This window comes from Vanellus vanellus (assembly GCF_965231255.1).
Source record: "Vanellus vanellus genome assembly, chromosome: 6".
Lineage (NCBI taxonomy): Eukaryota > Metazoa > Chordata > Aves > Charadriiformes > Charadriidae > Vanellus > Vanellus vanellus.
In genome coordinates, this window is record NC_138911.1 from 3,400,785 (window position 1) to 3,472,873 (window position 72,089).

The following is a 72,089-nucleotide window of genomic DNA, read 5'->3' on the forward strand; positions in this document are numbered from 1 at the left end:
CAGAACTTGGACCTCAAGCCTGGATGTCCTGCAGCCCTGCAGCCAGCTGAGGAAGGAGAGCACTGGGAACGTCCTGGCAATGTTAGAGACATTGTGGGGACAAAGAAATTTGCAAACTCACTAGAAAATGCTGTCCCCCGTAGTTATATCATCTCATACTGAGCCATGGATATTTTATTCTTTCTCACAAAATTACGGATTTGAAGGGACAACTTTGCTAAGTTAGTGTCATAAACAGTCCACACTAACTGAGTCTATGAATTTTTCCAAGGAATTGGATTCCCACTAAAGAAATCTTTCTTGAGGCTGCTCATTATCTACATGAACTGGGCATAACTGTGGCAATCATTTTCTTTCTTCTGCTAAGGAAAATGAAGTCGCTGAAACAACTGAAGAGTCTATTCTGCTAATAGACAGGTTAGCATTTATATAGGGTCTCCTTGCAATTTACTCCTCAAAATGAGTTCACTAGAAGATGAAAAGGTTGATAACACTCTTCAGAATACGAATCATACATTTGTCTTTTCCTCTGTGGTGTTGCCTTTAGTGAAATAATATATGCAGAAAATAAATACATCATCTTCTCAAGCTGGAAGGTGTATGAAAGTGCAGGAGCTGGTTTCATCTGTATTGGGCTGAAGATAAAGTAGGGGCTGCTGCCTCCCCGCTGACATTGCTGGGAAGGGCAGTTCTGCATGTGTCTTACAAGCAGTAGCCGTGGCCACACAACCCCTGCTCAGACCAAACATTCAGCTATCCAAATGCCCAGCACCATGCCCAACATCAGAACTATGTTATTGGCAAAAAGGCTGCATTCCTTCCTTTTTTTTTTTTTTTTTTTTTGAATAAGCCCGTACGCTCATTAGCTTTTGAAATTTCGGAGTGCAGTCTCAAGTGAAAGGAAGTAAAAGAAAGGAAAAATATGACTCTCAGTGCTGCCAGGTACAGCATTACCAGAGGCTTAAACATGGCTTTCCTTATTTTCCTTATTACTTCTTCTCTATTCATTGCCTTTGGAAATGAGGCCAATCGCTCTAGAATTTGAGGAGCAGCTTCTGAGTGCACTTTAAAATGCTGCAGAATCTAAACGTAGCTCATTGAATAGCTGCGTATATCCAAACTAGGTATCTTACATTAAAATAATACGATCTCCACAGTGCAAAAAAAAAAAGTACCCGGACTGTACTATTTTAATTCAGAGTGGTGGTTTTCAGCCCTCCTGTTTAATGACTTTGTAATAGCCTGGGGTAGACCCCTTTACTGCTAGATTTTTTTGGTGTTAACTTGCATTTTACTTTGCTCAATTTTTCCTGGCCAAACCAGGTTGGGCTTTAATATATTTAGTGTTTTAAAGTTGCTTAATAAACACCAGCCTGGAATAACTTAAACTATTATTTTCTAAGGCTTTCAGATTTCTCACTGAAAGGCAAAGCAGTAGAGTGACCATGTCCCAAACAGCTTTAAAGCTAAACCAAAAGTAATAATACAAATATGTATGTCAAGGACTTGAGTTTTTTTACCATTCCTTTATCCATCCCACACACATTTCTTTCTGTTCCAGCCATGCTCCTCTGTAAAATTCTCCCAACATTTACACAAATCAAGTAACTACAACTTCTGCCTTTGATGGGATCGCTCCTTAGTGGTTGGAATTAATTGTATGTGAACACGTCAATCCAGAAAGCTGTTCTAAAAATGTGTGTTGTTTAACGATGGTATTACAGAATCAGACCAAGAGCAGAACTGTATGAACACTGGAATAATTTGCTAGATGAAAGAAGAGGTCACATGGAAATGCTTGACGAATGTGTTCTTCTTAAAGGACTTTTTGGTGAAGGAAATTTAAGACCCCTGAAGCCCACAGGGAACTCGGCCCAAGCAACACCGAAGAACATTTTCAGGCACACAGCTTCAGTGACAGGAAAAACCAGGCTGGGGCTCAAAGGAAGCAAGTGTCCCTCATGTATCTCAAGACTAGGAATTAATAAAAAATATTTAATTAAAAATAGCCGTTCTCAGAGACAGATGCCTCAAATCTCAACGTAAAGGATATCTGGTGATGAAAAGCCCCAGAGAAAGACATCAGGTATTTTGCCTTCTGTTTATACAATTGCCACACAAGGAAGAAGTCTGTGACCTTGCAAAAACTTCTCTACTTTTCTATGACTCTGCAACTTTCTTTTATGGCAATGAAGAAATGAATTTGATAACATGTAGACTAATTAGACTGCAACAAATGCTCTGACAATGAAGATTTCTCAAGCGTCAAGTACCATAAAAAGAGAGCGAGCCTTATTTTAACAATTTATTTGCAAAGGAAATGGGTCAAGACCCAAAAGGCCTGGCATGATATTTACTGCCCTATCAGGCAATCTGAAAGTACATGAGTACAAGCAGAATCTCAGATTCTATTGTTATTTCCAGTATGACATATAAACCAGAATCACAATTTTCCAAAACAAAGAGGGCAATAACCCTCTTCTTGAATTTCCTATCACTGAAATAAGCAGATTTCAGCTGTTCTCAGCTTCACCAAGCTGAACTGAAATAGAACAGTCCCATCTGTAATTGTAAATTCATAAATCACTCATCCAAATTGTGTATTTTTTCTAATTCAAGGTAGGCAGGATGTGTTATGCTAACTTACAAATCCAATCCATGACCTCCTGTGTTTTGAGAACAATGCCAAAGATGGAGCTGGAAAGTAAGTGTCTTGATGTTACAAGACACACTGAGAATTTGTGAAATACAGTTTGGAAAGCATTGCAGAGTGGCAGCCATGCACAGGAAATTTGATATGTAACAGATTTAGAACAGTTATAAGGAACAACTTCCTTTATGATGACGTCTAGGAAGTCATTTATCATCTCACAGAGGAGTCTGGCACCTTAAAGTGTTTATCTAAGGAAAGGAAATGAACCCCTGTCATCTAATAGAAACAGTATTTGATCCATTTCACAAAGAAGTACACTGGTCAAAGGAATTTTAAATAATCCTCGACTCCAGCATTCGGCTATACCTGCTTCTTGTCTCCAGGAAGCTCTCAATCCATTACTTTCCTGGTGTTTTCCTTTCTTTTCAATCCTTTCCTTATTTAGACAATCTCTGGGTTTGAAGATTATCCAAGATTTATTCCTTTTCAGATTAAATTTACAAATACATCCAGTTACATTGAATAAAATAGCTGGTGTACTTTAAACATACCAAAAATTTAGTTTCCAGGAAGCAAACTAAGTTGGATTCACTAAATCTTCTTGAAGTCTATCCTGCAGACTACAATGCAAGGCAGCCACAGGGACCACCACATTTAGTGCCTGATGCGAAGTCCAGTAAAGTCTTCCCACAGTCTTCAGCGGGCTTTGATTAAGGTGTTTGGGTGGGATTATCATTGAAAGCTTTACTGGAAGTGTGTCATAGGGAGGAATTTATTTTTTGTTAAAATTAGTAGAGAATAATGATGGAAGCCTGGAAGAAAGGCATGTTGACAAAAAGGAGAACAGAATGGGAACAGGTTTGATGAGAAGTATAAAATGGAGCGAAAATAGCGAGAAAACTCATGAGGAGAAATGAGAGCCAGAATACACGAAATAGTAGATTTATTGGTCCTTTGAGGCAGAGACAGAGATTTAAAATTGATTTGTGAGGGCTGAGAAATCCAAGCAGGAATCTGAATAAGACATTGAGAACAGCAAGAAATTATGATGACTGTTACCATAGTATTAGGGATGGATGAGAAAGTAGATAGGAAGGAAATCTGGGAAAAGACAGCTCCCCGTGGCAGATTTCACCAATAAGCTGGAAGGGAGAGGAGATAGCTTCAAGTCTTATTTGCTGTCTTGATAGTAACAGCTTTAACATGGAAAGGGAGCAGTCTAATGCAACCCCTGGCCTGTTGTCTTGAAGTTCTGATCCATGAGGGTAAAACTAAAAGACAAATTTGAAGTTTGGTATCTCACAGAATATTTGCACCTTTTACAGCTTCATCTGCACAAAACAACTAGCTGGCCATAGAATGGATAACAGGACAAGAGCAAAAGAGGTCATAGGGAAACACTCAGGCATGGCTCAAGGTGATCAATAATGAAAGTTGTAGCTACTTCCCCAAAAGAATGAAATAGAAAAAACAGAAATTGAAAAATTGGCACTGGTCTGGAGTCCAGGCAAGACAGCAGGAGAAATAAGACTTGTAGGGAGACCAGATGATGAAAAAAAAAAAAAAAAAAAAAAAACAAACCAAAATAAAGAAATTATGTGAAGCGAAAAACAATTTGAGCAAAAGGTATTGTCAAACATCAGCTTCTGGCCACATAGCTGTTATGGAAATGGCTGACTCTTCACAGCTTGCTCAGAGACTATCGTTCTCTAGTGCAGCAGTCACTGTGAAGTGACTGATAATAACTGAAACAGGTTGAACTTGTAGTTTTGGTACAGTATTGATTGCCTGCTCAGGTAGTGTAGGTGAAGTCTAGTTTCCCTTTCACTAGGGAACCACTGCATACAAGGGTTTTCCTTAAAAAATAAAAATTAAATAAATAAAAAAGAAGAAATGTCCTTAGCTATCTTTCTCTCTTTTCCCCTTTACTTAAGCCTCTGTTTCCACAATGTGTCATTATTCATCATGATCACCACCGTATGATCCCTTTGAGTTTGCCACCTCTAGGAATCTGCAGAGTTCAAAGCTTGGGATACCTTTAAAACCCTGGCTAGTCCTGACCGACTGGTTCAGCAGCTCCCCCTCCACTTTTCAGGCCGCTCTTGGCTGCCCCACAGGATTTACACCTCTCGGACTCTTTGCCTTTCCCTGCAGCACAGACAGGTGCTGGGACAGTCTTCGATGCTTTGGTCTTGGTGCTAAATAACTACTCAGCATGTTCCTGTACAACGGGCTTACAGGGTTTATTCTGACAAATTCCACCACATATTCACTGCCTTTTTCCGCTCCTATCTGGAATTGGCCATTGCTATTATCTGCCTTCCACCTCCCCCTAACTTTCAAATAACGAGTTTATGAAGAATGTAATTATCTGCCTGAGTATCTCTCACTCTGTCTGTAACCCATTTGAATCACTCAATAAAAGCTGTGTAAACATTTTTAGGAACTGCCAAAGGAAGGGGAAAAAAGACCTCCTTCTCCATCCCCTGGTCTTGGGAAGACACTCATCAGACTGACAGGTTTTAACTATTGGCATTATTTTATATGCTTATCCCTTAATTGGGAGAGAGTACCATCCAACTCCAACAAAATGACAAATCAGTTCAAATTCCTCTCTGATGCAACTTGTTCTTTTCTCTAAACTTCAGTGGGTTTACACTGAGAGCTCATTTGGCCGTGGTTCTCCTACCTGACTGAACTGTCCTCCTCTGGCCTTTACTTGTCTATGTTTAGAACAACAAATCAGAGACAGGAGTTAAACAGGCGCACACATTGCTGAACAGGAAAAGCGTGCTGAGTCCAACAAGCCTTTTACGTTTATCTCCTCTCCATGTTCCTGCTGTGCCACTAAATCCTTAAATCCACTCTCTCAATTAAAAAACCTCTGCCTTTCCCGTAAGTCATTAAACTCTTTTTTCTTTAAAGACCTTATTTGGCAAATTACTCCTGTGTTTACTACCTTGGTGAAATCTCAGAGTCTGAATTCTCAGTCTAGCCTTAATTTTCCATCTTCATTCTGCTTGTGCTCTTCTCACTTTGGTTTCCTGCTCAGTTTTATAACTGTCTTTAACACATTTGCAGTACTTCTAGAACTAAACCTCTTTCTTTCAATAAATTAGTCTTCTTCAATTAGATAATCTGATGCCTTCCCCCTTCTCTCGACTTTTCTTATTTTCCCCCAGTAGAACCTGGCTTATGTTTTAGAAGGTTTTGCTTTGTAGGAAGCAAGGGTTCCTGAGAAAGGCTGACTCCTCTTTAGCTGTGTGAAATTGATGCTACGACCAGGCTGCATATTGTTGTCATGTGAGTCTACATAAACTCTGAATAATACCACTGAAATCAAAGGAAATAACAGATTTTAAATTACCTATCTCATACCTTTCAAACAGCGAGTTTTCTATGCTTTGCAGGGAAAAGAGGCCAACTTCTTGAATAGTCTTGCTGACGCTCTTATTGTAAGACTTTCATCATCTAGGAAAACCCATTCAGTCTTCTAAATTGTCTTAGCTAACATGCAAAACTCTGTCTTAGCGAAAGCCCAGAAAAACGGCATTGTAGAAAGGAGCTGTGTGTTTTCCAGCAGCAAGGAGGGCAGTCACTGCCTGCAGCCGTCAGCTTGGAAATGACTGCTCAGCTGCAGGTGATTGCCTCATTTTTCTCTTCACTGACCTTAGCATGGCTGAAGTGAAGAGGTCACCAAATCAATGTAGAACCACAAAGTGTTGAAGTCCTGGAGTAAAAGTTTCCAAAGACCTTTGTTTAAGCTGGACAAGTTATCGCTGGTCAGAGAGTAAGACAATGGGGAATAGTTGATTTCTTTCTCCCCTTTTCAACAATCAGCACTCAGGGTGTGAAGCAGCATGTAGCCTGCAGAGCTAGAGCACAGCCAGCCAGTTTTATCTTCATTATTAAAGATCTTGTAGTCATACGCAACATTTACAGCCTGTGGGATGTCCTGGCTGCCTCCACCTAGACTGTGGCATTATGTAATATGCTTAACTTCTTGGAAAATAGAAGTTTATGTCATGTGATAAACTGGGTCAGAGTTGTGTGGTACCATAACCTTTTATATGTCTCATGACCTCTCCCGATAAAGCATTTGATGTCAATTTACTACATATCCCAGTCAGTCTCAGGCTTAAATGTAAGTTTTTGTGCAAAATATTCTCTGTTCAAATTCATCTTTGGTATAAATCCATCAATTTTTGTATCATTTGTATTCTGCAAGTCTGTGACTATAGTAGAAGTGGGCCTCTTGTCTGCTTCAAGGATAGTATTTTATGCGATTGTGTCATCTGAATAGAGCCAGTAATTAAAATCATTTGCTATCGCTTCGGTGTGTCAGCCTTTCAATACATTCTTCCAAAAATTTCAAATCTTTAAAATCTTGCACCATCCATCAACATTTCACTGTTTCCAATTTTAGCATCTGCCAGCTTTGATTGTTGGTGCTCTCCCATCACGACCCATCACGACCGTTTCTCTACACTCATAATTCGGTCCTCAAGAGTAAGGGGTTAGAGATGTCTAAAAATATCATGAAGGATGTCATTAATTTCAGTCACTTCCCTGGAAAGGCAGGCACTGCACATTCTGTTCAGACGTTTGTCCACCTCAGACCATTCAGCCTTTCCAGAGTTGTTTCCCCTTGCCACCAAGCAATGTGGCGCTCCTGCTGGGGAGCACAGGGACTCTGATGCGGCTGTCCCAAAGCCCTTCACACACTTTCTGCTCTCTAATATCAAAAGCTAAATACTAGTAAGATAATTCTGTCATTGCCTGGCAGTGACTGAGAAAATTATTTCCTTAATGTTTTGGTTCCTCATCTACTTTCTGCCTACTCTGTATCTATAAATAGGTTTGGTGTCATTTGAGCAGGGAGCTACAGCTTCATGCTCAAGGTTTATTTCTGCTCCTCTAATCAACTGGTAATGGACTATGTTGTAACATTCCTCTGTATCAAAAGAAGTAGTCAGCATTTACTTTTGCTCCAGAGCTTGAAGACATCCTAACTGCTTCAGAAAAGAAATAACAAACCCATTGCCAGAGAATATATAATCTGCCATCACCAGATTAAAGGACATCTAATAGTACGGAGTAGGTAAGCAACAGAAAATAAAGAGAATGGTTAAACATAAAAAGATAACAAAAACAACAATGGGATAATGTGTTTTCTGAGCAAGACCATGATCCAATGTCACTGAAGCTACCTGAATGAGCAATTAGTCACATTAATTTCTTATTGGTTTATTAAAAAAAAAAAAGATGTACTTCTGAATGTTTGCCTGAACCATTAACATTGTTTCTTGTGTGCTTACCAAGGAAGGAAGTAACTCTCTGAATAGTTTGGAAAGTGGTAGAGGAGATGACAGCTTCGTCCAAAATGAACTTTCCAAATGAGAAGGACAAGGCATGAGGAAGAGTGGAGTTGCTTACATATAAAGCAGAGAACTGTATCAAGGACAACCACTGGTGCCACTTGCTGAGTACCCTATGCAAGACCACTAGAATCAGCTTTAAGAGTAGCTGGGATTTCTTCATATTGTTTTCTCCTTATTCACAGAAGGTTACTTGAAACAATTTTCTAAAATCTTTTCGGTTCACCAAACTATGTCCTCCTGCAGTCAGATTGTTTGAGGTCAGAATTGTTCCTGTGTAACACTGTGCTATCTCTGTAGATGATTGACGCTGGGAAAGACTGCATAGCCTTGGCAGAAGGGCCAGGGCAGCACTGCTGCTTTATCTGTAGGAACACGACTCCTTCATTTCCTCATGCTGAGAAAAGGTTGGGAATAACGATCCAGCCCCTACTCAGCAAGGCCTCAGTCCTCTCACAACCTCTCTAATCTGCAACATATTTAAAGATCAGACCACCTTCAAAGAATCACTTGACTTTATCTCTCCTAGTGTCTGTTCACACTGTCCTGGCCAAACTATTTTACTGCATTTTATCTGCAAACTCACTGTGACTCATCCTGAATGCGGACACCCCCTCCTACTGCCGATCATCTGTCATTTTTCTGGTTCAGTTCAGTTTCTGTTGCTATTACTGTAATTGCAATGGCATTTGCTGTTAAAGATGAAATACAACTTCCCACAGTAACCTTCACTTCTCATAATTTCTTATGCATGTTTTCTTGAGGATTTCTAGGTCTGGCACTAGTCCCCTGCCCATGTTACTCGAGATGAATATCTGTGGTTTGATAACTGAAAAAGGGATAACCTATGGTATTGTTGTTCTCATCTGAGAATGTTCAAAATCAGGTCCTGAAAGGAGGCTACTTAATAATTTTCGATTTCTAAATGTTTGCGAGTTTTTCTCAGGTGTTTGACCATTTTTCACTAGCCGCTTTCTTCCTGCAGCATAACTTACAGACCAATTTGCTAAAGATTTATTTGGCACAAGCTGCGTATCTCCATATCAAAGAACTTATAAGTTCTTTAGCCATGGGCTGTGTAGGGAGAACTGATGCTTCCAGCGAGGCTGCTTGAAAACTCCTCAGTGGGGAAAGCCACCTGGATGGGAAGGTTGTAGCAGAGCCTCAGGAGCAAGAGACACCCCAAATACTGTCACTGCCTAGCCACAACAGTTGGAACTGGTCTCTCGCTGTCTAGAGGACCAAACACTTCTGAGTTACTCCTTTGTGAAGAAGAGTATTATGTACCAGGAGAATAGCAAGAAGTATCCATTCAATAGGGAAAAAATACATCTAATATGGAAAATAAAGAGTCTGCTGTACTTGTAACACCAAGGTGGGAGACCCCACGTAATATCTCACTAATTCCAGAAGGGGAGTGAGTGTATTTTTAGTTTGCAGTACAAATTTTGTAAAGTCTCCCTGAGGACAGGAAAATGAAACAGGCAGCCCTCAGACAGACAACCCTTCTGATTAGGATTTATTCAAAATCTAGGGACTAACAAGCCAGAAACATTCATATGGCATTTACTGTTTGTCCGTAAGAAATTAAGTGAACCAAGGCCAAGATTCAGTAAAGCACGTAAAACCTTGCTTAACTCTACCCTTAAGCACCAAAGCTTTTCAGAGCATGCCTTCTTTAGCCCCACGCTAAGTCCTACTGCCCTCAGTTTCACACAGGCATAAGACTTTTGTTGACTCTTTGTGAAAAGTTACGCCAAAGTATACATAGTCCAGAACAACTCAGAGGCAAGACACTTTTAAAGTAACATTAATAAGCTTCCCCACTGTCTTTCTACACATAGTATCTGAATCTGCCTTTCAACAGGTAAGTAATGTTCTGACATTATTTTGTCATTGCAAATCTTACCCACAACGACAAATTAACCCAAAAGGAAAAGAAGTAAAGGTTACTTTGCCGTTACAGATAAGAATTCACGTTATACTAAAGTGAGTGAATCTTGCCAAGAGGTATCAAGCTCCATCTACTGGCCGTTAAAATGAACTTGTAACTCAGCATGCTGACTTTTGGGTCAAACAAACAAGTAGATTCATTGTCTTTGTAGAATTTCAGTCCGGTTCCATTGTGCTATATGTTAATCCATATTATTTAAATATTAGCTGTGTTTTCAAAGTATTATATGTCATTTGCTGAGCTATGTGAGCGCAGGAGAAAACACTTTCATAACTACTGCCTGAGATGTTAGGCTATACATAAATGAACGATTTCTTTACAGCTAAACCAGAAAAGATTCTAGTGCTCTGTTTCTTATGGTACTCACATCACAAAGACAGATTTCCACGAGGCTTTGACCTGCCTAGTTCATACTGAATTCAGTCATTGAAAACACTCATAGTGGTATCAAGGGAGGACTAAATTGTACTTATACCTGCAAGTACTTTCCTGAAATGATTAAACAGGGGAGACATATTCCTTCAACTGTCATAATGTGAGCAGAAGCTGGAAATGTTGCCTGCATAGAGACAGTCTCATCCTTTGATCAAGCAGACAAAGGGAATTTGTTTTCCACCAGCATTTGTTGTCTCAAACATATGAATTCTGTATGCCTTTTCATATACTGCCTGTTTTCAAATATTAAATCTCAGGCACTGGAAATAAATGCAATGATCATTTTGAAGAAAGGCAAGGGCTACTTGTACCTGTGTTTTTTAAGTCAGGTGGGACTTTTGATAAATTAAAGACAGCAGTACATCAGGCTAAAGTCATACTGACTGAATGGGTATCATTTCAATTGGGTGTATTTATGATAAAATAAAATCAGCCAACTAAAAAAAGAGAACAGTAATGCTTGTGTAACAGGCATCATGCAAATTCAAATTACCTTCAAGATATTGAAGAAATACAAGACTTGAAGAAGTGTATTTCTGCCTGAATGATGTACGATAAATACAATAGATTTTCAATCTCATTGAGCCAAAAAAGAAAAAGAGGGAGAGAGAGGGAACGGCCCTGCCAGGAATCTGGTGTTCAGAAAATTCAACAATCAGAAAAGGCCATGATTAGTGTTAATAGAACATAACATCCCATCCGTTTCATGTTTATTTACTTTTGAGGGAACATTCTTGCCTTAAATTGCATCCTGTTTCAAAAAAAGCCTCTATGCTGAAGTCTTACATTTACCAAGATTAAGAAAGTAGGTCGACAAAGTCCCATTAATCTACATCATGTGTCAGCTGAGTGGACGTGCAAGCTCCAGGGGACTTCCTCCCTGCTCATCTGTCCTCTATGCTGCCTTGCTCCCCTTCTGTTAAAGCACTTTGTGAAGCTCACCCTGCACGAAGCTGGATATCCAAATCCTTTCCCCATTTTCCTGTGGTTTGCACTGTTGACCATCATCTTCACCCTCCAATCTTCTCCCCCTTAGCTTTTATGATTCTGCCCTCTCCTGGCTAGTCTCCCTCCTTGTTAAATGTTTCCTCCTTCCTGATGCAAGAGTCAAAGGGAATCTCACAAAGATCAGCTCTTGACCCATCCTTCCCCACCCTGTATTTATGTATCTGTTATTAGAAAAGCACCCAAGTCATCACGCCTGAAAAATGCTGGTGACTACATAAGTAATGTATCCACTGTTTTTCAACTAGCTTTATTCTCTGAGGAATCCCATTCCAAAGCACAGGGTCATTCACAATATTTTTCCCATTTTCTTTTCTCAATCTTAGGAACAACAGCAATGTCACTTCTGTTGCTGAGGACAACATTCTGAACATCATTTTTGACTTCAACCTCTTCATGGTGTCTAAAAGCCTCATAGTGATGCAGCTCAGAAACCAATTCACCTTAAATTTCCAGTCTAACAAGCCTAAAAATTTACGTCTAAAGGGCAAGCTAGGTCCCTGGTAGCTGAACTTCCCAGGACAGTTTCTTCGCTTTGACACCTTTCTGAACTGTGATGAATCATCCATGTGTATTTTGAAATCTCACAGTCATTTCAAATGTTGATATTTTTCTGTAATTTTCAGATTTGAAATGGACTTTACTCTGTTTTTTTTTTAGTAATAAAATATTAGCAGTCAAAACAATGGTCAAAATAATTGTCATCCCTTTTCAGTGCTGAAGGACAGGTTTCCCATAAAGGCAAACTTTATTAGTAGTTTTATAACACTGTCAATGGGAAAATTAATAAAAGTGCCAACTGAAAATACTGTGAAAACATGCATAATCAGATTTTTTTTTCTATATTTCTGTTTATCTTTTGTTTTAGACACCATTTCAACAAAAAATCAGTAATGATTAAACCTATTTTGGCCAGCTCTGCTCTTGGCAGATGCTATCCTGTCACCCTTTATCTCTTCCAAAATCCTTGACAAAGTCATAAGCCTGGACTTGCTCATGTCACTCCCTTGAAATCCTTACTTTACCTCCTCATTCAGTATAGCTCAAAATCTCTGTCTTTGAAGTGACACCAGAGCTTCTTACTGAGCATAAGCATACTAACTTTTCCCAGACCAGCTCTGGAGCTGTGTTTTCCAGAGATGTCCTTTACTGTCATAGATGGAATCGTCCTATTCATTTTTTTCCTTTCCATTTCCATTTTTACACAACTGTTCACTACTCTTTGGAGGAGATTCCCTTCCTCCAGGACCATCCTAGGCCATAAAACATTTAAGACAAAACTTGAACTGTGATTAGGCTTTTTACATAACCTTGTCATTGTTATTTGACAGATACATTCCCCAGTCTGCTCATTGACATTTTCTCTCTTGTTTCATCTTGTCTTTTTTTTTTCATTTACATAGTGCACACAGACAATGCTATCCCTACGCTAATGGTGTTTCAGGAAGGATTGAAATAATGTGGTAAGAACAAATGTTCACCAAAATTTAATATTGGTAGTCTTGTTTCTATGAAGAACTCCGTCCTAAATGATGTCTCTACCTACAAAAAGCAGCCCTGAGGTCAGTGCTCTGAGACTACTGCAAGAAGGGACTCCACCCTGGAATAAGACTCTTTTTTTGTGAGCACATTGATAACTAACTGAGAATAAAACCTAACTTTTAACTGAGTTGCCTTATCTCCTGACTCTAGCTCTTGAAAGAGCCCAATGAATGGCTGGAGTAAATAAGTGAAATGGATTTCTACAGAAATCAAATTCTGGATATCTACATTTAGATAACAGAGCAAGCTGTTATTATTAGGGGCCATGAAAGAGGGAAACCTTTCCTGCAAGTCAAGTGGGAAATACAAAGACTTAAAATAAAATGTCTGACTCAAGCTACACAATTTTCCTGCCCAAGGTCTCTGATTCACACTTCAGGTTTCTGTTTTAGATACACGAAGGCAAAATCTTCTTCCGAAAAAATGGCACAGAACAGCTTAAAAAACAGAAATTGTAACATTTCAGATGATATCTAGAGAGTAGGCTGCAGGTATAAACACTTCAGAAAGTTGGTGTTAGATGCAAATGCAGAAGAGTAATTAATTGTATCATAGCTTTAAGTCTTAGAAAACTGCTAACTCTTGATGAAAAATGAGACTCAACATTGTACAGCTTTATATATCAATTTTACACTCCAGCCCCTTACTTTTATTCTTCCTCCACTGTTGAATATTACCTTATCCACCTTCATTAATGTCATGGAAATATCTGATGTATAAAGGGTTTACTTGTTGCAGCCTCTGACTGCCTTAAGCATCCTGGAAGATATGTAAGCATTTATTCAGCTACAGATATGAAGATAATCTCATTCAAGAAAATGGGACTAACCAACTAGGACTCTTCAGTTTAATACTGAGATCCTTAAATAGTCAGAATGTGAAATAAGCTAAATAAAAGGAGCATATTTTGGTAGTTTCATAATATTGAAACAGTATTCCAGTCATTTTTCTCAGAGTGCTCACTGGGAAATGTTGGTAATTCCAATCACATAATTTGTCTTTGCTAAGACCAAAATTCTCCTTTAGTATTTCCTGGAGCAGCCTAAGGCACTGGTAACTTCAGAAGAGAGCTCATAAGTCAAATATGGAGAGCAACAGTGTGTTAGTATCCAAACAACTTTATGCTCTTTGTTTTGTCTTGCCAACTTGTCACGAGCAGACATTTTTCTTCAGAGCAATCTGGATGAGATAGGGGCAAAAATATTTGGAGAATCTGGGCCTAAAGTCATCTGATAAGGAAGCAGACCCTCTGCCTCCGGAAGACTGGGGGCAACTTCTCATTATTTCTGAAGTGGAAGACAACACATAGCTGGGGGAAACTCACTCCCCGCCTGCCACTCAAAGTGCAGCAGAATAGTACAGGACCGCAGTACTTTGTCGTCACAACTCCCGTCTGCACAAGTGGCCATCTAGCCTGAATAAGGGCTTCAAGAATATTTTGATGAACCCTGACAGCTCATCAAAATAAGTACAGTGTGATGAGAGAAAAATGCAACAATAGTCACAATACTTTGTTCTTCTTAACCTGTTATCTGTTCATTCCTGTTGTCCTTCTTTTGCTTGAAAAACAAGGATTTTAACAGCTGTAGTTAAACCAGTAATATATAATAGGGTCTACTACAGAGAGGATTTCATGTATATTTTACTATACATGTTGCTGTACTAGTTGGTGATGCATATTTTAAATGTACAGAGTGTTCTGCAGGGTATATTTTAGTGTGCATAACTTTTACTCTGCAATTGCCTCAACAGTTTTCTCTTTTGCCCTGACATCTTTCTCTTCCTGTTGCCATCCTGAGAATTGCTACAATGCTCTCTCCATCCTATTGTTTTGACCATGGCCCTCCTCTCTTTGAACAATTCCATGTCTCTTTTATATCAAACATAAAAGACTTGTTGTCTTCACCTTGAAACCCTTTCAGAATCCCACCTTGCTGATCCCTGTTCACTTTTGAAATACAAGTATGCAAAGGCAACATCATGGATGTTTTGAGACTAAAAAGCGCATTTTCTTCTGAACCAGAATGAAGTAGAATATGTCTATGCATTCTCTCTCTTCATCTTTTTCACACTTTCTGACCAAACTTTCCCTGGGAAATTTCACTAGATTTTTTTTTTTTTTTAAATTCTGATATGAAATGTTTGACTCCAGTTAAGAAAACATACTTTGTTGGAAATGCGTTTGGCTGAAACTGTTCCAAAGCATCAGCTCTAATCACCTCTGGCTTTTAATGAACCCACCATATCAGCCTCCCACTGAAAACTTGCTACGTTTCCAAAATTTAGTCTGTCCTGCTTCCTCCCATGTTGCCTTTTAAACACTTACAAAGCTACTTCATTCTCCTCCTTATAACCTCTCCCTTGAAATGAGGGAGGCTTACAAAAAACTGGATTCTGGTTTGGCCACTCATTCTTTGACCTCACTGCCTCCTACACTGAACCGCTTTATTTCGTTGTTTTCCCCCTTTTTGGACTGTCTTCCTCCTGCTGCCATGGCATAGGCTGAACGCTATGAGGAATGGGCCACCTTTTTAGTCTGTGCTTTTATTGCCCTTACTATGACAGGTTTCTCATTCTAGTCTCTGTAGTATCATGACCATAGTCACGAACATGCTTATAAAATACTTTTACCTAAAGGGCAGTCAGGTTATGAATGACACTGTACAGAGAAATTCATAGTTCTGAAGAAAGCAATGCAGCAAAACAAACCAAACTTGTGAGTTAACTTTTTGGAAAACACCTTTGACTGAAGCAGAAACTTTCATTTCAGCAGAAACTTTAATTTCAGCAGAAACTTTCTCTAGGAGAAATTTCTGAGGACTGGGATGAAATTTCTGATTAAAAAGACAGGAGCCTATCTGATCAGAATACTGGTGGTATGTCTGTATTTGTAGCATTGAATTTCAGTTCTCCACTTGGCCTAATTTGGAGAAGCAACTGCACTGGATGCTGGGCTTGTGTTGTTTTGGGTTTCTTTCTTTGCTGCTCCCATAAAAATAAATCTTTGGGATCTGGTTTCATTCTAGGGAAACCCAAACCTTACCATGAAACTGCAAAATCTTTGAAAGAACGAGAAACAGGATTGCTTTCATGCACATTCAATTGCAAGTATCAGACCATGGTTTTGCAGGGCACATTATTCTGAATTGCTTCTAAGCCCCAAACACAAATATTGACCAGCTGTTTCCTGGAGCCCTGCTGTGTAGCACTGTAATAGTCATGATTACCAGTAAGGCACATATTGGCAATCCGTGATTGTATGCCATTGATTTTCTGTTCTCGGCACAGAATTACCATTTTACACTCCCCTACAATTAGAATGTGAAGTGACACGTGTGTATGGTGTAGTAGATAATATAACAAACTGCAGAAATGCTTCATTATTTCTGACAGGAATGCAAAATCGTGTCACACTTACCTGCAAAATGTCCTTTGTGTACTCATAGAAAATTATCTTGCTAATCTAAAAAATTATCTTGCTAACACTAATTGGGTGCATATATTAATGTGTTTGGATGCAGATACATGCAGGATTTAAAACCTAGGCCAAAGACAACACAAACTTGAAGTCGTTCATATTGCACTTCATGTTTAAATTCTCTGATCCCTTCCTGCTCCAGTCCTCTGAAAATTACAGTGTAGTTTTTGCACCTGCCCAGCCCCAATTTCCTATTAATCATTGGCAGATGAAAAAAAGTCCTGAGTTGCACCTGTATTACAAAAAATAAAAAAAAGGGAAATTTGGGAGACGAGAACATTCAGTAATAATATAAGTTTCTTGTTCAGAAGATTTTTTTTCAAAAAATCATTGCCTGTTTTTTCCAAATAAAATATGACTAGTTGTCAAATGCTAATTTTCTAACAAGTAACAAATATTTTGATTCCAAATTAATATTTCAAAGTGAAAGACCATTTTTGTGGTTTTTTTTTTACTTTTTTTCTCTTGTCAATTTAGGAAATGAAAGTTTATGTTGAAGTGATGGTTTGAAACAACAGATGAAAATGTTCAAATAATTTGTTTCTACATTTCAGACAAGAAAACTTTCTCGTTTCAGTTCTAGCTAAAGATTCGGTCAGTTTTGAAATGATGGCATTTTTATGAGAAAATATTATCTTCCTCTAAGAGATATTCATAAAAATATAGGACAAAGAGATGATAAAGGAACAGACTCACTTTCTAATGATTTGACAACTTGAAACTCATTAAAAATCAGTTATTGTGAGTTATTGTGACAGGCATTCCAGCCACTGCAATACCTGTTTCTGTTTAATCTTGAGTAAGACTCTGTCAAAATGCTTTGCTTCTCCATAAATTGTTTTGTTTTCTGTGCACAGAAGATGGATGTAGTACAATCATTAAAGCCTACACAAAAAATACTGTCTGTAGAAAACCCTGTTACTATGACTTCAGTCATTCCTGGCACCCAGATTCTTCCCGCTGTCACCAGATGGCAGCCTCGACATACTTCAGTGAATAAAGATTTCTTATGTGAAGTTAATGTTGGCCTTCGTGAACATTTTCCTTTCGAGGTGATTTCTTTGCTATACACATCCTTTCTGACTACAACTCCATCTCAGTGGTCTGCAGTCATTTCTAGCTGACCCCAATCTGCATATGGCCAGCCTCAAGTCAATGCGTTCTGCTGTCCACAATGCTTTAAATTGACATCTCTACTTGTTCAGCTCTAAAAGCATGGATGGCTAAGACATAAGCTGGGATAACTCAGTGTATTTCTTTAGTCCAAGTGAAGGCCAAGAATGGAGAACTCATTAGATAAATCCTGGAGAACTTACTCCATGCCCTCTTTTCTGTGCTGATATGCAGAGAAGTTTGTGTGCTGTAGCTGCAGCTGCGTGTGCCTGTGTGTGCCAAGGAACCCTCTTGCAGGAGTGTTACTACACTGCACACTGAGCTGAAACGTCCTCCCCTGTGCCTTGCCTGGCAGGATGAATACGGTGAGGAGAGAAATGTTTCTCTCTCCTGATCCTCCTCACACATGTGAACATGGGCCTGAGTTACCAATCCTTCTTCCTGTTTTCTTCTACATGGTTTAAATGCTATCGAAGCCCCTCTTCAGCTGCAGCAGAGGAGGCTGACAGGAGCCTTCCGGCACCCATGGGAGATGAGGTACAAGGTACCTATGGGGTCAGGAGGATGCCTTCGCCCTTGTAGGTGACCTTGTTTTCAGACGCAAGCCAGATGAAACTTCCTCCACCTAACCCACGTAGGAAACAGCAGCTTCCCAAGGCAACGGGTCTTTGGGCTATAGAAAGCTTGAATAAGTAAACATACAGAAATTTGGCATAGAGAAGTTAAACCCAAAAGCAGTACCCCAAATTCCCTTTACCTGATGGTATTGTCCTCTGTTGCCTGGCATTTGATGAGGGAAAGGTACCCACTGGGCATTGGCCTTCCCATTGAGATGTACATAAGCTACAAAATGACAATGGGAAATCAGAAATTTTATTGGTGATTCAGAGCTGAAGAGTGACAGTTCAGTGAAAGGAACGGCATGATGTGCTCAGAAAAAAGCAGGACTTCACTCTGCAGGTGTTGTTATAACTTATCTAGTAAATAAATTATTAGGAAAAACAAACAAGCAAACAAACAAACAAATGCTGCTGTGCAGAAAAGGGAACGGTTCGAAACAACAAAAAAAAAATCATACATGAGTCAGGATTGTCTTCTAAGCAGCATGGACAAGTATGATTACTGAGCACGGCACCAGAGCTGAGGTCGCCCTGGGGCTGGAACAGCTCAACTTTTCATTTCGGGAATGTGAGCAGCTGGCCTTGGGAGCAGAGGAAGCATAGCAGGGGCTAACAGCACTCCCACGGCCGCCTGCGAGGCACGGTGGGGGGAACTGAGGGTGCCTTCAAGGATGGCCATTCAGTGCCACGTAGTCATGGAGCTTAATACACGTACACTGCAAGATGACTAAAGCATCACAAGTAAATAATACTCAGCTATACAAAGATTGTGAGATTGCATTCTTAGCTGTCTTCTGCCCGAGAGTTCCCCAGTTTTATATGAAAATATCAATATAATCAAAACAAAATACTGTTAAGCATTTACTTAATGGCTTGTTTTACAAAAGAGTCAGGTATCCATTAGCTTTCTTGTAGACAGTGAAAAAAGATTTAAAATAATTTGCTTAAAAATTCAGTACTTTAATCCACGGGTTAAACTTTTGGAGATCTTATCCTTACTTTTTAAACAAAGCAAAGGAAACATTAGGCATAGCAGCAGTGTTACCATTCTTTGCTACCATGCCACCACAGTGATGTTACTCCTGAAAAGAGAATGAGGTAGGTCTGAAATTAAATTAAGGACTCAAATACCTATGAACTTTCTAGGAGAAGCAAGAATCTAAACCAAAATTCTGGAGCTAGTTTCATAACACTGGGCCAAATCTATCCCCTTGTCAGGAGTATACTTAAACTTTGGTGTTTTCTGGCACCGTGAAACACGGTCTGATTTTGCTACTTAAGCCAGCTTCTATTTATTGTTATCAGATATTTACAGGAGGAGATCCCCCCCACCTCAAGCCCCCTAGCCTTTGGATTAGAAGACAGAAGCTCACAGAGAATGCCACATTGCACAAGAGCATCAGGTAAGAAATACTAGTAAAGCCCTTGCTGAGCAGTCACCTTTGTTAAAACACCTTCAGTTCACGAACATCCAGGATGTGTCTGCAGGATCTCTCTTTTAAAGTTCTCATCCTGAAGACCTTTATGTAGCCAAGCATATTTTTTCTAGTCCTAAAATTTATGTGCAAATCAATTTCAAATGCAACTCGTTTTTTCTTTAAAGATACCAAATCAACCCTTGCAGTAATTGGATCCTAGTTCTGGAGAATATATCTGAATTAATATCTTCTGAGCTAAATATTATTCCTAGATACTTAGGGGTGATGCATTTGTGATAGCTAATTGTAAGATCTGAAACCTGTAATGAGCTCCAGATACTCACACACATGGTACTCCAGGAATATTGTCTTAATTTTCTTTCTTGTTTCCTTCCCTTTTAATAAGATGTTCCTATAATTAAACTAGCCTAAGGCTTGATTCAGCGGGTAATAACTCATGCTGAGGTTCAGTGAGAGCCTGAAGCTAAATATGCTTAGAAATGAATAATACACAGTTACTTTCCGCCTGCTGCTTTTACTGCCATATCCCTTGAATTCTTTGAAATGGGTAAGTGAACACAGAACTTGCGAAGCCAATAACATTGTCTTCTGCCAAGGAAAGTGCCTTCCCTGCCTCCACCCTGCCCATCTCTGCAAGCCTGAGGTCAGATCACACTGTGCCCTGGCCAGAATCGCCTTCATGGCAGAGTCAGTCCTCATCAGAGTCTCCACAGCACCTGAAGGTGTTGCTATGTCCAGAAGGAAGACTTAACGCTTCAAGCATGTACACTCACAGCTAACTGTCAGTGTGTGAATACACAGTTGCAAGGATTGGGCCCTAATTGGAGCTTGCAGCCAGCTGTCCACAATTAATTAGGAGGGCTCATTAGTCGGCATGGAAACCAGCTTCGCACAAGAGCCGACTGAAGAAAAGTCAGAACTCTTGCTGCTGAAATCATAGGGATGGAAAAAGGTTTTCAAGATTTTTTTCCTTGTTTTGTCAGATCCAAAACCCAGGAATGTACAGAGGCCAAATTGTTCACCAGGTGGATTGCTTATCAATTAAGAAAACCTCTGAATGCAGAAACTTTGAGGATGTTGTGATTCTTCTGATTTTAAATTATTGTCCGCTTCCTCTGCAAAAAAGTTCTTAAAATCCTCTGGTTCCATGTTTCTGTTCTAGCTAACCCCCTAGTCATATTCTAGAGTCTGTTTATTAAATCCTTAGGTAACCCTGAAATCTGGCGTATCACCCAGGCACCCCAGCAAAGAAAACAAACAACAAGTCAGACATTGACCAAAACTGCCAAACTGCAATCGCTGTCTGATGAAAAAATCTAGCAACTAAAACAGAGCTGATACATTAAAAGACTATGAATGGAGTCAAATATATGGATGTTTTGTGTTTTTATTGCTCAGGACTTTATATTCTTAAATCATTATGCAGTTGTTGATACTGTAATGTGTTTATTCTTGGCTGATCCTTGCATAACTGAGGTCAACCCATGGCATTTATAAACATGCCTTGTTTAGTCTTGGGTTTTATCCCACCATAAAAGTGAGTAATTAATAAATAAAACAAGAAAACTGGCCACACAAAGGGCATGCTTCCAAAATCAAGATGCTGGATGTTTTACTCTGGTTTGAATATCAGGGCTTCAGAGACGTACAAGTACTTTTAAAGCTTAAACTAGAAGAAGCACACGTGTGTTTGTGCACTGGGAATCAACAGTGCCTGCCCACTTGAGCCTAGGATTAAGTGTGCGAATTGATCCCGACCCTCTGTCGTCGGTACCCAGAGCTCAGCTCCAACTGGGCCTGCCACACAGCAGTTGTGGGTTCATGCCACAACTTCTAAAGATAGCAAAGTACGGCCAAGGAGCCTTTGCTCTTGTTTCAAGCTCATTAGATGAGTGATGACAGGTTATAGTAGTGGTCCCTTGTGGCCAGACAAAAAGCAAGGCCCCCAACTGCTGCTGTCCACTACAATTGCAGTTGAATTTAGCCAGCTGTTGCAACAACCAGTGAGACGTAAGAAACAGACCTCCCCACGCTTTGCTTTAACGAGCTTTGCGCATTTTATGCAAGTTCCCCTGCAAGATGCCGCTCAACCGTGAGGCTTTTTGCTACTTCTGAAGCATATGGCTATACCCTCTCACTTCTTATGTTGGCCTTCATATCGGCAGAAACACCTTCCTCTTAGTTGTTTCCTGCCTCTCAGTCTGCTGAGTCTGAACTAAACCGAGTATTTGCAGGGAAAGAGAAAGCAGGTAGCTCTCCTCACCCCCGTGTTTCTCTCCAGACTGATTGAGTTTATAGGCTTTATTTTAAGAAGGGGGTAGAAGGAAATACCAACAGGCGGATTTTGTTTTCATAGTCTTCTTTGTATATAACAAAGATTCGATATCAACGTGAATCCTGAGATCATTTTGCAAACAAGCCATGGATTTTTTCTTTGGTGGGAATAATTGAAAATATTTTTTCTCTTTGACCTGTTGGGGAAAATAAGCAGAGTCTAAATATTTGTAAGAAATATGCCCCCAACACCAGAATTCTGGTTAGAACTGTTTTCCCTGTTTCTCTTCTCTGCAACCAGTTTTATGAGAGAGAATCTAAAGAAGATATAAAAACCTTCATTCCCTCTCCCTTGTTTTAAAACATTCCAACATTGAGTATTTGAACCTGTGAGATGAGTACTCATCCAAGAAAGAGTGTTTTCTAATTAGAAGTTTAAAGTTGGTGTCTTTTAAGCATCAAAAACATTATCTGGTTACCTCAGCCAAATCTCTAATGTGCTCTTCATGTGTTCCTCTAGTGTCATTGGCTCTAATCTTATCTAGGCTCAAGACTAAGTTAAATTCACAGCACATCCAGTTTTATGGTCCTTCCCTGTGCTCATAGTATTTTCTCAGTTACTGGAAAATACCTAACTTCATGAGTCAAAACTCACTAATCTGAGGAAGTAGATTAGTAGAAGTGGCTGTAGCCCCAATGTTCTGATATTCTGAACAATCATCTTCACAGCAGATTTCTGAAGGGTATTGGCACACATAATTGATTGGGTTGCATTATAAAGTGTTCAAGAGGAGGAAAACCTTGTAGACTTTGTTATTTGCCAATGTGCCAATAAAGTTATGAACTTTGTTTCTGTTCAATTTGCCAGTGGTAGGTGTAAATACACATCTACCACCCAGCACACAGTCTTATTTTCCAAATTTGTCTTAGCAGTTAAAACTAGAAAAATACTTCTGATTTCCAGTGTGCAAAAACTACTCAGAATGTGTGTGAAAGATTTTGTTTCTGTTCTGTAGATGTGTTGATTCATTGTTCTAAGTATTTTCTAGTAAAACATCACACATTATTTGATGCAGATGAAGGTGAGGCAGATGGCTAGGCATGGGGCACAGTTTGAGAATGTGATGAGGCCTTTGTGGTTCTCTAAGTCATGTTTTAATAAATTGCCATAATAACAATGCTGTATTGAGATATTACAACTGTTTTCTTATTTCAGTCGCTTGCTTTCAGCTCTCAGAGAGACAAGAATCTTCCTTCTTCTTTCTACAGATATTATGATGCATGAAATATCAAGAACCGCTGAACAAAATACTGATCTATATCCAAACAGAAAAGAGTCCTTATGAAAAACTCCATCACAATTGTGTGCAGCAGTGAGAGATTTGTTCTTTTAATGGCTCTGAGTTAATACATTCCGAGTAATGTGACACTTTGTCACATTACTAGTTATTACTAATTTTGTCCTAATTATGAAAGTACTTTTATCTTTCATTGGAAAGCTCTTCAGTGATAATTTTAAGCCTTGATTTCATTTTCATGGTTTTCTCAGCCACTCTGCCTTCTTGTGAAGAAGACCCTTCGCACATAACACATATTCTGTATTCATAATGCACACCAGGGAATGAATTCTAACTCTAGGGAAGTTAACGGCAACTTCTCTACTTTAACAGAGTAAAGATTTGCTTCTAGTTGCTTTGTCCTTTTATGATTCCTCATATCTTGATGCAGACTCAACGTGATGCTTCATATTGAGTCTGCATTTCATATTGAATTCAAAAAAATGAATTAGACTTTAATTGTAGTTCTAATCCTGATGGAAAGAAAAAACTTTTTATGAACGATTCATTACTGTGCTATTAAGTAGGTTAAAACACACTACCTCCAGCATTTGCAGCAAATATTTGCTTTTGGAGTAACTGGGTACTCCACAAGTTTCTGACTCTTATTTGTGATCTCAAAGATTTAAACAAAAGTATTCTTCCTCCTTTTTTATTTTGTTACACAACCCAATTTCCCCTACATTTAATTCCTTCAGTATGCAAAAAGATTATCCACTTTAAAACTGATTCTGTAGTAGTATACTGTTTTCCCAGCAGTGTTCACTGAGGCCTTACTTAACTGCATCACTGTTCAAAGTCTGATGCAAATTCCTCATGCATTTTTATGGTGCTTATCGCTACAAAAGCTAAGTGCAACACAAACATGAATATGTGTATATTCACAACACCTTTGTGAGGTGACAAAGTGGTATTGTACTGTCAGTTTACAGCTTACAACTGAGGCAGAGAGGTCAGTATAAATAATATTCACTGACAATAGGTACTCAGTTTGAGACCCTTAAGATCTGATTTTTTAGAGTATAAGTATCATGTAACACACACATTTTAAAGTGAAATGCTGGTTATCTTTAGTTATGTCTGTGAGTAACGTGCTGTTTCAACAAGGAGCATCATGTGCCAAAGAGCCACTGCCGAAACAGACAACACAGAGAGGGGTAGGAGAAGGAAAGCATCATTTCCACTTTTCCAGGGATTTAGACAAAATCACAGGCAAATACAGGAATTTTTTCAAAAACACATACAATGTGTCACTTTCCACTTAGCACTGGGGAAATCTGTGTGAAACAGAGGTACAAAAGATAAAAATCAAAATGGCCTGAGTATGGGGTGTAAGCACATGCTTCTTTTGAAAAACAGCTGGAGTAGAGATGCTCTCACTTTGTAGGTGCATAAAAATGCCGAGTTATTTCTTGGCAGCTATATTCCCTAAAAACTGTGTAAGAAGAAAAAACATGCAAGCGCTTTTGGCAAAAATGCTGTTCAATTTATTATGAAAAAATTTGAAAACTTACATTGAGCTGCAGGGCCTGTGACCTACAGTTTATGGAGCTGACAGTATGAGCATTTTTGGCTCCTAGAGAGGATCTAGACCCAAAGTCCAGCACCAAAGTCACAAGATCATTCTTCTCTCGAAGGAAAAAAGCTGGTATTAATACAGGTCTCCTATCTAGATTAATTAGTAAAGAGATGAGCTGCAGTCAGGAGCACAACGGAGTTATTCAGAAACACAGAGATGATCTGTAGTAATTCCAAACTGTTTATCACCTTCATTCACTAAAACCATGTTGCTTTAGCAGAAGAAAATGAAGGAGAGGAGCAAATGCTGTGTCTGACATTGTTCCTCATTTCCCTGGATTACCCTGGTGCCCTGAATTAAACCCCCAAAACTAACAAGAAACTGTTTCCCAGAAAACAGTCTCAGACGAGCATGTTTTTTCAGGGTTATTTGCATTGGTGTTTATTTCGTGTGAGCTGATGAAAGTCCCAAGGGTTTACCTCTGACAAAAAGAGTGGGACAAATACACATGAGTGCCCAGCAGCTCAACTCAGCTGTGGTGAGGCTGCCAAAGGAGATAATTCTGCCAAGCGAAATGGCTTCCAGGCTGTGCACTTGTGTGTCAAAATGACATTAGTGTATTTTGACATAAGTGCTGTTTTTTATCAGGGATAAGCTTCAAAGCCACAGGGATGGAGAGATGGGAAACTGCAGGTTGACAGAAAAAATAGAAGTTGACAGAAAAACATAAAGAGAATTTGTTAAAACAAACCCAACACTCCAAGAGGCAGCAATACCTTCAAGGGTCGAATTTAGAGCAAAGGATGTTTTATTGCTGTATGACCACGATAGTTTAGGCATAGTAAATAAATTTTCTCTGCAAAATGCAATGAAATTTAAAAAACCTTGTGTCTGCTCTAATGTCTGGAGCTGCCTGCCCGCTGCTAGCTGATGAAAGAAGCTTAAACCACACAGAGAGTATGGAGCTACTTAAAAAAAGACTGATATCCCTGTTCATATCTATTTTGATATAAATTCTGGACAACTTAGATGCCTACCTAAATAAGTTCAACAAGGAACTCTATAAAGCAGGGAAAAACTTTAATTTCATAGCTTGAGGAATGGGTGCTTTCAGAGGTGAAATTATTTGCCAAAGTTTACATGCATTGCAGGCCACTAATAATACCAAGACCTGAACCAGGCATCCCCAGTCCTAACCTGGAGCTGAATCCCATGGCTCAATTCATCCTGGGCCAGCGAACTATTGTGGATTTCCGATAGTGGGGCTTTACTCACAGGCCTCTGGGTCACAGCCTTTGCCTGAACAATCTCTCACTGGTTGATTGCAGGGTACCTGAGAAGCTGGATTTGTCACTTGGAAATACGGAAAGAGGAATATACAGCTTTGTTTGCAGCAGTTATCACTGAGGTTTCCTACCTCTTTGGTTAGCAACACAGAATTTCCATTAAATTCCACGGGCCAAAACCTTGCTGAATGGGGTTAAAGGTTTCTAACTTCACATCTACAAAACATCCTGCCAGAGTGATTGTTATGTCCAACAAGGTAGGTCATTTCCCTCCTGTGCATTTTCCTCCTCTTATCTCTGGTGATTCCAAAAGCACATAGGATTCACAGAAGCTAAAACTAAAACAACAACCTACATCCGGTCAATCAGGTCATCTCTGATCTTTCGGTCAGTCCCCTTTGACAACGACATAGTCAATAAAAATGCTCGGAAGTGCCCATAAGTTTAATTCCCCTATCCCTTTCACAGGCTTGAAGCCTGTGGAAGACAGAATGATAATTTTCAGCTCCTTAGCCAAATTTCAGCATTCAAAGAAGAAGGGTGCTGCCAATTATAGGTAACATCGCTTTCTCTGACAGCTGTGTATTAGCGTGACTGACATCTGCTCGTCTCTTCTAGAGTCCAGAAGCTTCGGCAGGGCACACATGAAGATCAAAGACTTCTATCTAAGTCGCCTACCTCAAAATATTTACTTGCTGTCATCTGGAGAGATAGAGAGAAGCCATGGCCTCAACATCTGACAACTCACTTGTGATGATCACTACTGTGTCCCGTTTGCCATTAATGTCACCAGCGATATAAATAGGATATTGCAATGCCTACATAAGAGTAGTGTCCAGACAGAGATAGCTAGATCAAATTCAACCTGGATAAGGCAAAAGAAATACAGTCAGGAGGAGGAAGGGATCGCTAGGGAAATGGCCTTCCATGGAAGTACACTTACAGACCACGAGCCCTGAATATCAATAGACTCAAAGACTTTTTTGATTCAGATAGGGCCTCCAATACTTTAGCCCAGATATATGTGCTTAGATTTGATTCTCAAGTTGTTGTTATTGCTATGATGAAGTCACTTCAGCCACATAAGACTGAAGAAAATATTTCATCTTGTTTAGCCCTATAATTATACAACTGCAATATCATTGCTAAACTAAGCCAGCCATTACTGAGGGAACAGATCAGCTCCACAGCACTTTAGGACAACATTTTGAGACAAGAAAAGAATATCTTACAAATAAAACATAATAATAAAAGACTATTAAAAACTATATTACAAATATCTGCCATATGGCCCATGAGTGAAAGCTGTCTTTTAGAGAGCTGCTTGTCTTCTCTTTTTTAAAGCTCTCCTTAAGCTTCTCATAAATGGGACTTTTACTGTATAGCACAAGGACAAATGTAGCAGTGACAGCACAAGCTAAGGGACAATTCTGAAACACTACTTGTTTTCAGTTGTGTAGGCTGCTGCAAAGCACCAAGCATTAAATGCTTTATGCAAAGCATTAAATACCAGTCAAATTCTGGTATTTAAAAAGTTTGCACCAGGTCTGCAAAAGCATTTAAATATTTCACTCCCGTTAAAATCCCAGAGGAAATCAACAGGAGTTCAGTGCTCATTCCCAATCAGTGCATCTAAGCTGCAGTCCTCGCAGTGAGATTGGTAATGAGCAGTGAAGCCAGCTGCCACAATAGCCAGATGTATTTGAGAGAGGATGACAAAGTTTAAGTCCACTTGATTTGGTAATCCCTAATTTTATGCTTGAAACAGTAGTCCTGGTTTTATTTAAATGGCATTTTACTAATCTCTTTTCTAGACTGCTCAGTACATGATCTGACAGTCACTGAACATGAAGTGAAAAATGAAAGTCAAGACTTAAACAGCACTGCTGACTGCAGTATCCTAATTTTATATATAAAATCAGGTATCATAAACTGAATTAATCTTTTATACACCTCTACTGAACTTAATGAAACAGTCAAGGGTTAAACTTGACAGTTTGGATTCAGTCTTGAATTTCTACCAATTCCTACTAGAGTTTTTACTCTGCTCGTTTCCAGTCCCAGGAAAAGCAGTGATATTTCAGGATGTTTATTTGAACGCATGTTGAATTCATATTCCTGTAGTTAATTCACAGATTGTGTAGCTAATTTTTTAACTGCTAATGGAATGGAAATCAACCTGTCTGTTGCTCCCAGTACATTTTGCAGTGCTTTGATTTCTGGACTTTTGCCAAAGTGTGGTATTGTTCAGGTCCTTTGTCTTGCCATTAATGTTCTTACTGTTACGGTTTTGTCTGTTGGGTCAATGAGATTAGATTTCATTAGCACAGCAAACTGAAAAAAAAATACAAGTTATTAGATAATCATTAAAGCACATTTGTTGCCTTTTTCAGAGTGCCAAAGTCTGAATTCCATTGAACTAGTGACATGGCACTTGACCAGCGCTTAGTTCAGCTATGGTCAATGAGCTGCAAAAGGATTAAAATATTAGCAGCTAGTTGATTCAACCTAATCCCTGGCAGTTTTGTTTAGATTGCAAAGAAAGGTGCCTAGAGCAAAGGAGAATGAAACAATTGCAGTAAGAAAATACTAACATTTTTGAGGCCATTCCACAAATTGTGCTATACTGGTGCTCCACTATGTGTTATGCCAATACATCAGTTCCTCATGTACTCTAAATACACTTTCATGTACTTCCACCCTGACCCTGTTCAAAAGTCCCTGAGAGCTTCCCAGCCTGAAATTGGGGCTGTTAGAGAGTGGAAACAGGTATTCACTCCATCATCCATACACCGAAAGAGAACACCAATCTGGACTATGAATGAATATCGTGTCTCCAATGTCAGCTTCTTTTCTCTTTTCAGAAACTCTTCTGAAACATCCTGTGGCAAATATTTTAAATCATAGGCTTTTTTTACATATCGTTTTTGTTTATTTTTTAAAGAAAACTTGTATATGTTATGTATATATCTTTGCAAAGTACTGGAAGTCACGTTTTTATAGACAAAAACTGGGATTTCCAAAGAAGCCTTCACTAAAGGAAGCACCCACGTTCCATCAGATGTCACTTGTGATTTAAACTTAAAGTCTTATCATATCAGCATTGTACATGTGTAATCAGGCAGCTGCCTATGACTAATTGTACAGAATTATTTAAGAATTTACAGAGGAAGAAAAGGAAAAACCTTTGATCATAAAAAAAATTACCACATATTAGGCCACACACATTTAGGGGGATTTACTTTTCTTAAGAAAAGGTCTGGATTACTGAAATAACTGCTGCTTTGGTGTGACTGTCATCAGCTAATTTAAGACTCGAGATATTTTGTGATTTTCTTATTAAAGACTCACCTAGTCAAGTTGTACACAAGGGTGAAAAGAAAATTCTCAGATGGTTTGTTTCCTGCCATTGCAGACCACAGCAAAAATCCGCAGTCATACCATCTAACCAATGCAGACATTCACAAGTGCTAAGGACCCAATCCATAACCTGCTAAAGACACTCATCATTTTCTTGAGCCACTGCATGTATGTGTGCAAAAGGAAGCTGAGAGTACTGCTGGAACTCCATTTCACACACACACACCCCACCACCATGGCTGGGTTTGTCAGGTAAATGTTGCCTTTCTCTAGAAGGCTTTTTCCAAGTTGAAAGTTAAAACTTCCTCTTCTAACAACGTAGATGCATGAGGAACAAGATGGATTTCTGCTTCGTTCACGTTAGCTGGTATTCCTCAAAGTGCATTTTTTAATCTAAGAAACACCTGCAAAAGCAAACCAGACTGATGTTCTTTGGAAGCTTCACTATCTGGATTGCTTAAACTATCACTCTATGGAGTCTGGAATTTTGTTTTTTCTAGCCATTATTTGCTACATTTCAAACAAATTTGGAGAAATGGAAATTCTATTGCACTGGGTTTGATACTGATTTTACAAAATGTAAGGCACATATTCCAAGGGGAGAGAGAGGTTAGGAGACATGCCAAGTTTAGCTAAATATGTGGATGTACATTTACAAGTGATCATTTTTTTTTATTTTTAATCAAACCATTCTCAGGTGTCCTTCTTTTCATGACTATTTCCAACACTACTGCTGCACTCCCATATAACTATTACTGTTCTTGCACTCATTAATCCCAATAAATGGTTGCTCACACAATTTCTCTGCATTGTACTCTCAGAATACGCCCTCTCATGTATTACTCACTTGGGATATCAGTAATAAACAAGATAACTGTGATAAGCCATCAAATCTGTAACAGGTGGTGAAAGGCAAAAGGGAGATAAACCCTACAATTAGAAGTTTATAATTGATGAATGGCTATTTCATCAATGATTTTGTTTTTAATGAATTTTTCTTTCTATTACTGACTTATCTGTTGGAATTCCTCTTCTAATGAGCAGGAAGTTAGCAATATGACTTTGCTACTTCTTAACAGGGAAAAAAAGGCATACCTAAGAAAGCACAGTGACTGGGTAACTCATGTTTCAGCTAGAGCAATTGAGGAACAACCACCATGTAACTCTGAACTCCTTACCTACATGAAAGGTCATCTTTTTGTTTACTTTTCTTAGAGTAGGTTCTACCTTGTTTCCCGTCTTGCAACATTCACGGACAAGAAAGGTGTCTACTATATATTCTGCTGCATGTCTATAACAACACATGTGCAACAACAGTACTTAAAAGCTTACAAACTTCCGCTGCACATCTTTAAGTGGTTTGTGCTCTTTGGCTACAGTCTTACACTCAAAAAATAGTTATTGTCTGAATTTGATCGGTATAATATTTCCATTTTAACCAATTGGTGGACTCTTGTGTGAGGGCCGTGTTCCTCTTGTGTTATGATGGTTTTAGAAGTCAGTATATGTATCTGAAGAGTCTATATTGCTGAATTCAGCTTGCCATCAGCAGCTACAAATTCATCTGTGGAGAACCTGACTTTTCTGGGTTCCAGAACAGAATTAAAGTCAAGAAATTCTGGATAATTGGCTGCAAGGGTTCTTTGGAAAGAAACAGAGCATTTCTCAGCCTTTTGAAAAGAAGAAAGAGATGTGCACCATCATACACATGGGATTGGGACAAACATCCTGAACGCAAGAAGCCTAGCTTTATCTTTTGTGTGCTCTTAGGAGGGATCAGCCCCACATCTCTGGCTTTCACGTAAGGTACCCTGGCTACCCAGACCAAAAGGTGAAGCTGTGCCATCATTCAGGAAAGAATTCAGCATTCACAGGGTGAGAACTGGTGTCTCCTGCTGTCAAATAACGATTCAGGAACTCATCTAGAATGTGAGAAATTTGGATTCTGGTGTACACTCCACCAATGGCCAGTGTATTTTACACAGTGTCCAGTTAGTGCAAAATAGGCAAAGGAAGAGACAGGTTTCAGGGCTCTTTTTTGCTGTCTGCTTACTAGGGAAAGTAACCGTATAAATGCAGTTTCCCTGGATTAGCAATTCTTGAGGTCTTTTCTGAAGAATAGAACAATGTTAACGGAAAAGAGAAAGCATATAGAACAAACTACAGGGGTTAGAGCATCCCTCAAACAGGAAAAACTCTAATCCAGGTCTTCCATTCACTTAGCCATTGCTAAGTTAGAGCCATTGCTCTAACACTTCATTTCTGTGTCCCAGATGCTATAATAAGAATGGTCCTTCCGCAGCCTTTGTCACTGATCCTCCGCCTCTTCGCACATGTTTAATACAGCAGTGAAATGCAAATCTTCTGGGAGGCTGCTGACCACTTGGCCAATGCTTGTTACAGTTATGAAATGGGACTGGGGCCAAAGCGTGATGTGATCTGGCACCTATAGGCAGCAGTACAGTGGTCTATGGAGAATTAGCTTCCCAAAGCAGGTTAGAGAAGCCAGAACTGTTTTCACTTGCGATGGGAGCCCATTTGTTCTCTTTCTTCCCATGCATCTCTCGACTTTTCCTAAATCCTCATATATTAAGAAAGCACAACCCTAATTGTTCCCAGTGATTTTGTATTATATTTGCAGATCCTGGCATTTCTTACAAGAGACTTTATTGGAACACATTCCTAGATTTGAACTATCCTAACTAAACATTTCACTCAGGTTTGTTTTCCATTTTTAGAAATAAATAAATAAAAAAAAAACTAAGTAGTTCAGAGGTGACAAAGGTCTATTTCATGCCTTGGATATAGATTTGGGGTAGATTCTTAGTCTGCCCTTCAAAGCAAACAAACGAAAAATAGTAGATTATGAGTTTGTGTCGATGTGTGGCTTACTCCGCCTGCATTATTAACTGGGCACACTGCATCATATAAATAAACTCTAATTGTTAATCAAACAGTTCTACATTTTAAAGTTCAACCAAGTTGTTGTCCTTGTTCCCCAAGGCCTAGAACTACTTGTAACATTCAGGTCACTTAAGTCTTCCTAAGAAACTTCCAGTTCCTGTGACTCATAACACCACCTTCTGGACAATCATGATCTAAATGTGACTAAAATGCTCTTATTCTGTGCATTGGCCTGTGTAGGCTGGCAATATACTCCTACAAGTACCTGCTGTGGTCACAACCTAACAACATCAGCTCTGCCAGTGACATTATGATCAAGTATTTCCTAGTGTTAGTGAATTAATGCCTGTTAAGGTCTAGAATAAATTCCTCTGTTCTGTTTTAGGCCTGGGGAATATTTTCAGAGCAAAGACTGGAAATAATGAAATAATGATTCATTTCTGATATTTTAGAAGGGCAGCAGCCTGATGGTCTTTCAGCTAAACACCGTCCTAGTGTGTGATTTTATTCCCATCAGCAAAGAGCCTGGCATCTACATATTTCAGTCATTAGGGAAATACTTAGGAGAAAAATATAGCTTATTTTAGCAATTTGGGAAATAACATCATGTTTCTAACACAACAAACCAAACCAACCAACCAACCAACCAAACAAACAAAGGCAATTGTGCTAAAATGGTGTAATTGAACTTAGTTACTCTATCAACCCATTATAATATTTTGATATAGCTGAATGGTATAAGACACATTCAACACACATCAGAGAGTGAAGAGGAGGAACAGCTTTAGGTGTGAATAATTTTTGACAGAAATACTGTATACCAACATTTCACCACCTAAGAAGTTGGGCCTACTTTTAAAGGTACACAAATAAATTTTTATGTATGTTTATTACATCAGTTATTGCATCCTTCAGATGGTACAATAACACCTTTCCCAGAAATCCAGATTGAACCAGCCAATTTGCCCTTCATCCTTCTGAAACACTCCCTTTTTGGAGTAAAGATCGGTAGCTAGTGAGCACTATCATAACTCAACATATTCTTCACTTCTTCTGCATTACGTGTTTTATACACCCTGGGATCACATGCTGACTCATGGGGATTGGTATGGAGCTGATTAGGAGTATAGCTCCTGCACTTCCACCAGCAAATAGCTAGATTTTAATCAATCAGATAAGATAACATGTAGAAAGGGACGTTAAGGAGACTTGCAGTCTTCTTTCCCTCACCTGAACAGTTGTTATTGTGAGACTCTGAGTAGTCTTACCAAGAGTGATGAAGTACCAGTTCAGGTGCTGGTAGACTTCAACACCCTTTGTCAAATGCAGTAAGCTTTTTTGTTAATATATGAAGTATTAGAGCTTGTTAGGCTCAACAGTTCTTTCACAGACTAGGTGTCAAAGTATTAGTGTTCAATGACTTATAGAGGTCTCTGATTGCAACCTGTTGCTTTTTACTTGCTACATCAAGTATCAAGGAATCATGCTCTGCAAAAAGCCTGCTGCAGGAAAATACATAAGCATCATATTTCCTAAGTTACATTGAACTGCTTTTTTTTCCAATCATGTAAAATAAATAAAATAAAAAAAAACAGAAGTGTACCTTTGTTTTTGTATGTAGAATAACAATGAAAGACAATAAATATTTTTACCTTAATTTTCAGAAAAAGATCATAATTTTGGAAACGACAGCTTTCAGGTGCCTAAATTTAGGAAACCATGGACATGACTTTGACAGATGTTGAATGTACATGATGCTAGACTCTTCAGTAGTAAAGAATTAGTCAAATAAAGATAGTATGCTACTTTAAAACATGTGTTGTTATAAAAAAGAAAAGATACTTGTTTCAAATGTATTATAAAACCAATGGTTATATATTGAAGACCTGAAACTGAATGGGAATAAGATTACTCATGGTTTGACCAGAAGTTACCCTTATTTTTTCCTGATGTAAAAGATTTTCCTCTTTCCTCTTGGCAACATGCAGAATATTGTAGGCATAAAATTTATGGCAAAGAGTTTATTGCTTAGGATGAATAACATAGTTCAGATGTTTTTTTTAATTCTAATACCTTTGGATGAGGACCAGGAATTAGTTATGTTAACCTTAAGGCTAATTTTGACAATTTCCAAGAAATATTATTAGAACTTTGGAAAATTCCATAAAATGCATCCTTCTTCTCATCATTCTTTTATTGTCAATAACTACAGTTGGTAAATGTAAAGAAATCTGAAAGGTTTTCTTTAAGGTATTTGAAAGACATTCTTAATAAAAAACCTGTAGAATTCTTTTCTTATCTCAAAAGCAATCAAGAGGAATAAATTAATGGAGTAACTTCAGAGTATTTATTACTCACTGGGAGATCCTGTACCAGACAGTCCACGGCACCTAAAATAATTATCAAGCTTTTATGATATTATTACTACTACCTGCACTGGTAAACAGGTCACATGACTTAAGAAAAAACTCATGGAGTAAAACAGAAAACGTTGGATAATGTTAGAAGTATGTACCCTAGGTTGAAGTCTTGTTCCATTTAGGTCAAAGACAAAAGATTGTGCTGATTTCAGTAGTCTTAGTCAGGCCTGAGAAATATTTTGACAAAGTCACTCTGCATGATAACACTTCAGGTTTATTTTTAGTCATACTGTAGTATCAGTAATTAGAACAAGGCCCTGATAAGTTCTTGTTCTGATGCCTCAACTCCATTCCAAACAGCACACGCTTGCCTGGGCAAACTGCATAACTTCAGAGAGACTGTTCTCAGAATATACACCTTGTTTCTTCAACATGATCTTCCACAGAGGTGACACAGTCTTACTGCTGCACAGCTGGCCTGAGCTGCAGCTTCAGCTTTATGGCATTTCAGCAGTGAGATATTGGGCATAAGTATTAATCACCTTCTGCCTCAGTAATTTAAATATGGAAAATAGTGATTTATGTTAAATAAGGCAACACAATGAGGAGTTAGACATGAGCATGTTCACTTAAAATTAATGTAACTACTGTTTGTTTCTTGGTGGAAACAAACATGTTTTTATAGCTTTCTGTTTTTCTAACAGCAGTTATGAACTCATCAGAGAAACCAACCCACAGGAGGGGAAAAGCACCATCTCAAGTTCTAAAGAACTTTAACATCTAGATTTTTGACTATGTATGAAAAATTGATTTTCTCTTATCAAAGCATTTTACTTACCACAAGATGGCACTGTTTTTTATTTCTTTATTTTCAGCTAGCACTGTCCACCGTCCTCTTGGGTTTCATCAAGTTCTCTAAAAAGAAAATGATCAACAACATTTAGCACACTTTTATTTCATATATCTGTTTATTTTGACCTTGTGCTATCTTTATACTAGATTTGAAAAATGCCAGGTTGTGGCTTGCGGTGTTTATTGATTACAGACGTTATTTTCCTTTAAGGCTGTAAAACGTTTCACAGCCCACCACTTCACTTTTGAATTTTCAGACTCAGACCAACTCAGGATTACTTTGGGTCCACTAAATAAATAAAAATGGTTCAGATGTGAGACTAATCCAGGTATTGTTCTAAATTCAGGACCCTTGGTAAAGTTTTGGGTGGACAGAGTTTGAGTTTTGAATTCATAGAGAAATCAGGTGGCACAAAAATTTCTAGACAGCATTTCATACGCTTCTACTATAATACCTTTTTTTTTTGTATATCAGGCTATAGCTTACATTACACAAACCTATATATATATCATTGTTGAGTAGATATTACTAAAGGTTCCCATAATAAACTTGTACTGCCTGCTAGGACAGGGGGATTTACAGATATCCATATCTATGTAAATAAAGACATTGCCATTAGCTGAAATAGAGATGGTGAAAACTGATTTTTATCTTAAGATGTATTCAAAATATTGCCAGTTGCTCTATTTATCTGGATTCACCAAGGTGCAGTTATGCACAAGATACTTGCAAATAAGGGTGTTGTAACAGGACATGATTTCTGCAGAATTCAGATCCTAAGAAAGTTTACCAAAGTAATTGTTGTTTGAGTGAAAAAGTTGGGTTTGTATTTCTGTTGAAAATCTGAACCAGTGACTTGCTGTATGCAGTGAAGACCCCTCCTTCTATAGTATCCCCAGAAAGTATCCAGTGTTTGCTTTCTCTCTTGTGAAAGAACATCTGTTGTGAGTGGTATGAGCTATCTTCTGGGTCTGACCCACCTCTAGTTACTCTTTTAATAACCCAAGTCAGTATGCACAGTAAGTAGGACATGCATGGGTCTCCTTTCCACATAATGGATAGGCAGCAGTAACCTTGCATCTGCTCTTGTGTTAGTCTGTCACTCACAATCAGGGGTTACTTGATGCCTAAAATAATTCCTCCCCTGACAACTAATTCATCTGGGAAGAAAAAAGACTCCATCCAGATGGTGGGAATCTCACAGGCTTCTATTTTTTTAAATGGCAAAGTCTCTCCTTTTTTAATAGACACTCTGTAAGTTATATAACATTCTTAGAGCTATCCTGTGCTATTATCAGCCTTTAAATATGTATTAGGCATTCAGAAAATAAGTCCTACCCTGACCTGGCAGACTACATCCCTAAACGTGTGGGCTGCTAAAACCCTTTACAAAAGCGAGTCCTAATACCAAATACTGTATTTTTCTCTAAATATAAAAATTAAGGACAGAGAACGATGGTAGGGTGGAGAAGGGAATGGGACAAACATTTTTAACTCTATGCAGTGTTGATTTGCTGAGGTTATTGGCCAGTGTCACCATCTGCGGGCAGCTTGGTGGCCCATATGCCAAGAACTAGTGATTTTAGTCCAGTGTTTAGCAGGTGTCTCAGTGATAAAGCCTACCACTTGTGGAAACACAAAATGATTTGTGATTTGTAACTGAGGAAGAGAAGACATAATATTTGTCAAAGGAGGCCTAATTTCCCTAAAAAACGAGGCTTCAAAAATTAGTCTTTAAGAAACATCTGCTATGTCTGTTGAGAAAGCTTACACAGTCTCACTCTGCAAGGCAGAGGGGTGCCAGTGTAATTGATTTTCTATTGTTCTGTTGTAAAAGTAGAGGACATCAGCCAGCACGACAGTTATAACACTATTTTTCATAAATTAAGGTTTCTGTTCTGCTGTGGGTCAGAGTCTCATAAGACACTCAGCTCTTCTGACTTTAAAAAGTGAATTTCTGTATTCACTTTTTAGTGCCCCCTTGTAGAGGGCATGTGTTTGGAGAGAAGAGCTTGGAAAAGGTTTCAGGAAGGCTCAGAGGTCAAAATGCAAACATAAAGGTATCTACATTTGCCATTGAAAAGCAGTATTTGGAGACAAATTTAAATCAGCTGAATATCTGAGACTGGAAATACAGGCATTATCTATCAGTATGCTGCCTTTCATGAGAACAAGCAGTGCACCAACAGCAACGATCTAATACTCATCTGCATTAGTAGGAGTATGAAATACCTTGCTTTTGCCAACAAAATCAATGGAAGTTAACACTGTGCAGGACTTGGATTTTTATTTTCAGACAGTCTTTTAGCATAGTGCAACTTTTTCCTGAAACGCTGTGGAAAGATAGAGATGGGTTTTCTAAAACTGAGTTTCAGCGGCATACTCGCGCGTCCCAGGAAGGTTCCTGGTCCAGGCCTCCCTGTTGCGCGGTAGGACTGACTCTGCCCAGGCCCACGGCACGGCCCAGCCTCCAGGCTATGTCCCGGCCTCCGGGATGGCCGTCCCAGCCTCCAGGATCGATGGCCATCCTGGCAGACATGCCCAGGCCCCAGGAGCTTGCGTGGCTTTTTGCCTTGCTGTGATGTCCAGCCTGAATGCCAGACACTTCCGAGCTGTGGCTGCGCTGGAACAACTCCAGACCTGACTCCATGTTGCTACCAGGTACCCCTTAAAGCTGCCTTAGGAGCAACTGGGCGCAATGATAGACTAATAAAAATCAACTGTCTCACAGTAAGATTACTTACTAAGCTAACAACTCCATCTTTAGCTGTTCACTGAGTCACGCAGCTCCTGTTCGATGGGTGACAACCTGAGGGGCTTTGGGCCAGGCTTTGAGAGCACAGATCCCTGTTTGCTGCCCGCCCCTCAGCGATAATGGCTGCCGCCGGAGTTACCTTTGCCATATAATGTAAAAACACGTTGTATTGGGTGTCTCTGGCAAGGTGCTAGCAGCAGGGTTGCAGGGCACCTCTGTGAGGAGAGAGCAGGGCTGCCCTGCGCAGGGCATGGCCAGTTCCAGCCGGTTCCAGCGGCTCTTCTGCCAGGCACAGCCGAACCCCTCAGCTGGTGGTGCCTCAGGGAAAGTGTGTTTATAAAGGACAAAAAAATGCTGGATAAACAGAGGAGGAGGGGAAAAAAAGCAAGCACCCAGGTCAGAAAAGGAGGAGGAGGAGGAGGAAGAGGTGCTCCAGGCACCGGAGCAGCGATTCCCCCTCAGCCCGTGGAGAGACCATAGTGGAGCCGGGGAAAGGTGTGAGGAGGAAGGAGCTGTTACAGGCCAACCACAGCCCCTGTGCCCTGGCAGATGTGTCAGGGGTGAAGGAGTGAAGCTGAGCCTTGGAAAGGGTAAGCAATTTCCCTGTCTTTACCTCAATCTATGAGCTTTTTCATCCCATTTTCTCCCTCTGCTGTCTGTCCCTGAGGGGGGGGAGCTGGAGAGCGGCTGGGTGGGCAGCTGGGCAGGATCAACCCACCACACGTGCACACAGAATAGAGCCTCTTGCTCTGAAGAACTTCCCTGAAAACAAAGATAACTAGGTGGACAAAAGGGAAAGAGGTTTGATTTTAGAAATTATTTAGAAGCTAAGGCACAGAAACATTGCATATTTTGTAGCTTTACACAAGGCATCTGCCAAGGGAGACCCAGCTCAGTGCTCTGGTGTTCAACGATGGCACTTCAGGGCCCCCCCCCACCTTTCTTCCCATATCAGGACTGAAGAATTTAATGAAAAGTGCTATTTTCCTGTATTTTGGCCAGCTAGCTGGCACTTTATACTCCAAGCTGTCTTGAGCAGCATGCATTGAGTTTGGCCTGAAAAGATGCTGTGGTATTTCCATCTGTCAGTAACAGATTAAAAAAAGATTTTGTGGATTCTTTATAAACAACCCTAAACCTTCACCTATGCTATTTATATCTAAACTGAAAAAACTCTAGTGATTGATGGCTGGACTCCTATGCCAAATTCTTGCCAATAGACTGACAAAACAAATTCAGCGAGACCCGCACACTGCTGAAGGGATCAAGAGCAAGACTGAATTCCCAGTCTTCATTGCCTGTTCTTAAACCCCACTTAAACCCCACTACAGAATAATAGTTTGAAATTTGTTTTCTACTGGCTCATGACCTTTGGGAATGAATATTCATTTTGGAAGAAGGTTACTAAGTCTGTATTAAACATTAATTTACTCATTTTTACAGCTTGCTGTTTGCTTCAAATGTTGTTCTTAGGTTTTTTGGCCAACAGGCATAGGAATAGCAAGTAAAATTTGTCTATGATTACCAGATATCTGTTTATTGCTAATCAAGGGGACTGTGTCTTTAAAAGGAAGAAAGAGAATGGTGAGAGGGTCATTTCTTAATGAGAAAGAATAAAATCTTATCCCAGAGTTGGTTTCTTTTGTGGTTTGGTTTGGTTTTGTTGTTTTTTTTTTTTTCACAAGATATCATGATGAACAAAAAGATGCTGCACAGAAGTCATGAGCAAATGCATGTATCTCTGATGAACAGGCCTTATAAATAAAGTAGAGTTACTTGGGCAGACACAAAATACAAAGCAAAATTCCATACCAGCACAGGAAAGGTGAATAGCTTAAATAGCATGACATTCCCTGTAGACAAAAATGATGCTGTCACATACTTGGCAATACTGGACTGAAAAATTGTATGGTGTACCTTCTATGATAATGAACATTTTAAAACTGGAAATTAAAGATTATTTGGATTAACTGACCTTCTGTGTTGATTCCATTACCCATTTAGGATCTCTGAAAGTTAATTTAAATGAAGCACCTGAACACAAGAACCTTTGAAATATGGACAAAGCTAGTAGTCAAATCAGCCTGCACAATTCTAGCACAGCTGGTTTTATTTTATTAGTTGGGAAGTATAATTTATCAACTTAAATAAAAATATTTATGACTAAGTCGGTTGAACAAATAAAATTACAAAACTGATATCCTTCACTTTGAAACACTGTTCAGTCCAAGTAGATTTCCCACAAAACAAATGAGGAAACTGAAATCAGGAGCAGAGGAAAGTAAGTTTCCTTCTATGCTTTCCAATTTTCTTTCCCCATTTGGGGGTTTTGTTTAGAAAGCAAAGCTGAGAACTCTGTAAAGGTGCATTCAGTTTTTCACAAATTTTTGTTCTTTAAAGTATGCGCTTTCCCCTTCTTTTTCATACTTCACCATTTTCCAGCAAGGAAAAATAGAGGGAAAGACAAGGAGAAATAAGAGGAGTAGAATCTTAAAAAATATTTTAAAAGAGATGATAAAAAATATTATCAATGATAATATGTAATTTTGAAAATAAAAACTAAATTAAAATTGTATTTAACTTGGAACCTTATTTCAAAATGTATTTTATCTTATTTTAAGATTAGGAGGTGAAATTTCCAGAAGTCACATTTTTCCTCTACTTCTAATTTGGGAAAACTTTGAATTTGCAAGTCCTGGTGGGTTTGGGGATGTGAAATTGTATAAGAAATGCATGTTTGTTCCTCAACAAATCCCATTTCATGTGGATATCCCTTCCTGCCCTAATCACTGTGGCAAAAAGTGTAATTTTTTTCCCAATAATATACTTGAATGAATGCTCATTATCATTGGTAATTTAAGATTATATTTTTACCATCCCTTCAGCTCTGAGTTCTAGGCATGAGTAACCACATTGATGTGAATGTGAATATAGATGGGAGAACTGAAACCTAACCTCTCTGGGCCGTCTTCTGTGTCCCAAAGAGCAGAAGCAACCCTGGCTTCAGAGCTTCAGTGTTCCTAGGAAAACAGTGCTGACATTTTGAAATCACTATCAGTGAATCAATAACTTGATGCTTGAAGGTTTTTTAAGTGCTTACAATTGATGAATTTCCTATACCAGATGCTTGATCCTAGGGATGTCCTACACCACATCACAAAACAATCTTGAACTGTTCCAGCTTGGGAGGGGGAAGGAAAGATACAGAATTCTTGGGATTGTCCTGGACTTTGATAAAAATAAGATAAATGGGCCCTGATCTTTTTGAATCTCCATAGTCAGGACCTCTAATCAGTGACCAGCAGCGTGATATTTTGTGAGCTTCTCTGGCAACAGTGAATTAATTCTGCTGACCTTTTAAACAAAAGCCAAAACATTGAACTGGTTGCTGGGTGAGCTTCTTTAAACAGAGTTTGTTGCACTGTTAAACTTTTTCATTTATGTCTATTTGGTTAGTCTGGTACAACGACTAGTTGATTCAAACTTCAGAAACTCCTCGAGGTCTGGGAATGGAAAGAAGTTTGTCTTCCCCTCCCAATTCATGAATAAAGTCAGACTGTGAGAGACAGTACGTAGTAAATCTCAAATTCTGATCTGTAGTGATCAAAAGCCAATCAATTAAGTTTAATACATACAGATAACATATTTCTTTATCTAAGAAATCTGTCAATGGCCTATCTTGGTAAAAACATATCTGGTTCTCATGTGTATTTAAGGTAGCACTATTTTGGTAAAATATTGATTTGTATGCTTAGTTTAGTTTCAAATTCTCATCTAAATGCAGCTTGATAGATCTGAGTAATGCATGCATAATACATGCTAGGCAATGCAACCTCTGAGATAAATATGAAGAGACAGGAAAACTTTGTGGTAAACAAAAAGGAGAAGGATGCTTTGTCACTTATTGAAGAAACAGCCTTTTTTTTAATGGGGAAACGATCAGATCAGATCAGTATTGTAAAGCAACACATCTTGCTTGTTAATTTAAATTAACATAAACTATTTTTATCAGTCCCCCCCTTCACCCTATTTGAGTGTACTATCAATTAGGACACCCTGGCTGCTTCTAAAGGAGAGTGAAGGGTATTTGTAAACCTGATGGATTATTTTAGCTGTATTCTTGTTTCTGCATGACTTTTGAAGATTTCTAATATTTCTTTTAAATTACAAAGTGATATTTGATTCCAATGTCTGTTTCTGGAAGGGCTTTACTTTTACACTAATATAAATTATGGGTTGATTTCGCTTTTTGTAAACATCTTCTAAACTGTAGCTAGATTAGAGATGAGGAACCGATAAGGGAAAGGTAAGGTCAGTGCGTCAGATTTTTTCACTTAAAGTTTTCCAGGCAGGATCAAAATAGTGGTTATAGCTTGCTTTATTTTTTATTTTGGCAGTAGCCCTGTAAGTGAGCCTTTGTGTTAGGATGCCTGTATGGAACTGGCCCTATATACCATTTGTCGCATCAAAGACCTTCTGTTTACAGCTATCTCATGGCACCTTGTGGCTACAAGGTTTGCAGTTCTCACATTTGCTGAATGTCAATGAACTATAAAATAATTACCTAAGAATCAGGCCGTTTAACCTGAATCAATTTATGACACTGTGTTTTCTCAGTGCTGACTCTATCACCTATGTCAGCACTATGCAGGCAGTCCCATTTGTACCACCTTAAAATGGAATCGATCATACATTAGTTAGCAGTTATTCACACATTGCCCTGTGGAATAATTTCACAAAGAGCTGTATAACTGAGAAGATGAAAAGGAGTTGGATTTCACTGTTAGTTTAATACGTGCAGCTGTTTCACCCTGACATCCCTTTGCTAAATGTTCAGGAAACTCCATGCCCTAACACATCATTAAAAAACAAAAAAGAATTCCCTATTTTCCCAAACATCTCAGCTCCAGATAAGAGTGATAGCCTAAAATATATCATCAGTTTTAAGTCCCATATAGCTGCCACTTAAAAAGAAAACTTCTGTCAAGCACTTCCAAAGGATATGAACGCTAAGGAAATTAAACTTAATAATAATAGTAATAGTAATAGTAATAGTAATAGTAATAGTAATAGTAATAGTAATAATAATAATGTGATTATTTGGGCTAGACTGACAGAGTCAGAATCTAGAAGTTCAGCTGGCCAGCAGTAAAGACATGCTTGCAAAGTCTGTACTGGATCATCAAAACATGGACTTTGGTATCCTCTGTCTGAGGACTGGATTATGCTCACCCTTCAAAACTGCAGCTGCATACTGCAAGGGCTAGGTCCAGCACTACATTGCTGTCTCTTAGGTTAAGAATTATTAAAAATTACGCTTACTTAGAACTTAGAGATTTTGAAGAATGGACGGTGTTAAAAGACCAAAAAAAAAAAGGAAAGGAGCAGACAGAAGGAGAAACAATATAAACTTAGAGAAGCCATGTAATAAATAGGCATGCTTTTCTGCTGATTTTAACAAGGGGTGCTAACCTTCTCTATGGACAGTTTTTCCAAGGAGGAAGAGGACTTTCTTAGCTGAGTGTCTTTGTTCAAGAATATGCAGGATGTTTAGCAAGTCTCTGCAAAACTGGGGAGATAAAACAGTGCTTAATCATGTTAAAAGTATCATAAGCCTGAACTGACATTGCTGTGCAAATGTAAGGTAAATCTGTTTCCTCTGACACCTTTGTTTTGTCCAGGAAATTCTGAACTCTCAAAAAAGACATAAGCCATCTCACGGCCTCTGCCTTAGAATGAATTGTTCTGACACTGCGTTATTATTGGTAAAGTGTTAAGACTCCTAATCCTGAAAGCACTGATCGTAACACAACATTCCCTTGTTATTCAGAGTATAAAAATGACCTGGCAGTTTTTACTCAGGTAAAGCTTTTTGCTTATATGTGAGAGAGGAGACAGGGGAGCTTGCCTTGTTAGAAAGTATAAGTTCACCTCTGCATTCCAGACGTGGGCCTGAAGGCCAAACAGTCCTTTATGTGCACAGGCATATGTTTACGTGGGAAGTTAGACTATGTGCTTTAATCTTGACTGAAATGCTGACCCAATCATGACCCAATTACATACACGAATGAGCTGGTGCTGCTACTCAGCCATTAATTCTGGCTAAGCCATTTTAATAAGAATAAGGAGTCTTAGCCATCCTTTTAGATTGGTTAAGATTCCAGTGTAAGTACCAAGTTGTTTCTAATTTTCCTAAACAAAGTTATCTTCTTTCTTCTAGTAGCTAACTAGTGTTTAAGCACTTTAGAGAATTAAAGCGTATTATAACCTAATGAAGGGGGATACTCTGATAGAAGGTATTTGCAGTGGTCGTAAAAATTGCCCACATGATGGAAATAAATAAAAACAGCTTGTGAAGTCTTTGTAATTTTAAAAAGGGCTTCTTAAGGTGTAAAGTCTCCATGGTTAGTGCAATGGCTGGCTCTGGTGCTTTCCGGTGTTACTTTATGTCTAATCAAATGTAGTTGACAATGGCACTCTATTGGATTTCTTCAGATTAGGAGTCAGTGCTCCACAGCAATGCAGAAAAATTTGTTAGAGAGCATATGAGAATCATGTTCTGCTCCCTCGTGCTTGCAAAGCTCTTTTCATCTCATGTTGTTGTAAAACATTCAGTGTTGTGTCTTCCGGTGCATATTGCTCTAAGTGGGAGGAGATTCTTATGGGTGGGCTCTGAACTAGTCAGCTCTCAAGCAGTGACAGAGTTGTCTTCACAGAGTTTTACTTATAGGTGAAAACACTGCCTCATTGCCAAATGTCTCATAAGAGAACTGATAGAACAGTACCTTTATCATTAATTCCTCCCATCCATCCATCCATGCAGTTTACGGTGACATTAATAAAATCTAAATGTGAGGATCAAAGAAATTCTAGAGTGAAAATAAGGCAGACTTGGATAAAGATTTGCAAAACAATCTGGGGAGTCTGGCTACTCAATGCCTGCTTGTTCTGGTAAGAACCACATTTCAATTTCTTTATGTTTAGACTGCAAAATATAATTTGGAAGTTTCATTCTGTGAAAAATGAGGGCTAGGTTTCTCAAGTTACTGTTGAAGAGGCAATAAATGAAAGCCTCAAACATTCAGACCTCTAGTCAGTCAAGATGCCTTTTCAAGAGAGCAGAAAGCTCCAGCCTATCTTGATCGTTTTATTATAGGATTTTCACACTAGTGGTTCACACTTGAATTCTTGCCCTATTCTGCTTAAAAGAGATGTTTCTCTAGATCTGATGCTGCATATTCAGGCCTTCTTGAATATGTGCCTGTTAAACATAACCCTGCTAAGGGTACTTATTTCAGTACCTGCCAGAGGGGTAGATAAATGAGAGAATCTGCACTCTCCAGCTTCTGAAGCCAGGTCTTTGTCCTACCTCTTGTATACCTTGTGGCTGGCAGAGGTCTTAGAAAGGATCTGAAAAAGAAGAAAGTGATCAGAACTTTTCAGGAAAAATCAGAGTTGTAAAGTAGCATAAAGCAATATTTAAGTTTGCCAGTTAATCAAAGAAAGTTAAAAAGGAAAAAGCAATGCTTCTAGTAATAGCAACACAGGAATCAGCGGACTTTGGCTTCCTCCTGGAAGTGAGTTGGCCTGGACAGAGCCCAGTTCTTGTCCTGATGTAGATCAGGAGGAATTCTGCTAAAACTAGGCCAAAGCAGAACTACTACAAGCAAGGTCAGAATCATCACTGGTTTCCCAGTACAAACCCTTGTGTTATGGATCAGGTTGACAGGCTGTCATGTGTAAGTCTTTCCTGTAAGCATAACTTGATCAGTTTCTGATCCGGCCTTGAAGGGTATAAGGTTATAATACTTAACATACCCTTGAATGGCAGAACGCCATGGGTCATTGGTAAAATGGAAGGCTTAGCAATGGATCAAATTGTATCTGCCAAGTATATTTATCTTTCTGCTTGCTAAGTGTTAAAGAGTCCTGGTGACACTGATAAGGGAACTGTTACTTATATTTGCAAAGCCTAAATACATCAGGTCATGACCCCGATTGGATAAGTGGTAGCTAAACCCTTATGGCTTTCTAACAATAGAAAAAATTACAGCACTGGTAATTGGGCACCAGCTATGGAGGAAAATGTGAATGGCCATAAGTACAAAGGCGGATTATGACTTTCTGACTCCTTGGCATGCTTTAGTGAGTATATGGACCATGCCACTTTAGTCTGATCTTCACAAAGGAATTGTCTTTGAACAAGCCGAGACTGACAGCTTTTTTCTGACTCTGTGTGAGGTTAAAGTCTGGGACCCGGCACTCATGTCACTGGTGCATGACAAAAAGTAGAGAAGTAACACTTTAGAAACACAGTAGGCCTTCTGCTGCTTCTTTTGTTGCCTGGACAGTCCAGTGTTCTTTCGTATCACAAAAATACAATAAAGGTGCTAGCCATCGATTTGGTCAAGGATGAAGCTGGCATAACAGACCTGCAATGGTGCAGAACTAATCTGCAGCCAGGCCTTTCCTGTGTGATAAACCCACACCCAAGTAACCTAATCTGCAATGGGAAATCACACACACAAAAAAAGTGCCCAGCATTTAGTGATGGCCTGAACTTTTTCACAGTCATTTGAAGGTTTCCATTGGGGTCCTCTAGTCATTTGATGTGGCAATTAGCAAGAGGACTTTTGTACTCAACGGAGATGAAACAGCCCTCTTCAATAATTATTTTATGCCTTGAACAGAAACAAAAAAAGCCCAGAGAGCAGATAACATTGTTACATCAAACAGCAAATGGGTTGTGCTTGGAACTATTTATTTTCGATTATTAAAGCAAAGTGTTACTTTTCCCATGAGAAAAGTCCTTGAAATTATAAGACAAAATTTCCCCATATTGTCTCTAGACTCCTCACATTTTTATTTAGGTTCATAACCCAGTCGGTTTGCTTTGATCCTATAGCATTTTTTAATTCTTTTCTTTTAAAGCTCTGTATGAAATATTAGCAACCTGAAGGGGAAAAGTGTCAACACTATCTGCAAGCCCTTGTTTTTTGCTGTCAGAGCCAAACACACTGAAAGATCAAGTACCATATTTCCTTAGTATGCTTAAAAGCTCGCTTCCTTTCCGTCAATAATTTATGCAAGGTGCCTCTGAGTTGGAATAGTTTGATTCCTCCATAATCAGGATAATCTGTGCTGGAAAAGCTACATATGGAATATAGCAACTGGGTTAATTCACACTGGTGGGAGACATCATGACTTCTCATTATTCCTCCAAAGTAAATGTATTTATCACATGAAGTGGCAGTAACAGTTAACATACATCATCTTCAAAGTAGTGTGAAGAAAGGATAAAATAGCCACTTAATTTCCAGTGCGAGATCAGTCATATTTTATTATCAGTAAAATTTCCTGGAACTTCCCTCAGTTACAAGTAGTCAGTTTGCAGTTAAACACATGAGGGAACTGAGGCTTGGAAGTAGCTTTCTGAGAATTACAGAGTAAATTGATGTCAGAACCTGTCAGTTCCTAATTTACTGCACTATTTTGATTCTTTAAGTGAGACCAATCAGTCTTCAAACACTGTTAGAGGATTTTTCTTTCTTTTGGTTCATATCCTGCCTTTCTTTATAGATGAGCAAAAACTTAAAGAGTAGTAGATACAAGCAAAGGTATTTGACAAAAAAGAATTGTAAAACCAGATAGCTAATTTTGTGTTTAGAAATTTAAACCTGCAACCTTTTATTTTATTCTTTAGCTTACTGTACATGGATCTGTACATGGAACTGGAGATTCCTTCACTGGCAATGCAGTTTCCTTTGAAGGAAAACAGGCTAAGTACATGTTGACTTGCCTGGGAAATAATTAGAGGTATTCTACTTCCTTTTGGATTTATTTATCATTCAGTCAGATTAACTGATGAAATTACATGATGCTTTTAGATTGCAACATTCCTCTGCAAAGACGTATTGTCTTCTGCTTCTCTGTAATTAATCTGCACTCTAAAGAAAAGGGTTAGGTATAGTTATCCAGACACATACGGTCATTACAGATTTTTAACTTTTCACCCACACTATAAAAATCCCTAACTCACGTAGCATGCTGTTATCAGCATTTAGTCCTAATGAAATAAATCATTTTTTAAAGGCAGAATGAGCGGGTCTAATTGTGTTCTCCCTTGTATAAACTGATGCAAGGGAGACCAGAATCAGTTTCAAGGTGCTCTTTTTTTTCCAGAAAGACAAAGTGAATAGCCCTCCCCATTTCATTGGCAGTTGCTCTTCCAGTTGGTGTTTTTGTTATAAAAAATTAATGTATTTGTCCACTCCCAAGGAGTTACCTAAACATATACAGATTGTGTTTCATTGCTCCACTCCTTTGACTGAATCATGCAATGTCTTATTTCATTAATTATGAGCTTTTTTATGAATGTTTTACATGAATACAAAATATACCCAACTCAAAGAAAGGTAATGGGCTATTCGTGTTATCTGCAGCTGGATGAATAATTTGCACATCACTATTTTTTCTCCAAGTTCTGTCTTGCTTTTGCATCTTGATTTTATTGCTGGTATCATTTGATGGACAGCCAGTAAACTGTTTATAAGTTATATCTTGCTAACAGTTGATATCCATAATTCAAGTTGATTTGCTAGGACCTTTCTGTACCTGAGCTAGATGGCCACAAGGCTTAGAAGCATCTTTTTGGTGCAAGAACTCACATTTTGCAATTCAGAAATCACAGCCTGAGGCTATTTTCAGTATTTGCTTGAAATTCATATCTATTTCTCCCAATGAACACCCCAAGTGATCGAAAGGAACCGAAAGGCAGCTGATTTAGATTTATATCAACAGTCAAATAAATATTTATGGAAATGTGCTGCATGATATGCTCAGCTTTTGTGCAGTAAAAAGTGATCCAGATGACATATACCTGAGTCCTGGCAAGCAGCAACAGACCCAGCAAGACATATGAAGACCACACAGTGACTAATCATGCAGCAACAGCTTGCTTTTCTTCTTACATGACTGATGGACATTAGGAGATGCGCACTACCCAGCAAGTATTAAGTCAGGGAAACAGTGAAGATTTTCAAATGCTTTTGTATGGAAAAAGCAGAGGAGGGAAGAGATTTAAGAATAGCAGAACAAAAATGGTGGGCTATGTTCTTGGACCTGAAAGGAAATCTCAGATAAATCTGGGTAAAGGGATGAGAGTTTGGAGAAGGCTGATAAATAATGAGCGGAGGAGGAAAGCACATTCTGCATACCACTGCCCACCTCTCAATCATGCACCAGGAAGGTTAGTTTGAGTCCACTTCTCTGTTCAGAGCCTTGCTCAGTGCCCCTCTCTTCCTCATCACACTCCACGTATCTTCTCTTGCTAGGTGGTAGCATCCCAGCCTTGTGCTGACTTGTGTCCATATATTGTAGATATGTCCTATAAGCTCCAATCACAGGATATTTTGCTTATTTGCCTTTCTTTTTATTTCTTTTCTATTTCAGCTCTGCAGTGACTGTTTGTACAACTATTTTTGCAGGGTTATGGTAGAGAGAAAGCATTGCAGTAACTCATACCAAGTGGAGCACCAGAGAAGCTGTAAGAGGTGCTAGCAGAAATCGGAGTTGGACACAGCCTTCATATTAGTTTGGAGGCATAGTCAGGGCTGAGCATAGTTTGCAAAAGTTCACAAGAGGCTGAAGGATAGTAGGGTTAAATCTCTGCGGGCTCTCCCTCACCAGTAAATCTCCCACCCTAAGAACAGCTATTACACAAACCAGGAGCTAATTATCTACACATGGTTTAGCAGCACCCTTATATTAGACCTTTCCATACACACAGACACAACACACCCACTTGGGAGTCAGGCGGAGCAATCTGCCAGGAGTTTGCCCATATCAGAGGGACAAGCATCCAATTAGCGAGGCAATATGTTTCTCCTCTTCATGCAGTGGCCTCACTCCACAAGTCAGTGTAAAGAGCAGCAGGTGTGAAGGCGCTACAAACTCATCTGCATTTTGACAATCCCTGGTGCTGTTTGGGGTGCCATTCCCTAAAAGAAGCAAGAAAAAAAAAAAAAGTTACTCTGATCATCAGAGCTTTTTCACCTCTGTACTACCAAGGTCTAACTACAGCACACAAACTGTGTGGTTTGTATGAAAGATAACCCGTATTCAAAGCATCCATCATTTCCTGCTACTTTGAATACAAATGGCACTGAATGAGAAGAGTGCAGTAGGTGGAAACACTTTGTCAGTGCTTTGTGTGTAGAGCTGAGCCCCTCTCCTTTAGCACAAGAATTCCCAAACACCTAGCAATAGCTGACCCGCTGTCATGGGGAAGAGGTGCAAATCCCAAATGGGACTGCAGGAAGCAGCTGTGGTACTGCACTTATTTTGAATACAATTCATATAAGCATGTAGAAAGATAAGGACACAGCATAAGCATAGGACTGAAGATGGAAGAGAACAGCTATTACACAAAAGAGCTTCAGTCATATGGAGGGAGCAGGGACCACAACAAAGAAGATGCTGAGCTATGAAATGGTGTATGCTTCTCCTGAGTTTAAGGAGAAAAAACAGAGATAGGACCAACATATTAAAGACATTGGAGCACAACTTTAGGGCTCGGGAGGATGTGGAGCAACTCACTGTCAGCTGGACCCATACCTACCATGCAACTTCCATCTGTCCTGCTGGAAAATATAACAGTTTGTATGGTTGTAGCAGTTAGCATAAGTGGGGATAGCAGGGCAGCATGACCACTCAGCACACAGTAGTTATCTGAATATTTATGCAGAAAACTCTTGTTTCATAGGTTGTCCTGAGCCCTGCATTAGTCAGGCTGTTGCTACACTGATACAAATGATTTAGACCAGTTAATGGGAAAGTAACGATGATTAGTCTCTACCTGCCTGGGAGAAGTAAAAATACTAACTCGCCATGATCCTAAGAAGACTCCCACTGAAGTGGAGGTTTGTTCCTGAGAGCAGAATGAAGCCATTCATTCAGGAACACACTTCAGTGTCTGCCTTGCTGGCAGCATGCTCTCCTGTCTCACTGACTTCAATAAGATTCAGACTACAGCGTAGATGTTTAACTGAGGTATCTGTCTTTAAAAGCCTTTTTTAAGGTCTTAGTTAGAAGGGAAAGTTGCACTGATTTGACCTAGGATATGAATTTAATTGATTTAGGTAAATCAGTGAAAACTCTTGTGGGAATATATTAATTTTAGCCTTAAAGAGCAGCTATTAGTTTGTCTTAAATTAGCTTAGCTTTAAATTAAATTAGAAGCAGTATTAATCTACTTACCTAATTATTTAGCCAAGCTTTAATAATGTTGATTTAAAAACTGACTGAAGTTAAACCAGTGCACTTTTCTGTAGACACAAGGTTTTTGACCCTGTTGCTTGAATTATGCAGTCTTCATTCTTGATTAAATTGATTCTGTAGTCATCTCCTAGAGTGGATGTGGAGAGAGTACATGTGGACAGTACATGTGTTCCCTTGAGTCCCTTAACAATAAAAGCCACTTACTTTTGATTGACCTATGAAATAGATGGCTTCTTGTGTACTTCTAAAAACATGTTTGCAGTCTGCTCCAGGGATATACATGTACATATGTTCTTTTAAGTGCCAGAGATGTAAAAAACATCAGAGTTTAGGAAATGACAGAATGAGTGGGTGGCAAGAAAGGATCACATAATCCTCCAAGACAATCTTAGGGCAGAGACTAAATTCAGGATGTGAATAGCAGCTGTGGGTTTTTACTACTTATAGTGCATCAAAAGTCTTACAAATTTTCTGACTGGGACAACATGACTGAGAATCTGAAGGGGCTTTAATGCAGGTTCAGGGTAGCAACCTCCTTAATGCCTCCTTGCCCTCCTCCTCCCCACCCTGAGCCTTTAAGGAAAGGAATGGTTGAAGAAGTCTCATGCTTCACCTAATTGCCAAGTACATCACATTTTTTATAATAATGAAACCAGATTGTTTCCTTTGACCATACTGCAAGCATATCTTTCAAAGGATACTTGGTAATATCTCTCTCATCACTCAAACCAAAAGGATATAGATTTTTCTGCTAAGGGATGTGGTCTTTTCCTGGGTACTCATGTTGATCAGTACAGAAGCCATAGCACATATGTTGTACACACTTAGCAAAGTAAAGGTCCAATACTGGAAGTATTTATGAAATTTGCAAGAAGAAGGGGAGAAACAGCCAGCCCTTCTGAGTCTAAATGATCCACAAGATCGTATGGTTAAGACTCACCACCATCCAAGCTAGCCACACACAGGGCAGCATGAGAGTACAGCAAACTCAGCTAGGGATGGCAGTAGTGTCACTGATCTTTGCACTGCCTGCCTTGCTGCTTTGTTTGGGCACATGTGAAAGGGAAACAATCCTAAATCCCATGGCAGGCCTGTCTCAGCAGCACTTATCACAGCAGATTTCTTTGAGTTTTAGTAAATATATACAGAGCTACTCCATATGCCAAGGTACATGCCACTGCCATTCTTGTAATGCTTACTTAAGCTCTGATGGTCCCTTGCCTTCAAAAATACACCTGTTACCTCATCTGGGCTGCCACACTGTTCGTGTCTTAAATGTCCAGGTAAGAAACTAAAGGAATATGAACAGAGCCCCAAATATGATGGAAATTCAAACCAAAACAAATTTCCAATGAAGATGCAATGGGGATTGCTCTATCTCAAGTCTCTAATGCCAATTGTATTAATTGGGAGATTAAGATCCAAGATACTAAATACTGGTATGACTATATTACGCATGGTATAATAGGATGCCATTCAGTTCCTGGGCTATTTTCTTCCCTCCCTGTGGGGTTGTCTTGTCTGTTTAGATCATAAAATTCTTTGGGACTTGAGCTTGCTACTGCTTCGCTGAGTGTCTAGCACAATAGTGGTCCTTTCACAGCTGGCCCCTTGGCAATCCAACAAGACTACACTTACTATTACTATTGTTCACTGGGAATTTTTCCATTAAGTTTAACTGGAATTAGATAAGGTTCATAAACCCTTTGAAATACATTACTCATAATGTTGAAGTAGAGCTGTGCTTCAGTATATTGTTTCATGGAATGTCAAAGGTCGGAAGCAGAAACAATCCCAGACATTGTTCCAGTTTCTATCTTTTGACATTCCGCAAAACAATCTTTTGGACTGCTTTTCTCAGACTTTCACAACCATTGTCTGACAGAAGATGCATGTGAAATTAGGCTGATGCCTTGTTTTATTTTAGGCAAAACTTGCCAGCGAGCGAGCATAAGTGGTACTTGGAGAATACATTGGGCTTGGGTCTTCTTTGCCTTTGCGCTACTGTTGCTTGTAATGACGTTTCTTATTGTTACATGTGCTTTGCACATGTTTAATTTGATATGACAAAAGCTGAATGTAAAACCAAATATGTTTTGGTAGTTTTGAATGCCTGAATATTCTCAAAGGTGGTGTAACCCCAGGCAGCTGCACATGTAAAATCTGTGTGCTTTTATACCAAGGGTTTGCGTCTAATTGCAATGTAAAGATATACCAAATAATACCATTTAATTACCATGTGCACTATGAGTTATCAACAATAAACTTACAATTTTATACAGAAGTGAGGCCGTGTCCCAAATACATTTGACCTCAGCCACACAAGCCCAAATGGATATTAGAAAACTTATTCCATGTATGATTCTGCATTACTAATCTCAAGACTAGACAGCTATATTGGGCACTGTGTAAACCCCAAATCAAATTGAAAAGTTTGCATTAAAATATTTATTATTGAAACATGGCCTTTTCTCAGCATAAAATCCTTTTGTGCAATATTATTAATTGGATGGATACTTTCTTTTTATAACTGATTTTAAATGAAGATTTTTATCAAAGTGTTTTTCAAGAAAAAATGAAACACATTTCATCTGTTCTTATTACATTTTCTTTTCAAAACTGAGTAGTATTAAACTTAGACTATTCAAATTATCTCAGAAGGAGTTTGGACACATATTTTCATGTAAATATTGAGGGAAGGCTTGCGAAATTTAGCTCACAACTGAGCCAAGAGCAATCAAAGCAGTGTGTAAAATTTTCACTATTTTTCCAGTATTATTTGCTTCAGAACTGAAAAGGACATTCCATACTGTTTGCACTCTGACAAAAATGGAAGAAAATAAGCATTACCGTGATTGCTTGGAAACTGGACAAACAAGGCATGCAAAAACTCAGGCCTGGTAGACAGCAGCCTGTCTGCCACCAAAACTCTCTAGAACACAACCTGAAGCGATAGCAATTCACCACTGCATGATCTTGAGCTGCAGGAGCATACTGGGCTCTAATTCAGATGCTAAGAGACTTAGGAAATGGAGAACAAAAGGACCACTTTATCTTCAAAAGTCACTATACTGATAACCCAGCTCTGCAGATTAATAGCAGGTTACTCCATAAACAGGACTACTTGCTTCACTAAATAGACTATAAGATACTAGTAAACCTAAGAAAATAGCTCGGAATATAATCTAAACAAGTTAATTCTGAATTGTTATTACTGGGCCACAGTGATTACGGGTCATTAAACATTTTCAGGCATTTTGTTTGCTTGTAGCTTGTAAAATTTTGCTTTTGATGATCTTTAGGAGATGAAAGACTACGCTAATATTAAAACAAGATTTTTTAGTATACCTAAAGGTGAAAGAAAACTCCCAAAGTGTTTACCAAATAGGTACTCGCCATGAGTTAGGAAATTGGTGGTTCAAATGTCATGGGGAAATAGCATGTCAGTGCAAGTTCTTTAGTGATCAATAAAGTATTCTGCATTCAGGCTTCACAAAAAGGTTTCTGAGAACCTTCTCAGACTCCCCTAGGGACAATCCTTTGACATATTCATTGACACCTACTGGGGTAGTTGTCTTTCTAGTTTTGCTATAAGACAGCAATTTGCCACCTCATTATCAGTGTGATTGATGAGAACACCATCTGAAAATCTGTCACATGATGATTGTTGGTTTGACTCCTTCTCTAGATTGATCTCCTTAAAGACATACACTGATGTGCATGACAAAATGTTTTCTGGGGAAAGATGTCAATGACAGGTTTTTTGAAAGAAACTGCAGTTTCTGCAAAAGCAATTGACTCTTGCCTCCCTCCTCCCCATCCCTCCAACTCTCTTTTTTTCCTCTCTTTGATATTTGTTTTTAAAAAGTAGAACATTAGACAGCATTTGCTTTTAATGACATTCCAGAGCTGGCTCACTCTACTGGCAAATGCAGTGACTTTGGCACCAGTGTGTGTGAGACACTTGTAGATCTCTGAATGAAAAGTGCTTTGTAAATCAGAGATAAATCAGTGCACAAATACTAACCCTTACTAAGAGCCCCCAAATTACTACATGACCGCAGTGCTTTTGAAAGTTTGCATCATTTCTCCCTCTGTAGCTACTTGTTGCACTTCCATCCTCTTTCTGTCACATTTTTATAGCTTTTGTTCATATAATAGCTGAACATCCCACATTTTTGATTGTTCCTTTTATCCTTCCCATAGTTAGCCCCGCTTCGTAGGTGGTATCTGTCCTGTTACAGGGAGGTGAGGCTGCACTGTGGTGGGAAGCCAAGCAAGCTTTCCTCTCGTTAGCCTAACGGAAACACACAGGATAAAATCCTCTATTGCTGTGTGTCCTGAGCTGCTGTGACTGGCAGCAGCTCGATGGAAGTGTGTCTGAACACATATCCCTGCCCAATGCAGTGCTGACCCCATCTGCCATGCAACCGTGGCAGATCTCTATCTTGGCTTCATTTAAGAAAGTGTTTCTAATGATAACATTAAGATAGGAATCAACAGGTCGTCTTTGTACTTCAGGAATGAACTGGAGTTCATACTGAAAGCCAAAAACACATTGCAACCACAGTCTTTCAATGCCGTGGGCTCACTCGTGGGCAGACGCTGTCGCAGGGCTCCACTTGCGTGCGGGGTGGCAGCCCGTTATTTGGGGGCATCTGAATTTCACTCCCCCGTACCGTCTTGCTGCTGGTGTAAAGACAAAGAGCACAGGCTGTGCCCTGCTCCCTACCTGGGTTCTGCCAGGTAATGCAGGTATAGCAAATGGTTTAGCACCTGGCTAGAATCAAGGGTGCTCTCAAGCACTGGTGTTCATGCAAGTTCCTCAATCTCATTTAAGACTGGACTAAAACTTTAGATACAGTGAGAACCTGAGTAATAATCTAAGAAAACAGAATATTTTGGCCAACCTGGATTTGCAAGCATTTTTCTTGAAGTTTTGTAGAGTATAATCTCCAATACTAATACTTCTTTTGTTGTTTTTTGACATTTTTACTTCCTGACAAAACAACAGTCTTCCTCTCCCCTCCATTCATTGGGAGATTTCCCTTCTTTTCTCTTCTTCTCTTTCATTCCACTACAACCTTTCTAATAGAGAATATCACCATATCATTCACTGATGTATAATTGGCAACTAACAACTAGGATAAATAGAGATTGAATGCAGATGTTAGACCTGAAACCACAGTTATTCCAGGACCCGGAAATCACCTTAAAACACAAAATCTGGCATATTAATTTCTTCCTGAATACTACAGAATAACCCAGAAAACTGAAATTGTTATATAATCAAAATTAAACCATATCTGCTTTCATCATAAAATATAGGCTTTCAGCCTATGTTTCAGCAATATATTTTTGCCTATTTGAGTACTATACAATTTTAAATTGACTACTGTTTGGGAAAAAGATCCCAATCTGTAAAATAGCCAACAACCTGATCCCTATGAACAGTGGATGGATTCTAATCCACTGTCTGGAAATGACTGTTACACAAACACATCCATCTGCTTATATAAAGATTTGGAGGTAAAGATTGTCTTAAAGCTTTTTAAAATGAAAATGCATTTTCATTAAAATGGATTTTCATTAAATTATTATAGAAAAACAGCCTTTTAAAAGATGTTAGGTGAAGTCTTTGCTCCTCAGTATAATTAAAGAAATAACAAATTTGCTGCTTAGTGTTCTTTGACTGCAGAAAAAAAGTACTACTTCTCATACCTTCTGCCTCTGCATTTTTCAAATATTAAATAAGATTCACTGGGGATAGAGGCAGTGCAAGACCCACCGTATTCACTAAAATGCAAACTGCTCTGAAGTTAAATGAAACAGCTGTGTAACACATCCCAATAGCACTACACTGCAGTGTGGTGCTGGGAGATGGGACTGTTTTAGCTAATTAACATTGGGGTGAGAATTTAAGCAAGCAGACTGCAATGGGGACTTGGAATTTACTTAAAGCCTTAAGGAAGACTCCTTGGATAATGAATATAAGTATAGAGAGCCAGGGAAAGACCCTCAGCTGATGCACGTTGTTGCGGTCTCATTGATTTCCAACAAACTATGGCAGTTTGCCCAAGTTAACGATGTGGTCCTGTGCCACATACTAAAGCTGACAATGTTGGTAAGACAAGCACTTGCTGTCCCATAGGGGGATATCTGCTTGTTCTGCATCAGACCAGAGAGCAGCATCCCAGTAACGTGGGCGCCCAGGTGCTCCTCTCCCTGGAGGCTGCGCAGGAGGCAGGACCCAGTCTTCCCGAAGTGCCACTGCGGCTGAGGGTGGCTGCGAGGAGGAGGGAGGGCAAGGATGCAGGAGAAAAGAGAGGTCGGGGAGGGGGGACCCTAGCACAATGTGGAATGACTTCAGGCAATTAAAAGGAAAACGAATGAAATATCTGGCTGAATGCCAAAGTGCGCTTTTTCTCTTTTTTTTTTTTTTTTTTTCCTTCTTCGCTGCCAATAGTCCATGAAAATGGGAAGGTATGTGAGGAATTCCCCACTTTATATTCCAGCTCCCATCTATTGTATTTTAGCTATGCCAGAGCAACACTGTTATTCTCCCATGCAGCCTGGGAAGAGTCAGGCATCTTGTCCAACAAGACTGATGACAGGGCTGAGGCTGACTGAGCAGCAGCCGGGTTTATCAATGCAAGCTGAAGGAATCTGCTGATCAGATAGGGAAACAAGAGCACTGACTTCTGCAGTGAACCACCTTTTGGGGAGATCTCTTTTGTTGTCTCTCTTTGATCTATCGGAAAATAAACAGCCTTTGCTTAGTCTTTCTGCTTCCAGCAGTAGGAGGTCAGTGATAGCCGATCGATATTGTTACATGTTAGAAAGCACTCGGGGTTGTCCTACTTTTACTATACTCTTTGAGTCTCATAAAAACCTGTTCTTTGGTTTTCATTGTACAACAAAATGCTCTCCCTGTTGAAGCTAGTGGCAAAAATCCTACAGATGATGGCAGAGACTGGAATTCAGTTATAGAGCACTTTCTAATTATCTCCAAATATGACATATATTAATTAACTGTGTCTAGCAAACACCCTTGTGAGGTAGACTAATGTTAGTAGTGTACACCTGCCAAAAGTCAGGGCTCTGCCAAGCTGGAAATGAAAATGAGAGTCCTCACCATAGCAGAGAACTCTACAGAGGCACCAAACGTGCTCTTTCCAGGTGGCCCTCCCTCCTGCTTGGCAGACCCCTGCACTGGGGGAGAGGCACAGTCCTACTGCCAGGGTTGCCTTGCAGCAGCCCCCAGCATTAAATTCCTTCTTCCTTGCAGCAGGTGATCCCTGCACAGCACAGCACCTTGCTCCAGACCCGTGCTCTGTGGGAGCTGTGGTTCCAGTGCCCAGCGTTACAGCCCAGCCAGCTCCCCTGCCCCGGGCTCCAGCACTGGGGCACAGAGTCCAGCACGCCTTCGAGTAAAAAGATAATGTGTTAAATATATATATACAGGTATCCAGCAGTTTATCAGCTGCAGTTTGTGGTTTTACTGATACAGTACTTAATCTCCTCTCCTAAGCGTTTCATACTTTCAACATTTCAAGTAATACTGGTGATCACAATACTCATTGCAAGGCAAGAAGTCCTTTTAATTTTGAGAACATTTCCATAAAATACTGCAGGATTTCTTTTTTTTTTCTTTCTTTTAAAGTTTAAGGGGATTTTAACTCAGTGAGTTTTATAATAGGTTATGCACATTGTTAAAAACATTCCTTAAAAAAGATACTGAATATTTATGATTTTTATGTATTAACAAAAAACATCAGCCATTCTTGATTTCAAAATTACTTCAGTAAAAGCAAAGTGTGTTTGAATAAGCACTCCAAAGTGTGTTTGAATAAGCACGCAAACCTTGAAAATTGGAATTCTGTACTCAGGAAATGAGGCCTGGTGAAAATATCTTTGATTCTTAACAAATATTTTTTAATCTTACAAATGGTTGTTAACATAGAGGCTGATCTCATTGCAGATTTGCCTATATTTTTTTCTTTTAAATCAAAAGGTTTTTAATATCTCAAGAAAAACATATTGACTAAAGTACGAACTACAACCATGTAAATAGTATGCCTAAAATTACAGTCTGAAATTGAAAACACTATGTCCATAATTATCTTTTCCCTATTTGTTTCAAAAATACAACATAAAATCAATTTTTGAGAAAAATAGACTGCTTCATCTGCAGAAACCTTAGTTGGAAAATAGCAAAAATTAATGAAATTTTAATTTTTCTCCTTCCCTCAATTTTTTTAGAACTCTCATTTGTACTAAAATTTTCTGACCAGCTCTACTAAAATAATAGCAAGTCTCTCCCTCTGTCTCTCTCTGTGTATATTCAAATATACATATACATATACATATGTATATCCTCTTCATAATTTTGTAGTGATTCTATTAAAACCAAAAGATTTTTGTATCCAGAAATATGAAGAGGATGCACACATACTATCTTCCAGGGGATTTCTTAGTTGTCATATGAATACCTTCCTATAGGTTCTCATGCAGTTTGACATAAGGATATAGGCATTCTTGAACAGGTCCATGATTTAATGATTAGCAGCTGCAGCGGAAGGGATTTCTGGCCTAGTTTTGGTTGCATGCATGCAGGGAGACACTCCAAACTTGGTTTATATCACATTACATAGCAACAGAATACAGAAAACCCAAGCACTTCTCTTTCTGAGCGTGGACAGTTGAGAGGCAATAAGAATTAGAATTAATAACAAGGAAATAACAACTAACAAGGAATGATAACACTGCATACAGTGATGATGCCTTAAATCATGCAGCAAATTCGATTCGAGGCACATAAATGATTTATCTCGTTAATGTAATTGAGCGCAGACTTTCCACTTCTCCAGTTCCCTTCCATGAAGGGCTCCTTGCTCAGAGAATGTTGTCCCATCTCATTTGTCTACATCTGCAGATGAGGAAATTCTCAACTTGTGCTGTTACTTCAAATAGCAATCCCTCTGGCAGCCCTAGAGTGGAACAGCCCAGGGCCCAATTCCCCTTAGGTTGCTTTGGTGCAACATCTGTGTCTGCAGAGATACTGATTGTGCTGATATACCAGAAAGGAACACCTGAAATTAGCGGATTTATCTGGCTTTAGAGGAGCATAAAGAAGGGGTCATCTAGATGGAGATTCTGGTGCCCAGAGGACTAGAGTATGTGTTTCCAGCCCAATAGTTGCCTCATATAAATGTTCTCTCTAGACTGAAGTTGCACCTAATGGCACTTGCCACAGGGTCTTGGCTTTCTCCTTTTTCAGAGCATACCACATATTTTATGTGCCGTGCTTCTTTAGGCTTCCTTTCCATGAAAGTAGGGAAGGATGGGCCAGTACACGTCTGGGTCTCACCCTGCCTGGGAGCAAAGACGCAGCCATGATTTTCAGACAGGCACAGGGACTCACAGGTCCAGAAATACGGACATGGCCAGAGTGTCCCAGAGGCATGAAGGAGCTTCCTCTGTTTCCAGAACTGTTGCATGGAAAAGTGTTGGTTCATGGGCAGAAAACGAGGTTCAATTCACCTTGCTTCAGCTGTCTACAGCATACACTTCTACATCTGAATCCTTTTTTTTAAAAGGACTTAATGGAAACAGGCACTTCTGTGTTGGCATTCCTCTTACAACTTAAGTGACTAACGTCAGAATTAGATTTATTCAGAAACCCTGCTTATTTGTCTTCAACACCTCTAAGGAGAATAAAGATGATAAATCTGAAGTAGAAGCTTTCACTGCAGCATGTAAAATGGGAAGACGAGTCCACATACAGCGCTAGGGTGTATTAGGTACCTCATTTTGTGCTAAGTCTATCACGGATGCAACCTATGACTGAGGTCAGAACTGGATGAATTAACTTTGGTTTTGTATCATCACAAATGATGACGGAACTTAGCCCTTAATTGAAGTATTTCTTCTTTCTTTTTTTATTCTAAATGGAAAAAGTAAAAAGAAAAAATAAATAATAATGAGTTTACTTCCAAATGTTATTGTTTGGGGCAATTGTTTTTTCTACAGAAGGCATCTTTAGCTGATAAGTTAGCTGGCATTTATCAGTCTTCTAAATATGTGATCATACTGGAGTATCCTTTTCTTTGCTAACAACACTTAGCCTGACCTAATATCTCTGTATAACCTCATCTATATGTCTACATGTGCTATCATCTTCTTGGACTCTTGGACTTTGGCATGGTAATTAGCAGACATAGAAATGTCATCACAGTGGTTGGGAGTTGTCTCACACATTTGCTTATCAGCTGGACCTGTTCTTGAGAAGTTCTCCTTATTGTAAACTTTTATTACTTCCTTATTTTATGTGAAAAAGTTTAAAAAAAGATGCAAAACAGTGACTAAATTATTCAACTCACTATGCAAATAAATCCATATAAAAGATAACTGCTGAACTTGAATTACTAGTAAACTTGAATTAGTCAGTAAAAACACGGAAAGGGAGTAAGGTAAAGAGAAAGAGCCTCTAAGATCTGAGCCAATAGGCAGGTATCCATACAGCCACAAACTGAACTGAGAGATCTGCAACCTCATTTCAAAATTTAAATGACCGACTCCTTCAGCTTCACAAAAAATGTGTTTAGCACTGCTGTCTTCATTGGGACTTTCAGAGATTTATAGAGCAAAAGAAGACATCATGTTTTTCCCATGTTTCACAGCCATGTAAGGGAGAAGTACTATGTAATTTTATACATCTTCTTATTCATCAGCAGCACAGAATCATAGAATAACTTGGGTTGGAAGGTCCCTTCAGAGGTCATCCAGTCCAATCCCCTGTTTGAAGGAAGTCCAGTTAGAGCAGGTTGCTCACATCTGGTAAAGTTTTGAGTATGTCCAAGGGCAGAGATTTCAAAACATCTCTAGACAACCATCCTCACAGTAAAAAAAAAAATAAAATAAAAAAAATCCTTCCTAGAGACAGGAGACTCTGGATTAAATGCTCTGATGATCTGAGGTGTTGAATATGAAAACTACAAGACAATCTCCACAGTCAGCCATCACAGGAGGAAAGACTGGAAAAAATTTCAAATTCCTTTAGCTGCCTTTCATTACAATGCAAATGCAAACATAAATCACCGTAAATTCACTGTTTGATATGACCAGCACTTTTACTAATTGAGCAAGACAAACAGTGTCTTTCCTTTTCCCTTCTTCTCTTTTTTCTTCTCTTCTCTGCTCTTTTCTTCATTGAGAGTAAGCAGACACCACAGTGTCTTTAGGCCTAGCCTTTCACACTCATATTTGTGTTTGCAATTTTTGGAAAAGTTTGCAATTCTTCTCTGTGTATGAATAAGGAGATAAGAGCAGAACACAAGTAAAGGCAGAGATAGAGTGAGCTTAAAAAGAAAGATGATTACAAAATGTGAGGAGAAGGGAATGAGTCTCCTGTCTTTTGCCCTACAGTTAAGAAAAATGTTGTCGTCTTGGATTTAAATGGGATGAATAGAGTCATTATACCAAATGATGACATTGGGCACAGGCCCAACAGACTCTTGACATTCTTTCTGACATTCCCAAAATAGACTTTGCCTAATTATAATGTTGTTTATGTCCATTTTTAGTGTCAAATATTTTTAGAATGTTGTTCGTTCTGCAAAGAGAACCCAAAGCACTTAAACCTTAATTTTAAGCCGTTTTATTAAAATTAAGAACAAACTCAAATGCTGGGTAATTGTTAAGAGGCTTTTTGGCATATTACTTCATGTAAGCTGGCAACAACATCAGTGCATCAGCAAGTTTCTGTTTTCAACGGATACTCACTTTCAATTTCTAGTGTGCCTAAGGGTTCAATTGTACAAGATGCTAAAAGCCCTGATTCTTACGTCCTTTTCAGACTCAAGTACGCTGCAAGCAAAGGTATGGCCTGCAATCTTCAATGTCACGTTTGAGCCGCACTAATCTAGGATGCAGGGCTAATAAAAGCAGAGATGATTTGGCAGGGTGTGCTTACTGTGTGCATATATACACTATCTTTTCATAGTGACAATTTGCCATGGCAGTGCTGATATAATTCAAACAAATACAGCCTGTATGGTACCGGAGATTCGACAACTTCTGATTCAGGCAAGTACATCTGGTTCCACACCTTAAAATTTGCCTGTGTGCCATATGTCATGTGAACTAGATTTCCTTTTTGGAGAGCTAAATAACAGATTAATCTAAAATGTGTCAGTTCACAGAGTGTAAATAGCTGTACAACAGGTCATCTTGAAATATTGCAGGAAGCTGTGCAACAACAGTCCCACTGAACACTAGTGGAGTATGCACACAGGCACATACACACCCTTACTTTTATTTATTAAATGCCTATTTTTATTTGTAATTATGCAAATTGATATATTAAAAAAAAATCTCCCAGAATCCACTGTTTTTGAAAGCTGAGTCATAGTGGATCATACATGCACAGCTGCAGAACTGCGGGAAACAGTACGGTCTAAGTATATGGAAGTTGTTATGGAAGAAATGGTTTGCTTCTCCAGCACACACAAAGTCTTCCTCATCTGGATATATGAAACCATTTAAATGAGGATGTCTTCTGTGTATTATCTCTCGAACTTCTAACCCTAGTAGCGGTAGTGAATAGCAGTTCCTTCAATAGTAGCCATCAAAGTATGAATTACACATTGCTATTCTATTGGTGAGATTAATTTATCAAAGGTTTTCAGAAGCTGTAGTAAATAAAGGACAAGCCCACATCAAAGACATGTCTAGGTTACTTTCTTAAAGGCAATTTACCAAACAAGAAAAGATTATGGAGCAGTTGAGGATTAGGGGTTATCAAGTCCACCTTAAAGTGTCAGGTTAAAAAAACGGTTTCGTTGTTAAAGAGCCATTTGATAAGCATGTTCAAAAGAATATTTATTTTAAAAGATGTAGCAGATTATTGATGAAAAAGAAAAGATTTGCCTTCAATTTCAAATTGAGACCAGTCAAATTACAGAACGTTTAAGTAAAGCAAAAGGCATTTGCCAAGGCTTATACCTGTATCTTTGGAAATGAACCCAGCAGGTGCAGACCTCTGTTTACAGCAACCAGGCACTTTAATGTTAGCTTCTAAAAGTTAGGCCTGGGATGCTTGGATTTGGATTACCAAATCTTCACTTCTGTGTGTGCATTCAATGGGATTATATAGATCGAATCTCAGCTTGGTTTTGAGAAGAATTCCCAGGGTTAAGTAGCTGAATACAGACAGCAAGGCATTGCAGAAGTCTCACACGTTCACTAATAAAATTTACTGTCAGAATGTATCAATGGAAAGAGGAAACTTGCTAATTTCTTTCTAAAAAATATAATCTTAAGGAAATGCATTTCTACAGTTACCCCAAAAGTGCTTTTAGGGTGGAAATATGTTCATTTGGTATTCGATATGCTCTTAAAAAGTCAGTAATTCGTATTTATACATCATAAGTCACGCAAGATTTCTGTCTGTTTATGCTTATGTGAATCTATTTTGACCCTTGGGAGCTTCATGCATATTATACTGCAGTTTGGGTTAGATTTCTGGATTTTGTGTCCTCAGCCCATCAGACTTGGGTTGGATACTGAAAACCTCAGCATAAAGTCTGATTCAATGTATGGCATCCACCAACGGGAAGTCAGGATTAGGTCTGAATTCAGAACATGCCGTAAACCTTGACAAAGAAATTCTTTGACCAGGACTGTGAAAGCTAATTGACTGGCTGGATCACAGACCTACGCATAGCATGGAATATGTGCTGGATGGTATCACAGGATTATAGTGTTCTTCCAAACATTCTTCCTGGTTTTGTTTTAATAGCTGCCTCTGCACTATGAGGTTCTGACAGCTTTATCAGTTGCATCTCACACTTCGTCACACTGATGATTAAAACAGTTCTAAAGGAAAAGATCTGATGGAAAGCTAATTCTTAAAACACAGAACTGACTTTAGGTTAAATGACGTGCAATAGGCCTGTCACCTCCAGCTCATATTCTAGGGATTTATTTCTGTCCAGTGATAGACCAATAGCTGTGCATACTAAAAAAAACCCCAAATGTTAACATTTAATCAGAAACATCAAGAACTAGCACTTTTTCCTGTTCCTTGTCTCCAGGAAAAATATGTTGATTTTTTCCTGATAGCACTAGAGGAATATTGCTTCTCCCCCTCCCTCTTCTTCAAGCTAGAATGACTAAGAATTAATCTTGTGAGTGCTAATAATGCTGAAATAGAACAGTTTATATCTAGGTTACAGGATTCAAAATACTTTTTTTTCTGTTCTGCCCTTTGTTTAGCCTCTTTGATTTATTAACGGAGGCTTCTTTTTGATCTGGCTTTACCTTGTCAGTCCTTCATGTCCCACCCATGGACTTTTTATTTCTTTTTCATCTAGCGATGCTGGCAAAGAACTCTTAAAAAAAAAGACAGAGGGAGGGATTTGGGATTGTCATATAAAACCTGTGTTACTCAGTTTTCAATATCTCATTGAACTTCTCACAGCTTTGATATTTTAAGTAGGTATCACAACAAAGGGAAAAGAAGTGACTGGAAAGGTAATGCAGTGTATTAGGCCTGTTAATGGCCCTGAAAGTCCCAAGAAAACTTGCTGAAAGAAGGATCCTTTCCCATGAGTACTATTTAATTTCTCTGAGAGGGTTTTCCTGGTGAATTAAAACTCTAAAGAGCACATTTGAGCAATGCAGCTGCTATCTTAGCCTATGCTATGTGCACAGTGACATTCACTTTTATTTTAAAACTCCTTTTGTTGAAAAGTCTATAGCAGAGAGGTTTCTGGAGAACCTGTTTCTTCTTTTGCTTTGCTGCTAACACACTTGGGAAATGTAAAAAACTGGAATACAAACCCAAATTTTTCCCATAAGGGCAGAGCAAGATCAAAAAAATAGATAAGTTTTTATTAAATAATTCCTCTTACAAGTTGTAAGTAATGACCCTGCTACAACACTTCAAATTATTAAGCGTGGCAGTACGAAGCAGATTAAACACCTATTTAGAAGAATTTAACAGTGCAACATACGGGCGTCTAACAAGCAGAAGGAGTGAGGTGGCTCTTACATAGTCATTTGGGGTCATGAGAGACCCCAAGTCTGATGTATCTTCTGCCATATGTTTCTTTATATAATATAGACAAGTCAATTAGCATCTTAGTTCCCCATCCATAACCCAGTTGATATCGTCCTGGATACCCGTGAAAACAGCCAGGAGGTCCTGAGCATTACAGATGCAAAAAGACTTGCCCTGCCCATGCTTACGATGTTAATTCACAGCTCTTGCTGAGCTTATGAAGTCAGATTCCACGTATACAGTTGGTTTTTTCTGATAGATTTATGATTCAAAAGACTGTCTGTGCTATATTGGTGTGTGGACCCTTCTTTCATTTTTCAGAAAACTATCTCACCTCCCATTCCTCTTTGTCTGCTTTTGAAATAAGAAATTCAGTTTAAAAAGTATTTTACTGATCTGAATGTTCACGTGGACTGTACATAGCCTAGAAACAACCAGTGACTTACTAGGGTAGTTTAAAGTTCACGCTGCTCTTGGCTTTCCTATGACAAGAGGACGATGCCAGCCAGGCCCAAAAGACAGAATTAGTTGGGTGGCTCCTGGGCTATGTGTAAGAAAGGGAATTAGCACTACCAGCACGGAGCAGCCACTGAAATTTCTGTAAAGAGCATTGCTGGAAATAGTACTTCTGTCTTTTCAATGCTGGATTTCTTTGGGCAAAAGAAACAGAAGTAATCAATTTCAGGTTGACCATCAATCAGTTCATTATCTAGGGAATGCAGTGAAAATGAGAAACCCTGTGGAATATTTTTCCCTTGCGCCATCTTCGGACTCTATTGGCAATAACCACAATACACAGAGACACTGAGCACCTTCAAACATTTTGATCCCACTGGAATCAGTGGGAATGGAAATTATAGGGAAGGGCCACTTTCTTATAGGATCAAGCCTTAAACCTTGCAAGCCAAACTATTCTGGTGTTTGCACATCTAAAATAATGAAGACTTTATGTGACACCATCCTGTTTTCTTGAATAGGCCATGAAAATAGTTCAATTATTCTCAATTCCTTATTAATTATTTTCTGTTTCTGGTCCCCTATTCAAAAATACAATAATGCTGGTTGGATTGCACTGCAGACCAGTTTATACATTACATTTCCAAAATCAGCGGTTATTGATTTGAGAATGTAAATTAAGCATTCTGCATAGATTAGACTTGCAGAATCTAGTTCTTAGAAATGAAAGACAGGTGACATTGCCCCTTCCAAGATATAGAAAACAACAAACTTTTTTTCATGACGGAATTCTATTATTCTGTCTGGATGGATTTAGTTTTGAACATCCATAGAAGAATATAGAAGGAAAGAGCTTGATCGAAACTGCAGTTTGCCACTAAATAACTTGATTGATTTAACTACCACTGAATGGGAGAGTTTTATAGAACTAAGCTTTAAATTGTAGTAACCAAAACCAGAAAAATACAAGATTCATTTTGACAAAGAATAAGAGCAACACAGATCAGCTATTGATCATCCTTAACTGCGGCTTGGCTTTCCCCATTGTTGCCAACTCGCATCCCCCTTTGTGGGATTGGCTTTTGAAATTATATGTTTCAACAATTGCTTAAATCTCTTTATTTCGTGATCTCTCACATTAAAGATCCTTCAAATCTGACCTACGCATTGAGTTGTTTCAATTAGAGATGACCCCTGCTTTAACTTTCCAGAAATTGCTTGTTTCTTGTGGCCAGGCTACAGAATGGGGCATAACAGAGGGTTTCCAGCAGTAACGGGAGAGCCAAGCCCTGGAAAGGCCCGAGGCCCTGCTCGGTGCTGTGCGAGCAGCATCCCCGAAGCACCTGGCCACACTCAGGCTGACAAACAGCCCTGCCATTATTCATCCATGAAAATGGCGTGCTAAAACACAGTGCCCTGAAAAACTAACCACAACAAAGCCCCCGAAGTAAGGCAACTTCATTTCTGTGTGCCAATGCTTGAGATAGAAGCTAACGATTGAGTTCTCAGGTAGTGCCACAAGGAGGAACAGGCTTTTCTTTCTGTTTGAAAAGGGCTTTTCTGACAGTGGCAATGACGAGAATAAATTTTATATTTTTCTAATACTTTTTCTAAATGATCCTTTCATTTGAACATACCAAGGCTGGGTCATATAATCAAATCTGAGAAATTCAGATTTTATTATTAAGCTTTACATTAACCTTGGAGTTGATATTTCTGTAGGATCCATTTTCTGTTGTGTAATGTGATTCTGCTGGGTCTTATTTACTTAGGAGGGACTGATAGCATCTTTGAAGCAATTTTCCTCAACAAAAAAACCCCGTTTCCTTCTGCTGGAAACATCAGAAGCTAGTGTTCTAACGGTTGCAGGTTTAGTATTAGAATCTGAAACAAACTCCGGACAGAAAAAATCAGTTAGGAACTCTTTCATTTATCCTCAAGGCTTAACAACTAAGCTCCTCCACTCAAATATGCTGTAAAGCACAAGAAATTAATTTCTGGCACAGAGTCTAGCAAAGAATAAGAAGCCACAACAGAACTTCACAAGTTTTTTTATGGTATTATGCTTTTCAGTATTGCTGGTCAGAATTTTTCCAGGACATTTTTTTTTTGTTGATCAATAGAAACTGGAGTTTCAGTCTTCAGTGAAAAAAATGAAACAATTTTGTCTTTACAGATTTCTTTTTAGGTTCAAAAAATTAAAAAATTAAAAAAAAAAATCCAAAGAAAGTATTAAGTCTTTGTAAATTTAGAAACATGTTGTCTTCCATGCCATTTTTCTTTTTAAAAATATAAAATCTGTATTCTGGTGGATAAAGAGGATTTTGCTATTCTTTATAACAGTCACAGTTCCATTTCATTTTTCTGATTTTTTTTTTAATGACCACATACATTTTGTATTGCACTTTAAGAAGGTGCAATACATTTTATGCAAGGGACAGCTGCCGGAAAGGAAAATTTAATTTGTGCAATATGGCAGGCTCTGGATAAGGGTTGAAGTCAAAGCTTTGCCCTTCTGTTTTGGAATCTCTATTGACTTCCTGTTATGTATCCTCATTCTACTTTACACTAATGAGTAAATATTTTTTAAAAAGCAAATAAGTGATTATGAATTACTGCTTTTACAAATGGCACTCCTATGCCAGTTTTCAGGATTTCTATGGTAGATCCCTGTTCTTGCTATACTCATTATTCCCATATTTTATGAAAACTGCATTTGATTTGCAAGTTATTTATAAAACCTCCATCAAGAATACTCAGTATTTGTAATTGCCCTCTTAAAAATTGACTGGATGTGTGTGTCAAATGGTATGTTTTCTTGTCCTTACTAGGATTTTTTTTTTATACCTGTTACACCTAGAAAATATTTATGGTTGTTGATTTGAAACTCAAGGATCTGGCAATATTTAATTATAATTTGCTGCTTTGTTAGATACTTGTGTTTTGATCAAATGCAGTTGTGGATAGTAAATTCTAGCTCTATTGAATTCTTTTAAGAATATTTTAAGAATTTTTCCAAGTTGCATCTGAAACGGTCAGCAAGGATACCTTTCTTACTGCCTAGTCTCCTAAATACCAAGGGGCACACTCATGCTCCTGATTCAAGACAAAAAGGGCTGTATTAAAAACTGAATTTAACGGGGAAGCACACTTGCCTTTGCCTGTATAGGCAAGAGTCCTGTGGCCATCTTAACCTGGGAATAATGGAAGAGGGCAATTGTGACTGGTTTAACGGGTCCTTGAGGACCTCTCTCTGGTTACAGGTTGTAAGAGATTTATGTTGCTGCCCCTGTTAGAGAGTTGATCTAGCCTGCCTTGCACAATTGTTTATTCCCAAATAAGATATTTCAATCCTGTGGTCTTCAGAGTGCCCATTGAAAGCACTAATTAGTGATCGTTTAAAGTACTTAGGTAATGTTAACTCCAGCACACAAGGGATGCTCTTGAGTCTGACCCCTGCTCATTCCATTTCTTTTTGGAGCTTTGAAGACAATTGATTTTTGAAGACTGCAGCCTTCCCTTAAAATCAGGGACTAAAAGAGTGGGGACCTAATCTTGATTCAACCATTCATGCCATCTTTAAAGACATGTTTACTTTTTTCCCTCTGGATGTCAATTAATAGATTTTAAAGTCAGTGAATTAACCCAATGTGAAAGAGTTTAAAGCACAATTGCATGCGGGCAGAAAATGCTAATTATAAATAATCAGGCTCAAAAAAAAAAAAAAGTGAGTGCACCTTAAATAGCTGATGGGAACAGGTTAAAAAAAAATAAAAAAAAAGCAGCAGGGGGGAAATTTCTAAAGCTAGCTTGGAAGTAGCATGTAGAGTTGCATGGAGAAGAACGCTAGTATGGAGAAGAACGCTAGTCAAAACAAATGATATGAAAGGTAACATGGAGCTGACTTTTGCACACACTGGGTCAAATACAAGCTGTAGTTTCCTTTCATGAGAAAAAAAAAAAAACACCCTAAGAAAGACTCTAATATATGCTGGCTGAAAAAAATGTTCAAGGTAGCCGTAAAGATATCTGGAGACGAGTATGGTAAAGAAACTTCTCATTGGCATCTTTTGGCAACATCTCCTTGCAATGGGTGTAATTGTATTCCCAGTTGTTGTATGTATGTCTTTACAGAATTTCAGTTATTATCTCTCCTAACTGTACCTGCACTATTGTAGTTGCATTTGGGTTAGCAGCAGTGGTATCACCACATATACCATCATCAGCATTATTGTTAGGTCTAATCCTTCTCAGAGCTACTTTATACGGTCTGATTCAGCTGTACATCAAGACAAGGAACCCCATGAAATTCCCTGAAAAATGACCCTACTCCAAACTTACCGATTTTCACTACAGACAGTTTCCTGTTAAAACCCATGCAATTTAGGAATAATTGCTGAACAGCTGTTGTGACAAAATTATGCTTTACACAAATAGGAACAGAGCCTCAAAGATTTTCTTGAAGGCTGAGCTCAGGTCAAGAGATACTGAGCATCTCCAAAAAAAGGGTGGTCATGAAATGCCCTTGAAGTAGACCTGCAAGACCAGATGGGAGAGATCCTTTTGAAGAAGAGCATCTGACCCTGTTTGGGAATGATGAAGCCTCCCATCATTTGTCTAGCCCTCAGTTTTTGACAGTGGCTTTAGCACTGCAGCCATGAGCTGAGTACACTTTCTGACAGTTTCTCCTAAGGATCTCAGTGTCAGAAGGTGTGCCATAGTCCAGTGCTTTCTGAAAGATACTTGAAATTTGAAATTAAGAAACAAAGGGAGGTGAAAGCACAAAAAGCCTGGCCAGTTTCAAGTCAAAAAAAGGCATTTTCCAAATCAAAGAAGCCATGCAGTACGATCACAGGAGGTTGTTCAACTCCTCTACCGTGACTAGGCCGTTTTCACATATAAAATTGAAGGAAAGTCTGATGGGAACATGTCTCCCATGGAGAACACAGACCAACAACTTCCAACCCAGCAAGACTAGCTGATACTGAGATTCTGCTCTCATGCTTTGGGGACTGGGATTTCTGAA